Consider the following 60948-nt stretch of genomic DNA (forward strand, 5'->3'; position numbering starts at 1 on the left):
ACTCGTGACTGAATCTAGTCTTCATTCACTCACACACTCATCTCTTCCCAGAATACTGTTTCCTGTTGCACTCTTCCCATTTCCTGTCTTCCCGATCAGAGCAATCCTCAGACACTCCTGATCCTCTGATGGACCTTCAGCTCCTGAAAATCACGTAGAGAAATAAAGATCAGAACTTAATTTTTGTGTTGTATTGTAGAAGTCGCAGCTGAATGATAATTGATTATGAACTGAAAAAAACTCTACTTATATGGACTATGGACCGTCTGACTTCTCAGAACTCTATGCACTTTATTGCTAATGCATTTTAAAAATGGATTAACATGGTCATACTGCATTTTGTGTTTTTATATATTTTTTAAGCACTGCTAAGAAGAAAAGCACTTTAATGATTGCACTACTGGTTAGATGTAAAAACTGCATTTCGTTGTACTGGTTGTCCTTACTTGTGCAATGACAATAGTAAGTAAGTAAGTAAGTAAGTAAGTAAAAGTAAGTAAAAACTTTATTGTCCCACGAAGGGAAATTTGTGTTGGGCCATCACCCATGCTGCCGTCAGTATACAGTAAACATACAACAAATTTACAAACCAGACAATATTAATAATAAAAATTGCATAACTTACAACTCCATACCGCCATCATTTAACATCTTTACAGACACTGGAATAAATGAGTTTTTGAATCTGTTCAATCTACAGCGAGGAACTCTAAACCTCCTCCCAGAAGGCAGCAACTCGTACTCTGTGTACAGGATATGCGACGGATCGCACACAATCTTTTTAGCTTGCGTTAAAGTAGCCTGTTCATAGAGGGTCTGCAATGATGTCTGTTCTTTCACTCCAATAATTTTCCAGGCAGTGTGGATCATCCGTACCAGTTTAGTTCTACATGCTACAGACAGATTACCAAACCAGACTACAATACCATGTCTAATTAAACTCTCGAAGACTGCCTGATAAAAAATTATCATAAACCTCTGATCCACACCATAAAGTCTAAGACGCCGTAAAAAGTGCAACCGTTGTTGTAATCTACTGCAAAGACTATCTACATGGATATTCCATGTCAGTAAATTATCAAAAAAGACCCCAAGATATTTATGTGAAGGGACCTGTGTGATGGTTTCATTGTGGATGATCACAGGCCTGTGATCACCAACTCCTCTAGGGTCGAACACCATTTCATTCGTCTTACTGACATTCAGAGCTAGGTGGTTATCCTCGCACCAATTCACAAACTGTTCAATCTCTGACAGATATTCAGACAAGTCCTCTGTCTTTTTCAGTAAACCTAAAATTGCAGTATCATCTGAGAACTTAATGATGTGGTTATTAGAATAACGCCTTCTGCAATCATCTGTATACAAAGTAAACAAAACCGGTGAGCTAACACAGCCCTGAGGGGCTCCTGTGCTTAATGTTCTAAATTCAGATAGTGTACCATTAACACTAACCTGCTGCCTGCGATTAGTCAAAAAAGAATAATAATACCATTTTATAATAAGTGGATTGACTTTAAAATCATTCAGCCTTGCAATTAAAAGATGTGGTTGCAACATATTAAAAGCTGAACTAAAATCTACAAATAAAAGACGTGCATACGAGCTTGGATCCTCTAAATGCCTATTTATAAAATGTGTTATAGATACACTCACCGGCCACTTTATTAGGTACCCCATGCTAGTAACGGGTTGGACCCCCTTTTGCCTTCAGAACTGCCTCAATTCTTCGTGGCATAGATTCAACAAGGTGCTGGAAGCATTCCTCAGGGAGTTTGGTCCATATTGACATGATGGCATCACACAGTTGCCGCAGATTTGTCGGCTGCACATCCATGATGCGAATCTCCCGTTCCACCACATCCCAAAGATGCTCTATTGGGTTGAGATCTGGTGACTGTGGAGGCCATTTTAGTACAGTGAACTCATTGTCATGTTCAAGAAACCAATTTGAAATGATTAGAGCTTTGTGACATGGTGGAAGTAGCCATCAGAGGATGGGTACATGGTGGCCATAAAGGGATGGACATGGTCAGAAACAATGCTCAGGTAGGCCGTGGCATTTAAACGATGCCCAATTGGCACTAAGGGGCCTAAAGTGTGCCAGGAAAACATCCCCCACACCATTACACCACCACCACCAGCCTGCACAGTGGTAACAAGGCATGATGGTTCCATGTTCTCATTCTGTTTACGCCAAATTCTGACTCTAACATCTGAATGTCTCAACAGAAATCGAGACTCATCAGACCAGGCAACATTTTTCCAGTCTTCAACTGTTCAATTTTGGTGAGCTCTTGCAAATTGTAGCCTCTTTTTCCTATTTGTAGTGGAGATGAGTGGTACCCGGTGGAGTCTTCTGCTGTTGTAGCCCATCCGCCTCAAGGTTGTGCGTGTTGTGGCTTCACAAATGCTTTGCTGCATACCTCGGTTGTAACGAGTGGTTATTTCAGTCACTGTTGCCCTTCTATCAGCTCGAACCAGTCTGGCCATTCTCCTCTGACCTCTGGCATCAACAAGGCATTTCCGCCCACAGAACTGCCGCTCACTGGATGTTTTTTCTTTTTCGGACCATTCTCTGTAAACCCTAGAGATGGTTGTGCGTGAAAATCCCAGTAGATTAGCAGTTTCTGAAATACTCAGACCAGCCCTTCTGGCACCAACAATCATGCCACATTCAAAGTCACTCAAATCAACTTTCTTCCCTATACTGATGCTCGGTTTGAACTGCAGGAGATTGTCTTGACCATGTCTACATGCCTAAATGCACTGAGTTGCCGCCATGTGATTGGCTGCTTAGAAATTAAGTGTTAACGAGCAGTTGGACAGGTGTACCTAATAAAGTGGCCGGTGAGTGTATATACAAAAAATAATTAATCTACACTCACCTAAAGGATTATTAGGAACACCATACTAATACTGTGTTTGGCCCCCTTTCGCCTTCAGAACTGCCTTAATTCTACGTGGCATTGATTCAACAAGGTGCTGAAAGCATTCTTTAGAAATGTTGGCCCATATTGATAGGATAGCATCTTGCAGTTGATGGAGATTTGTGGGATGCACAGCCAGGGCACGAAGCTCCCGTTACACCACATCCCAAAGATGCTCTATTGGGTTGAGATCTGGTGACTGTGGGGGCCATTTTAGTACAGTGAACTCATTGTCATGTTCAAGAAACCAATTTGAAATGATTCGAGCTTTGTGACATGGTGCATTATCCTGCTGGAAGTAGCCATCAGAGGATGGGTACATGGTGGCCATAAAGGGATGGACATGGTCAGAAACAATGCTCAGGTAGGCCGTGGCATTTAAACGATGCCCAATTGGCACTAAGGGGCCTAAAGTGTGCCAAGAAAACATCCCCCACACCATTACACCACCACCACCAGCCTGCACAGTGGTAACAAGGCATGATGGTTCCATGTTCTCATTCTGTTTACGCCAAATTCTGACTCTAACATCTGAATGTCTCAACAGAAATCGAGACTCATCAGACCAGGCAACATTTTTCCAGTCTTCAACTGTTCAATTTTGGTGAGCTCTTGCAAATTGTAGCCTCTTTTTCCTATTTGTAGTGGAGATGAGTGGTACCCGGTGGAGTCTTCTGCTGTTGTAGCCCATCCGCCTCAAGGTTGTGCGTGTTGTGGCTTCACAAATGCTTTGCTGCATACCTCGGTTGTAACGAGTGGTTATTTCAGTCACTGTTGCCCTTCTATCAGCTCGAACCAGTCTGGCCATTCTCCTCTGACCTCTGGCATCAACAAGGCATTTCCGCCCACAGAACTGCCGCTCACTGGATGTTTTTTCTTTTTCGGACCATTCTCTGTAAACCCTAGAGATGGTTGTGCGTGAAAATCCCAGTAGATTAGCAGTTTCTGAAATACTCAGACCAGCCCTTCTGGCACCAACAATCATGCCACGTTCAAAGTCACTCAAATCAACTTTCTTCCCCATACTGATGCTCGGTTTGAACTGCAGGAGATTGTCTTGACCATGTCTACATGCCTAAATGCACTGAGTTGCCGCCATGTGATTTGCTGCTTAGAAATTAAGTGTTAACGAGCAGTTGGACAGGTGTACCTAATAAAGTGGCCGGTGAGTGTATAACAGCATCATCTGTACTTCTATTGCTCCTATAAGCAAACTGAAATTGGTCTGATAGACCACTCACGTCTGTTTTTACAAAATTAATCATGATTTTCTCCAAACACTTCATTATTATTGACGTAAGTGCTACTGGACGATAATCATTATTCTCCTTACAGCTAGCCTTTTTTGGGACAGGGATAATAGTGGAGCTCTTCCACATAGAGGGAACTGTATTCGTGTCTATAGATTTCTGATAAATAGGGCACCAGGCTTCGGCCAGCTCTCTACTACAAGATTTTAGTAACCGCCCAGAGATGCCGTCCGGCCCAGAAGCCCTATTAGGACAGATCTGTGAAAACAGTCTCTCCACCATGTTCTGGTCAATAATTATTTTAGGATTATCCAATATAGACAAGGCATCCAGTGCATTTGCCTGCTCCTGTGAGAAGTCTCTTACATCAAATCTACAATAAAAATCATTCAACTCATTTGCCTTTGCCCCCTCATCTATCACATTGATAGATCTTTTTGCTGGAGCCATGTTTGTCATATATTTCATAGAATCCCATAATTTTTTGGTATTCATAGTCGAACAGTGGGCCTCAAATTTCTCCCTCTCCTTCCTCCTAGCTTTCCTTAGTTTATAATTCAGTTCCTTCTGTACATCTTTCATAGCTGCAAGGTCTCCTCTCCTAAAAGCCATTTTTTTCTGTACTATGCACTCCTTAATTTCCTTAGAGATATAGGATTTATTGTTCGGATATATAGTTATTATTTTTTGATCTAACACATTATCTTTGCAGAAAAGTATATAATCTGTCACAGTCTCTACGGCCTCCTCTAGATCCAAACTTTGAAAGACGTTCCAGTCAGTGCAAGAGAAGCATCCTTTTAACGTTTCAATTCCATCATCATTCCACACATATACAGTTTTAGTTTGTGGTTTACTGCTTTTAAGCAGGGACTTATATGTCGGAATTAAATGGACAGCATTATGATCAGAGGAGCCTAATGGCGATTTAACCTTAGCTGTATAGGCATTCTTAACATTCCCATAACATTTGTCCAAGATGTTTTTGCCTCTCGTATTACAGTCCACATATTGATGAAATCCAGGCAACACAGCATCAAGTTTACAATGATTAAAATCCCCTAAAATGAAACAAGGTGCTTCCGGGGTACGACTTAATTGTCTATGAACACAGTCTGCTGTAAGTTTGGCTGCATTTGCAGCATTCCCACTAGGTGGAATATAAACAGTACATATTAAAATGTTTCCGAATTCACGTGGAAGATATAAAGTTGAATCTGAATCTGACATGTCAAATGGCAGGACAAAGTCCCAAATACTGAGGTACTTCAGACCTGTGGGATCATTGGTATTGAGGCCTTCCTGCTTGCTGCGCAGTTTCGCTGGCCTGGACATGTTGTACGCATGGCAGATTCACGCCTCCCGAAACAGGTTTTTTATGGTCAGCTCCAGAGCGGAATCCCCTCCCAAGGAGGGCAACTAAAACGCTACAAGGACGGCCTCAAAGCCAATTTAAAACTATGCAACATGGACCCAAATGCCCTTGAAGAGATGGCTGCAGACAGGACATCATGGCGAGCACAGTGCCATACACTCCTTTGAGTTCAGCCGCATCACTACTGCAGTAGACAAACGAAGACACATCTAGCCAGTTTGTGTGCGACGCCTGTGGCTGGCCATGTGCGTCAAGGATCGGCCTCTATTCGCATCGTAGGACACACCAACAACAACAACTGTGACGAGATCTGTCGTGTCGACAGCTCAGACCATTAAAATGGCTGTAATCTGTTACCACAATAGTACTTGATCTGTTTAAAATCATTTCATTGGAATATGTCTGCTAAGGTGTTCAATTCAAATTCAAAATTCAAATTTGTCTAAACCCGTTATTCATTTTTTGCGCACAATCAGAAAATCGGAAAACGAGTCGTTATTAGTTTTTTTTTCATTTTAGTTCAGGAAATAATGGAAAAAAGTGTTTGAACGATTGAACGAATGATACACGGGGCCTGTTTGTAAACTGTTATTGTAAAATGAAAATAGGCTGATTAAATTGTTTTATTTTTTATTTAAAAAAACGGACTTCCAAAATAATCCGGCGGGCCAGAAAATATCGCCGGTTGCCGACCCCTGCTCTACCCTGTGAAGGTCTCCTTCTCTTCACCTCTGTACAGATAAAACGTTGTCGGGATAACTCGCGTGGCTATGCCGAAGCAATACAAATTCTGTATTATAAATTTTAAGGCCAGACAAGTAGTTTGTTGAGGGTTTTTTTTTTTTAGGACTACACACCTGCGCACAAATATTCAAACACGCATAACTATAGACTGAACTTGTAATACGCACGTGTACGTGTTCTCACAGGTTCGCGTTTTTAAAGTTTGCGAAGAGAAGTTAAGGATTTTCTGTTAGAACGGTGTCGTGTTAGCGGCCCCTAAGTTAACCCTCTGGGGTCGGCAAACGCGCCGGCGCGTTTTGCGCGATTTTGTTCACATAGCAGCAAAATAGACTTAAAATACTCTATTAATGTGAATAATAAATGTGATGAAGTGCTTGAATGTTTCTAACATGAATGTTCTTCAGCATCATGAATGAATGAAGAATAAACACAATACACCCTGGAGCTGGGAGGAATTCAAGATGGCAGCTGGCAAGTGTGGTGTGCTTTTAGCATTCGGTTTCGAGGGGCATTTACATAGTTGCTATGCTCACTCATTTAAGGGTGTCACGATTTTGATTTTAAATCGAAATCGACCAAAATTAATTCACAATCTCGAACTTCGAATTAAAAAATGGAATCGTCGATGCTGCCACGCCCCCATGTCACGTCCGGTCGGCGTGCCAAGAGGGAAAAAAACAGGCGTGTTGAAGTGCTAGGACCTTACCTCTTTCATAAGTAAATGGGAATATTTAAAACACAAGATTCGGGAATTTTCTATACAATTCAGTAAAAAATTTAAGTAAGGCCAGAACACAACTGGAGTTAGAATTGACAATAGAATTAAACAATTTATGTAATAAAAGTGAAATGGATAATGAAACCAAATCACAAATTCTATCCTTGCAATCCAAAATTGATAATTTATATATTCAAAAAGCTACCGGAGCATATGTAAGATCTAGGGCAAGATGGATAGAGAAAAGGGGAAAAAAGTAATAATTATTTTTGTAGACTTGAAAAAAGGCGACAGGAGAAAAACGCCATAAATTCTCTTTATGTGAATGGAGTTGAAAATACCTGTCCTAAAATTATTTCCTCAGAGGTTCTCCAACGTTACAGTTCCTTATATAGCTCATCATTCTCTGCATCAGACTGTAATACTCTCTTTGACAACACACACACCGCAGTTAGACCAGGAATTTAGAGACTTATGCGAGGCTGACATTATAATAGAGGAATTAGATAAAGCAATAGATATATTATCTGCAGGGAAATCCCCAGGCCCGGATGGCCTCTCTTCAGAATTTGATAAATTCTTTAGGGAAGATTTGAGAGAACTATTATTTCAAGCCTTTCTCGAGTGTATCCAAAATAACTCCCTATCTTCGACTATGAAACAGGGTTTAATTACTCTCATCCCCAAACCAGGTAAAGAACCACGACACATAGATAACCTTCGTCCTATCACTCTATTGAACTGTGATTATAAAATTCTAGCTCATATATTTTCCAATAGGCTCAAGAAAAACTTGAATCAAATAATTAGTGAATCACAGTCTGGTTTTATAAAGGGCAGATCAATACATAACAACATTAGATTAATATTAGACATTTTGGATTATAGCGAGTGGATTGAGGATGACGGATATATACTTTTTTTAGATTTCAGGAAAGCATTTGATACGGTTGAACATAATTTCATATTTAAATCCCTCGAAAAGTTTGGTTTTGGCAATAAATTTATTTATTTTATAAAAATGTTATATGAAGACATCAATAATTCTATCTTATCGTTTGGAACATCCCAAAGATTTAACATTTCACGCCGAATAAGACAAGGATGTCCCATTTCCCCTTTCTTATTTATCTTAGCGGTAGAAATGCTTGCTATCTTGATAGATAAAAACAGCAACTTTGACAAATTGAATGTATTTGGAAGACAAATTGGTATTAGTCAATTAGCTGATGATACAGTGATCTTTTACCAATATCAAATTGAAAAAGCCATCCAATTTATTGGTCTGTTCTCCAAAGCATCAGGCCTACACTTAAACTCAAATAGACTTAGATGGATGCTCAAAGCTGATTGGCTGTTGCATGTTGGTCTATTTTGTAGTCGTAATAGAGCGAATTATATTTGGACTAGCGAAATAAGGAACTACAACACCACAAAAAAAAAAAAAATAATTTCCAAAGCGCTGCGGGAGCATTCCAATGAGATTTACATGGACGTAGGAAAATTAAGAGCTGTTTAAAATGATTTAAGACCTAGAACACAATACTTCAGCAAATTTAAGACTTTTAAAGGCCTTAAATTTTGATTTAGAAATTTTAGACTTTTTTCGACTTTTTAAGACCCCGCAGAAACCCTGTTTACACAATTGTAAATGCCATACCAAAGAACATGGTGTTCCTGGTGAAGGGTATTCTTTCACACTATGCCGTGACATTCTTTCTCCCATCTCCTTCTCTGGGTGAATTATCTATTAGAGATCATAAATGTAACAACAAATATATTAGAAGTGTTTTTATTGATAGACTTCATCCAAATAGAAATAAACGTGACTAAGATTTTAACCCAGAGGAGGTGAAGGAATTGAGAATGAATTATCTTACCTTTCCAAGTCTCCCTAAAGTAAAAGAAATTCATTTTAAAATTATAAATGACATATACCCATCCAAAGAATTCCTGAAATCAAAATTTGATATCGGAGAAAACTCTTGTCAATTTTGTGAAACTGATATTGAAACTACAGAGCATATGTTTTATTATTGTAATTACTCAAAGTTATTTTGGTCTCAATTGCACAGTAAACTATCATGTATTATTATTACATGTGTAAACCCCCTTGAACACAAACAAATTAAGTTCGGTGTTCTTAAGAAAGATTGTTCACGGCATTACTTGGTTAACAATCTTTTTGAACTTGCTAAATACTTTATTCACAAGTGCAGATTTTTGAAACCCCCCCAACCTTTCCTCATTTTCCTAATGAACTTAAAGCTTTTGCTGCTTCACTTTGAGAAAGCCTCTACCGTAGCCAGTGTTTTCAGTGAGCTAAGTGCACTTTAGCTTCTTTACCCCTTGCAAGGACTTACTTTTACATAAATGTTATTCCCTTTATTTTTTTTTGTGTCTTCTTGATTGTATATTTGATTGGAGTCAATGATTTGATCTGCCCTCTGAGAATTGTAATTAATATTGTTTGTTCAATACCTATTTTGTCTGTAAAATTGAATTTCAATAAAAAAAATAAAAAAAAAATAAAAACGAGGATAGCGCGGATATTGCGTCACTGGCAGGCGACATGGATAATTTTGGTGATTTGTTGAATTATAGAGATTTTTGTGATAAATTCAATGTCCAGTGCCCAATGAGAGAGTACAATACAGTGTTAAAGGCCATCAGCACCCCTGAAAATGATGATTAAACAGTTTGTAATGTACTCGAACACTCGACCTCTGTGTATTGAAGAAGTTATTTTAAATAGTAAACAGGTTACAAATAAGTTTATTAGAAATGTGTTATCTAATAAACTTACATAAACTAAGAAATCTAATAGATCTATTAGAAGAAATCGAATAAACTAAGAAACAGTATTTCTCTGGTCAACAGAAAAGAAAATATGTTCTGATTTCAGTGACGAAGAGGCTAAAAAAATAAGGAAGCGGTATTTATCTTACCCAATCTTTCCTAAGGCAAAAGAAGTGACATTTAAAATATTGAATGACATTTATCCATCTAATTACTTTTTACATCTAAGGAGATATCGCTTCTCCCTTTGAATGTGAGCTCAATTAAATTTGGAGGGTTTTTTAATGATAATAACTTAGATTTTTTGATAAACAATCTGATTGTTTTAGGTACACACTTCATCCACAGATGTAAATATTTAAAAACCAAACCCCATTTCAATGGATGGAAGAATGACTTGAAGTTATTGGTAAAATCTCTTCATTGGATGACAGACAGAAATGCCCTGAAACTTCTTTCCGGTTTGGAATTGTTTATGTTATTGGACTAAGACCCTCACCCCCTTTCGTTTCTTTTCTTTTCTTTTCTTTTCTTTTCTTTTCTTTTCTTTTCTTTTTCTTTTCTTCTTATATGTTCGTTTTTCTAAGTGATCTATCAACACGAAATACAACTGTATGATCGTTGATTTATGCCTTAATTGTTTGTACTTGAATTCTCTAAAAAAATAAAATAATAATTGGCAGGCGGGACGGGCCATTATTTAAAATTGGAATTTCTCTGAAATACAATTTCCCAAAAGTCTCCAAATATTTTTTAAGTGCACAATATCTCACACTGTGAAAGTTATTTTTGGATATTTATTACAAAATTATATATATAGATATACAGTTATACAAACCACTATTGTTATTCTTACACTACAACATTATGGAAGAAGCTGGATGATCATTTTGCTCATCCAACATATTATGCAAATTATATTTTTATTGCATTATGATTCTGTATGCATGCGCAGCCATAAACTCTTATTTTCTATAATGTTCAGGATTTTATACACGATCATGGTGTACATTCATTTACACGTCTTATTATTTGTGGGGGTGCTGCTGTACTTATTAGCTCTATATATATATCCAGAAGTATTCTAATATTCTGACCACCTCATGTGTGTAAATAGGGCTGACAAAAAAACTATGAAGTGCAACATCACATTTAACTATGACCTCAGTATTGAATGTACACATTTCTGACTGACTAGTGACGTGTTGGTCACGTAAGCTAGCTGCAATTAACTATTCTCTTCCAACAAACACTAACTAAAGCTGGCTACATAAAACACAACTTTAAAGTACGGCTAACGTGTTTAAAAGTGACAAATACAGTAATTTCATCAACTTACCAGCGAGCGTACTTCGGAAACACTGGAAATGAATGGGGTTCAGTGTTTGCAACCATAGACATAATATATACATAGACGCCCTATTGGCCGTTGGAGCGTACGTCAACGGCGCCGCCATTTTGCTGAGGGCAACATTCTCAAATCTCTCATAACGGTAATTGAAAGATGCCTGCTTCATGCGCTGCTTGGGGCTGTACACATCGCCGCACATTTGAAAACAGGTCTCGGGGAATTACTTTTCACAAGTACGACTGAACGTTTGTTTCTGGTTGTATTTGGTCATTATATAATTAGTAATAGTAACGTTAGTTGGCCACCGGAGTTAGTCAGACTAAAAGAGCTAACGTTAATGTTTGCGATGTCGCTAACGTTAGTTAACTTAGCTGTGGACGTTGAGAGTTGACATGATTTATACTTTAAATAGTATAGTTTTAGCTGATATTATATTTTATATTATAAAGTAAATTTCCTGAAAATCTAAATATTCATCTATATTTTCTTAAAACCGACTTTTATGACAAATAACTTAGTCGTTTCGTCTAGACGACTGACGTATTGTGAATCTTACTGTAACGTTAGTTAACAGTTAGTTAGTTAGATAGTTGGCTAGCTCATTTTTCTCATACATTGAAGGTTTCCAAAAAACAAAGAGTTGAAGAGACCGTGGGAAGTAGCTGTACGAAGGCAAGGTTTTTCCGCAAGCGATTTCTCTGTGCTATGCAGTGAGCACTTCAACTCGGATGACTTTGACAGGACAGGTCAGACTGTCAGGATTAGGGATGGAGCTAAACCATCAGTCTTCAGTTTCCCGACTCATCTACAAAGAGTAGATTATAAGGATTTAATAGCTTGCCATTAAATGTTTATTTGTTTATATTTTTATTTCCTTTTTAGCCCGTTGCAACCAGGACTACACAAGCCTCAAGGAAAGCTGAGGAAAGCCTGTCAGTGGCCTGTTCTCAGCATTTCCAAGAGACGGATCCTGCTCTGCCTATTGCTGTGAGTATTAGTTCTAGTTAAACCCAAAAGAGCTGTGAGCATTGTCGCCCTGTTCATAGTCAAACCTCTCTGTCTCTCACCGAAAATGACATTTTGGTGAAAACAAATAACTATTTTGTTATAATTCACTGACATCACATCAATTAAAGAGGAAAGCACTCACATTTTATATTATAAATTATAAAACAATACATGCATATAACTGTACACTTTGTACACCTGTTACATATGTATGTGTATGCATGTCTGTGTATGTGTGTGTCAGTCAGGTAGTCAAGCATATTCAACACCAGCAAGTATAACATTGTACTAGCTGTTCACCAACCTATGGAAGCTTGTTTCCGCCACTGAATAAAAAATATATATATAATAATTACGACTTTTTATCTCACAATTGCGAGATATGAAGTCAGAATTGTGAGAAATAAAGTCGCAATTGCGAGAAAAAAAGACAGAATTGCGACTTTTTATCTCACAATTCTGACTTTTTTTCTCACAATTGCGAGTTTACATCTCGAAATTCTGACATCTTTTCTCAGAATTGTGAGATATAAACTCGCAATTGCGAAATTCTAAGGGGGGAAAAAGACTAACTTTTTTCCCCTCAGAATAGTTTATATCTCGCAATTCTGACTTTACAACACGCAATTGCAACTTTATATCAATCAATTCTGACTTTATATCTCGCAATTCTGATTTTACAACACGCAATTGCAACTTTATATCACGCAATTCTGACTTTATATCACGCAATTCTGATTTTACAACACGCAATTGCAACTTTATATCAATCAATTCTGACTTTATATCTCGCAATTCTGATTTTACAACACGCAATTGCAACTTTATATCACGCAATTCTGACTTTATATCACGCAATTCTGATTTTACAACACGCAATTGCAACTTTATATCAATCAATTCTGACTTTATATCACGCAATTCTGATTTTACAACACGCAATTGCAACTTTATATCACGCAATTCTGACTTTATATCTCGCAATTCTGACTTTATTATCTCGCAATTCTGACTTTATATCTCGCAATTGCGATTTTATATCAAGCAATTCTGACTTTATATCACGCAATTCTGATTTTACAACACGCAATTGCAACTTTATATCAATCAATTCTGACCTTATATCTCGCAATTCTGATTTTACAACACGCAATTGCAACTTTATATCACGCAATTCTGACTTTATATCACGCAATTCTGATTTTACAACACGCAATTGCGATTTTATATCAAGCAATTCTGACTTTATATCTCGCAATTCTGATTTTACAACACGCAATTGCAACTTTATATCAATCAATTCTGACTTTATATCTCGCAATTCTGACTTTATATCTCGCAATTCTGACTTTATATCTCGCAATTCTGACTTTATTATCTCGCAATTCTGACTTTATAACACGCAATTGCGATTTTATATCAAGCAATTCTGACTTTATATCACGCAATTCTGATTTTACAACACGCAATTGCAACTTTATATCAATCAATTCTGACCTTATATCTCGCAATTCTGATTTTACAACACGCAATTGCAACTTTATATCAATCAATTCTGACTTTATATCTCGCAATTCTGATTTTACAACACGCAATTGCAACTTTATATCAATCAATTCTGACTTTATATCTCGCAATTCTGATTTTACAACACGCAATTGCAACTTTATATCACGCAATTCTGACTTTATATCTCGCAATTCTGATTTTACAACACGCAATTGCAACTTTATATCAATCAATTCTGACTTTATATCACGCAATTGCAACTTTATATCACGCAATTCTGACTTTTATATCACGCAATTCTGATTTTACAACACGCAATTGCGATTTTATAACACGCAATTGCAACTTTATATCACGCAATTCTGACTTTATATCACGCAATTCTGATTTTACAACACGCAATTGCAACTTTATATCAATCAATTCTGACTTTATATCTCGCAATTCTGATTTTACAACACGCAATTGCAACTTTATATCACGCAATTCTGACTTTTATATCACGCAATTCTGATTTTACAACACGCAATTGCGATTTTATATCAAGCAATTCTGACTTTATATCTCGCAATTCTGATTTTACAACACGCAATTGCAACTTTATATCAATCAATTCTGACTTTATATCTCGCAATTCTGATTTTACAACACGCAATTGCAACTTTATATCACGCAATTCTGACTTTATATCTCGCAATTCTGACTTTATTATCTCGCAATTCTGACTTTATATCTCGCAATTCTGACTTTATTATCTCGCAATTCTGACTTTATAACACGCAATTGCGATTTTATATCAAGCAATTCTGACTTTATATCACGCAATTCTGATTTTACAACACGCAATTGCGATTTTATATCAATCAATTCTGACTTTATATCTCGCAATTCTGACTTTATATCACGCAATTGCAACTTTATATCAATCAATTCTGACCTTATATCTCGCAATTCTGATTTTACAACACGCAATTGCAACTTTATATCACGCAATTCTGACTTTATATCTCGCAATTCTGACTTTATATCTCGCAATTCTGATTTTACAACACGCAATTGCGATTTTATATCAAGCAATTCTGACTTTATATCTCGCAATTCTGATTTTACAACACGCAATTGCGATTTTATATCAAGCAATTCTGACTTTATATCTCGCAATTCTGATTTTACAACACGCAATTGCAACTTTATATCAATCAATTCTGACTTTATATCACGCAATTCTGACTTTATATCTCGCAATTCTGACTTTATTATCTCGCAATTCTGACTTTATAACACGCAATTGCGATTTTATATCAAGCAATTCTGACTTTATATCACGCAATTCTGATTTTACAACACGCAATTGCAACTTTATATCAATCAATTCTGACCTTATATCTCGCAATTCTGATTTTACAACACGCAATTGCAACTTTATATCAATCAATTCTGACTTTATATCTCGCAATTCTGATTTTACAACACGCAATTGCAACTTTATATCAATCAATTCTGACTTTATATCTCGCAATTCTGATTTTACAACACGCAATTGCAACTTTATATCACGCAATTCTGACTTTATATCACGCAATTCTGATTTTACAACACGCAATTGCGATTTTATATCAAGCAATTCTGACTTTATATCTCGCAATTCTGATTTTACAACACGCAATTGCAACTTTATATCAATCAATTCTGACTTTATATCACGCAATTCTGACTTTATATCTCGCAATTCTGACTTTATTATCTCGCAATTCTGACTTTATAACACGCAATTGCGATTTTATATCAAGCAATTCTGACTTTATATCACGCAATTCTGATTTTACAACACGCAATTGCAACTTTATATCAATCAATTCTGACTTTATATCACGCAATTCTGACTTTATATCTCGCAATTCTGACTTTATTATCTCGCAATTCTGACTTTATAACACGCAATTGCGATTTTATATCAAGCAATTCTGACTTTATATCACGCAATTCTGATTTTACAACACGCAATTGCAACTTTATATCAATCAATTCTGACCTTATATCTCGCAATTCTGATTTTACAACACGCAATTGCAACTTTATATCAATCAATTCTGACTTTATATCTCGCAATTCTGATTTTACAACACGCAATTGCAACTTTATATCAATCAATTCTGACTTTATATCTCGCAATTCTGATTTTACAACACGCAATTGCAACTTTATATCACGCAATTCTGACTTTATATCACGCAATTCTGATTTTACAACACGCAATTGCGATTTTATATCAAGCAATTCTGACTTTATATCTCGCAATTCTGATTTTACAACACGCAATTGCAACTTTATATCAATCAATTCTGACTTTATATCACGCAATTCTGACTTTATATCTCGCAATTCTGACTTTATTATCTCGCAATTCTGACTTTATAACACGCAATTGCGATTTTATATCAAGCAATTCTGACTTTATATCACGCAATTCTGATTTTACAACACGCAATTGCAACTTTATATCAATCAATTCTGACCTTATATCTCGCAATTCTGATTTTACAACACGCAATTGCAACTTTATATCAATCAATTCTGACTTTATATCTCGCAATTCTGATTTTACAACACGCAATTGCAACTTTATATCAATCAATTCTGACTTTATATCTCGCAATTCTGATTTTACAACACGCAATTGCAACTTTATATCACGCAATTCTGACTTTATATCTCGCAATTCTGATTTTACAACACGCAATTGCAACTTTATATCAATCAATTCTGACTTTATATCACGCAATTGCAACTTTATATCACGCAATTCTGACTTTTATATCACGCAATTCTGATTTTACAACACGCAATTGCGATTTTATAACACGCAATTGCAACTTTATATCACGCAATTCTGACTTTATATCACGCAATTCTGATTTTACAACACGCAATTGCAACTTTATATCAATCAATTCTGACTTTATATCTCGCAATTCTGATTTTACAACACGCAATTGCAACTTTATATCACGCAATTCTGACTTTTATATCACGCAATTCTGATTTTACAACACGCAATTGCGATTTTATATCAAGCAATTCTGACTTTATATCTCGCAATTCTGATTTTACAACACGCAATTGCAACTTTATATCAATCAATTCTGACTTTATATCTCGCAATTCTGATTTTACAACACGCAATTGCAACTTTATATCACGCAATTCTGACTTTATATCTCGCAATTCTGACTTTATTATCTCGCAATTCTGACTTTATATCTCGCAATTCTGACTTTATTATCTCGCAATTCTGACTTTATAACACGCAATTGCGATTTTATATCAAGCAATTCTGACTTTATATCACGCAATTCTGATTTTACAACACGCAATTGCGATTTTATATCAATCAATTCTGACTTTATATCTCGCAATTCTGACTTTATATCACGCAATTGCAACTTTATATCAATCAATTCTGACCTTATATCTCGCAATTCTGATTTTACAACACGCAATTGCAACTTTATATCACGCAATTCTGACTTTATATCTCGCAATTCTGACTTTATATCTCGCAATTCTGATTTTACAACACGCAATTGCGATTTTATATCAAGCAATTCTGACTTTATATCTCGCAATTCTGATTTTACAACACGCAATTGCGATTTTATATCAAGCAATTCTGACTTTATATCTCGCAATTCTGATTTTACAACACGCAATTGCAACTTTATATCAATCAATTCTGACTTTATATCACGCAATTCTGACTTTATATCTCGCAATTCTGACTTTATTATCTCGCAATTCTGACTTTATAACACGCAATTGCGATTTTATATCAAGCAATTCTGACTTTATATCACGCAATTCTGATTTTACAACACGCAATTGCAACTTTATATCAATCAATTCTGACCTTATATCTCGCAATTCTGATTTTACAACACGCAATTGCAACTTTATATCAATCAATTCTGACTTTATATCTCGCAATTCTGATTTTACAACACGCAATTGCAACTTTATATCAATCAATTCTGACTTTATATCTCGCAATTCTGATTTTACAACACGCAATTGCAACTTTATATCACGCAATTCTGACTTTATATCTCGCAATTCTGATTTTACAACACGCAATTGCAACTTTATATCAATCAATTCTGACTTTATATCACGCAATTGCAACTTTATATCACGCAATTCTGACTTTTATATCACGCAATTCTGATTTTACAACACGCAATTGCGATTTTATAACACGCAATTGCAACTTTATATCACGCAATTCTGACTTTATATCACGCAATTCTGATTTTACAACACGCAATTGCAACTTTATATCAATCAATTCTGACTTTATATCTCGCAATTCTGATTTTACAACACGCAATTGCAACTTTATATCAAGCAATTCTGACTTTATATCACGCAATTCTGATTTTACAACACGCAATTGCAACTTTATATCAATCAATTCTGACTTTATATCTCGCAATTCTGATTTTACAACACGCAATTGCGATTTTATATCAAGCAATTCTGACTTTATATCTCGCAATTCTGATTTTACAACACGCAATTGCAACTTTATATCAATCAATTCTGACTTTTATATCACGCAATTCTGATTTTACAACACGCAATTGCAACTTTATATCACGCAATTCTGACTTTTATATCACGCAATTCTGATTTTACAACACGCAATTGCGATTTTATATCAAGCAATTCTGACTTTATATCTCGCAATTCTGATTTTACAACACGCAATTGCAACTTTATATCAATCAATTCTGACTTTATATCTCGCAATTCTGATTTTACAACACGCAATTGCAACTTTATATCACGCAATTCTGACTTTATATCTCGCAATTCTGACTTTATTATCTCGCAATTCTGACTTTATATCTCGCAATTCTGACTTTATTATCTCGCAATTCTGACTTTATAACACGCAATTGCGATTTTATATCAAGCAATTCTGACTTTATATCACGCAATTCTGATTTTACAACACGCAATTGCGATTTTATATCAATCAATTCTGACCTTATATCTCGCAATTCTGATTTTACAACACGCAATTGCAACTTTATATCACGCAATTCTGACTTTATATCACGCAATTCTGATTTTACAACACGCAATTGCGATTTTATATCTCGCAATTCTGACTTTATATCTCGCAATTCTGATTTTACAACACGCAATTGCAACTTTATATCAATCAATTCTGACTTTATATCTCGCAATTCTGACTTTATATCTCGCAATTCTGACTTTATATCTCGCAATTCTGACTTTATTATCTCGCAATTCTGACTTTATATCTCGCAATTCTGACTTTATTATCTCGCAATTCTGACTTTATATCACGCAATTGCGATTTTATATCAAGCAATTCTGACTTTATATCTCGCAATTCTGACTTTATTATCTCGCAATTCTGACTTTATAACACGCAATTGCGATTTTATATCAAGCAATTCTGACTTTATATCTCGCAATTCTGACTTTATTATCTCGCAATTCTGACTTTATAACACGCAATTGCGATTTTATATCAAGCAATTCTGACTTTATATCTCGCAATTCTGACTTTATTATCTCGCAATTCTGACTTTATATCTCGCAATTCTGACTTTATTATCTCGCAATTCTGACTTTATAACACGCAATTGCGATTTTATATCAATCAATTCTGACTTTATATCTCGCAATTCTGATTTTACAACACGCAATTGCAACTTTATATCACGCAATTCTGACTTTATATCTCCCAATTCTGATTTTACAACACGCAATTGCAACTTTATATCAATCAATTCTGACTTTATATCTCGCAATTCTGATTTTACAACACGCAATTGCAACTTTATATCACGCAATTCTGACTTTATATCACGCAATTCTGACTTTATATCTCGCAATTCTGATTTTACAACACGCAATTGCAACTTTATATCACGCAATTCTGACTTTATATCTCGCAATTCTGATTTTACAACACGCAATTGCAACTTTATATCACGCAATTCTGACTTTATATCTCGCAATTCTGATTTTACAACACGCAATTGCAACTTTATATCAATCAATTCTGACTTTATATCTCGCAATTCTGACTTTATATCTCGCAATTCTGACTTTATTATCTCGCAATTCTGACTTTATAACACGCAATTGCAACTTTATATCAATCAATTCTGACTTTATATCTCGCAATTCTGATTTTACAACACGCAATTGCAACTTTATATCAATCAATTCTGACTTTATATCTCGCAATTCTGATTTTACAACACGCAATTGCAACTTTATATCACACAATTCTGACTTTATATCACGCAATTCTGATTTTACAACACGCAATTGCAACTTTATATCAATCCATTCTGACTTTATATCTCGCAATTCTGATTTTACAACACGCAATTGCAACTTTATATCAATCAATTCTGACTTTATATCTCGCAATTCTGATTTTACAACACGCAATTGCAACTTTATATCACGCAATTCTGACTTTATATCTCGCAATTCTGACTTTATTATCTCGCAATTCTGACTTTATAACACGCAATTGCGATTTTATATCAAGCAATTCTGACTTTATATCTCGCAATTCTGATTTTATAACACGCAATTGCAACTTTATATCACGCAATTCTGACTTTATATCACGCAATTCTGACTTTATATCTCGCAATTCTGATTTTACAACACGCAATTGCAACTTTATATCAATCAATTCTGACTTTATATCTCGCAATTCTGATTTTACAACACGCAATTGCAACTTTATATCAATCAATTCTGACTTTATATCTCGCAATTCTGATTTTACAACACGCAATTGCAACTTTATATCAATCAATTCTGACTTTATATCTCGCAATTCTGATTTTACAACACGCAATTGCAACTTTATATCACGCAATTCTGACTTTATATCACGCAATTCTGATTTTACAACACGCAATTGCAACTTTATATCAATCCATTCTGACTTTATATCTCGCAATTCTGACTTTATTATCTCGCAATTCTGACTTTATAACACGCAATTGCGATTTTATATCAAGCAATTCTGACTTTATATCTCGCAATTCTGATTTTACAACACGCAATTGCGATTTTATATCACGCAATTCTGACTTTATATCTCGCAATTCTGATTTTACAACACGCAATTGCAACTTTATATCAATCAATTCTGACTTTATATCTCGCAATTCTGATTTTACAACACGCAATTGCGATTTTATATCAAGCAATTCTGACTTTATATCTCGCAATTCTGATTTTACAACACGCAATTGCAACTTTATATCAATCAATTCTGACTTTATATCTCGCAATTCTGATTTTACAACACGCAATTGCAACTTTATATCACGCAATTCTGACTTTATATCACGCAATTCTGACTTTATATCTCGCAATTCTGATTTTACAACACGCAATTGCAACTTTATATCAATCAATTCTGACTTTATATCTCGCAATTCTGATTTTACAACACGCAATTGCAACTTTATATCAATCAATTCTGACTTTATATCTCGCAATTCTGATTTTACAACACGCAATTGCAACTTTATATCACGCAATTCTGACTTTATATCACGCAATTCTGACTTTATATCTCGCAATTCTGACTTTATTATCTCGCAATTCTGACTTTATAACACGCAATTGCGATTTTATATCAAGCAATTCTGACTTTATATCTCGCAATTCTGATTTTACAACACGCAATTGCAACTTTATATCACGCAATTCTGACTTTATATCACGCAATTCTGACTTTATATCTCGCAATTCTGATTTTACAACACGCAATTGCAACTTTATATCAATCAATTCTGACTTTATATCTCGCAATTCTGATTTTACAACACGCAATTGCAACTTTATATCAATCAATTCTGACTTTATATCTCGCAATTCTGATTTTACAACACGCAATTGCAACTTTATATCAATCCATTCTGACTTTATATCTCGCAATTCTGACTTTATTATCTCGCAATTCTGACTTTATAACACGCAATTACGATTTTATGTCAAGCAATTCTGACTTTATATCTCGCAATTCTGATTTTACAACACGCAATTGCGATTTTATATCACGCAATTCTGACTTTATATCTCGCAATTCTGATTTTACAACACGCAATTGCAACTTTATATCAATCAATTCTGACTTTATATCTCGCAATTCTGATTTTACAACACGCAATTGCAACTTTATATCACGCAATTCTGACTTTATATCACGCAATTCTGACTTTATATCTCGCAATTCTGATTTTACAACACGCAATTCTGACTTTATATCAATCAATTCTGACTTTATATCTCGCAATTCTGATTTTACAACACGCAATTGCAACTTTATATCAATCAATTCTGACTTTATATCTCGCAATTCTGATTTTACAACACGCAATTGCAACTTTATATCAATCCATTCTGACTTTATATCTCGCAATTCTGATTTTACAACACGCAATTGCAACTTTATATCACGCAATTCTGACTTTATATCACGCAATTCTGATTTTACAACACGCAATTGCAACTTTATATCAATCAATTCTGACTTTATATCTCGCAATTCTGACTTTATTATCTCGCAATTCTGACTTTATAACACGCAATTGCGATTTTATATCAAGCAATTCTGACTTTATATCTCGCAATTCTGATTTTACAACACGCAATTGCAACTTTATATCACGCAATTCTGACTTTATATCACGCAATTCTGACTTTACAACACGCAATTGCAACTTTATATCAATCAATTCTGACTTTATATCTCGCAATTCTGATTTTACAACACGCAATTGCAACTTTATATCAATCAATTCTGACTTTATATCTCGCAATTCAGATTTTATAACACGCAATTGCGATTTTATATCACGCAATTCTGACTTTATATCTCACAATTCTGACTTTATATCACGCAATTCTGACTTTATATCTCGCAATTCTGACTTTATATCTCGCAATTCTGACTTTATATCACGCAATTCTGACTTTATAACACCCAACTGCGATTTTATATCACGCAATTCTGACTTTATATCTCGCAATTCTGACTTTATATCTCGCAATTCTGACTTTATAACACGCAATTCTGACTTTATATCTCGCAATTCTGACTTTATATCTCGCAATTCTGACTTTATATCTCGCAATTCTGACTTTATATCTCGCAATTCTGACTTTATATCACGCAATTCTGACTTTATATCTCGCAATTCTGACTTTATATCTCGCAATTCTGACTTTATAACACCCAACTGCGATTTTATATCACGCAATTCTGACTTTACATCTCACAATTGTGAGAAAAAAAGTCAGAATTGTGAGATAAAAAGTCGCAATTACCTTTTTTATTTTTCATTCAGTGGCGGAAACAAGCTTCCATACCAACCAGCTAAGAACATGTGTCAGGTGATTATAAACATCACTCAAAACATTTTCATCCTACATTCTACTAGGAACACACCTATGCATTGGCTGCATCTCCCACTGGTTTAAAGGCCAGACTCTGTGAAGCCTTGGCTAGAGTGGAGAGTCTGGAGCGAGAGAAGAGGAATGTGAAGGACCGAGAAGAGCACTGTGCATGATCTGAAGGGGAAGAACCTCAAAAATGAAGACTTGAAAGAGAGGCTCAATTTCTACTCTGGTAAAAAAAACAAAAAAACTTTATGCATATCTTATGTGTACACACTTTCCCATTGTTATTATTATTATTATTTCCATTATTATTGCAAGAACACTTATTAGTTAGTCTGTTATAACTGAATTTCAGATCTTCCGATAGACCTCTTATCAATGATGGATGCTTGCCAACATGTTGAAGCTGGCTCGAAATATGTCGCAGGCTTACAGTCCAATAACTAGCAGCACTGGTCAGATCAACTGGACATTCATGGTTCATCTAAATGATGTTCAAGTCAACCGAAAAGGTAACAGGCAAGCACGTGCGTTTCGATTCCCAGAAGATGAAGGTGTCTTTGGCTAACAGAAACACTAAGTCGCTCAGTCGCTGTAGCTCTGCGCACATTGAGAGACCTTGGCTATTCACAGTTTAAACACTGTGAAGCAACGGCTGAATTCATTGAGGTAATATACTATGCAAAAAAGGTGATGGATAAAATGCTTTCTCTTAATGCAAACATTTGCTTTTAGATGATTGACAGGCTATTTGACATAGTGAACAGCCGCAATCCACGTGCCAAAGGGTTCAAAAGTCCCCTGGGTTCTTGAAATTGGAGTGATCGAGTTGAGAGCCAGGGAATATTTCATTAGTTTGGTGATGAAAGATGGCACAACCCTTCATCAATCAAAGAGGTTATTTAAAATTGATGAGTTCACAAGTTCATGACATCATAAGTTCATATGATGCTCTTGTTCCCTTGTTCTGATCTTTCCACTGTCTCCTTAGAATTCTTCTTTAGGTGAAACCCAACAAATTAGAAAATCGTGCACAAGTTATAATTTTGATGATTATGGCTTAGAGCATATGAAAACCCCAAATTCAAAATCTCAGAAAATTTGAATATTACATGGGGGAAAAAAAGGATTTAAAATACAGAAAAGTATTTCTCTACTTGGTACTTGGTTTGGGCCCCTTTTGCATGAAAAACTGCCTCAATGCGGCGAAATAAATGAACTTTTGCACGATATAACAAATGTTCGAGTTTCACCTGTATGTTCAGTATTTTTTCAGTTCTTTCAGGTGGCAAATTGGTATGTATGCACTATATTCATATGTTTAAGCCTTTCCAGTTCTGTTCTAAAAATTGTTCCTAGTTGGCTTAATGGCTTAGAGGTAAATCATTTACTTAAAGGTTCCTAACCCTGACACTAATCTATACTCTTAAGGAGCATGCAGTAATTTTGCGATAGGAAAATATAATTACCAACCAGAGACATTGCAATGGCGTGGCTTCTTGGGAATCGTCTCTGAATGTTCTCTCAAAAGCCCCAAAGTTTTTGGATTTTACAAATAACTTTGTATCATTTGCCCCTAGTCTCTCAAAGGGTTTTAGCTTTAACCCCCGGTGATCCTACAAAGGATGAGTGATTATAGATGATTGATGGATAGCAGTGAAATGAATCATTTACTATTTTTATTGTCTATATTATTCTGCAATTAATATAACATTGTATTTGCTAAATTATACCACTTGTGATTATCAATCTATTATAGTTATGGTGTATTGTACTAGTCACTATTTAACTTATTCATTTTTGTCTATATTCTGTAATTAATATTTCATATTCTATTGCTAAAGCGCTATATAAATGAAGTAAATGAAGATGACTTGACTATTAGTATAGTATTACACAAACTATATGCTATTATCAATATATTATTCTACTTATGATATTATATAATTATACTATTCATTACTATTTTATTTGCTGTATACTGTTTGTTTATTTTATTGACTATACACTAAACTATTTATTATTACTTCTCACTTTATCTTATATTTACTATTTGCATTGCATTGTAGTTGTACCATCAATATGTATTACCATAAATGATACATCAGTTATCTTTGTTATTGTATATCTGGAGTATCTATTTGTAAATATCTATAATTTTAGTGCTATAAAAATACAGAAAGCATCTGCATGTGTGATTTGCTGATTTGTTTTATTTTCTCAATGGCTCAATTCTAAGCACAAGACGAGCTAAAATCGGATTAAAGACAGAAAATGCTTTTTCCACAATAAGACAACTTTATTTCTGTTCGGCAGATACACGCCCCTGGTGTTCCTGATGCGTCCAGTAGGGGGAGGCTGAGTTATGTTAAATAATCTTTTTTCTTTAATTATTATTATTTATTTATTTATTTTGTATTGCAAATGAAAGGATACAAGACATTAACAGTGAGAACTGAGAAGAGGAAAAAAAAAACAAGGGGGACATCAAAAGAGATTGAATTAGGCTAAACAAATCAATACAATTTTACATTTTGTCAATATAAAAAAATAAAGGTTCTTTACAACAGACTCAATGATATTATTTGTTTTAGAAACCTTTTATAAACCCTAGTCTTCTCTACTCACTTTAAAATTCATTTTCTTTTTAATGTTCTTTTGTTGCCTGCAGTCTTTAGCTTGCGTGAGATGTTATTTACTCCTTGCATTAAAACACAGCCTACTCCACATGGTTTCTGGGGCAACATTACAGTAGATATTGGAAATATATGAACTGTCTACGGTGTGAACACACAAAAGCATAATAGGCATGTATACATGGATGTAAATCTCTCTCTCCAAGTAATACTGCACACTCACTCAAATATTTTGATTATTTCCAACATCACACAATAAAACCCACATTAAAAACTTTTCCCATTTTGGTTTGAATGTAAATTCTGGTTTGAGTTGTTTCTTATAAATGAAATGATCTAATTATATAATTTATATCTTAATATACATTTTTTCTTAAAATAGCTTACTGGTCTGGACTAAAATGTAGGGTTTGTGCACTTAATGTGGGTTTTATCATACTCTGTCTTTAATTCTTTTTAACTTGCATCTCATAAAGGTGTGTGTTTGCTTTAGCTATAAGAAAATGAAAATCTCTCTCTAAACTTATAAACACCCATCTTTTTTTAACGACTACAAAATAAACAACTTACAGAGACATACATGGACATGGTTTTAATGTAATTTTCAATTTTCTCTGCACAGTCCATCATCGGTGGCCAAAAGAAAGCAAAGTGGAAATCAAAGTGGCTTGTGCCGTTGTACTTAGAAGATCAGGAGCAAATTGATGCAATCCACACTCCCCTGACATCAATTACACACACACACACACACACACACACACACACACACACACACACACGATAAAATCACCATGTATGCCCTTTTCAAAATAGTTAAAGAAATGGGCAAACCATAGGGGAGTCATCATAATTCATAAATGGTGTTAATAAAAAAAATTGTGAACAACAATATTGTGTCTTTCTTTTAAATGGCCCTTGGAATTTTAGAAAAGGGATAAATTGTGTGTGTCTTCATAAAATGCTAGGACACTGTTTTGTAGCTGTATGACGACCAATAGAGAATAGTACAGCAGATATTTAGTCGAGGATATGATTACATGGTACTGTCTAATGGGCTAAATTTGGTTAATATCTAAATGTAACTTTATATAAATTCATAACAATATATTTCCCTCAGTCTCCCATAAAAACCTACGGTGACTAGGCCTATAACTGCAGTAGGTCATATACTTGCCATAACATAGTTGATCCAACTAGGCCTATGTGTATTTTTAATTTTTCAATTCACAAAAACTCATAGTCTTTTGTATAGGCTGAGTGAAGAGAGTGAAGGCCAACTGAATATCTACAGGCATTTTAATCCGTGCAGATCTACACTGTAGCGTTTATGTTTAAATGAACAAAAAAACACAAAAAAATGTCAAGTCTATGGACGAGTTATTAATGTGCACGCGTCGATTTAATTGCGTTATTTCGCAGTATATCCCCCTACTGGACGCATCAGGAACAACAGGGGCGTATATCTGCCTGCTCCAGGTCTGCAGCCTCCCCGTATAGCAGTCTATGGGAGACTTCTTCTTCTATTGCAGTTTTATGGCGGTTGGCAAACCAACTTTCGGTGCATTACTGCCACCAACTGGACTGGAGTGTGAAGCACTATTCTGCATGTATAAATTAAATTATAATAATTTCTTCATCCAATCACTCTAAATTTTCCAGACTATTCCTATTGCTTTAACATAATTCATATCAGCACTATATATTTTATCTTGTTCTGCATGTACTTTCAAAATGCTTTCCATATTAAATGCTTCAACACCCAAGTTTCTTGCTTCCTTCTTAAGTTCTAACCTTTCTTTTTCATATTTAATACAATTTATTAAAACATGTTCAATTGTTTCTGCCTGGTCACAATAATAATTACATTTGCCCGTTTTATGTTTTCCTCTTTTGAACAAAGAATGATTTAGTCTAGTGTGCCTTATTCCAATGCCAGAAATAATTGTCTCTTCTTTTCTATTCCTGAAAACTCTTCTTCCATTTCCTACTGGTTTCTGTAGACTATACATATGTCTTCACTTGTTTTCACTGTTCCATACTTCTTGCCATTTGTTGTTTTTAAATTCTTTAATTTGACCTTTTTTGCTCAGAGTCACTTGTATATGTATCTCTGTGTGTTTCACAGCTTGTTTAGCTAGTTTATCCTCCACTTCATTAGCCTCCACTCGCACATGAGCAGGAACCCACAGGAACTCTATTAAGCTTACTTATTCTTAACAAACTTGTGAGAATCTCATATATAATATCTTGCCTTGCTGATTTATGTCCACTTTCGAGGCTTTTGATTGCTGTATAAGAATCAGAACATATTACTCTTAATCTTGGTTTTACATCCTCTACCCACTGGAGTGCTGCCATCATGGCCACTAATTCTGCAGCAAACACATATACATGGTCAGTTATTCTTTTTTTAAAGCAAGCCTTGTAATGCTGGTAATAAGATAAATTATAACACGAAAATGTCAGGGAAATTTTAAGGGTTGCTCATGGAGGATGGATATTTTAGTGCAAACAAAACAATTATTCATCGTGAATTCACAATCTGTATTTTAAATAACAAAAAATGAAAGTACTGACTTTTTATAAGGAATTATGTGTATTTTCCAACAGCTTTCCAATCACTATTTATCTTTTTAGCACCATTTTTAAATTGTAATATTTCTCTTTTAAACATACATGTAACATTAATCTATTAATATATTTCCCTTTCAAAACATTTAAATGAACTGTATTACCATTACTGTCCTTTCTAATACAGCGTAAATCATCAATTTTCTAAGAAATTAACCTGTGTACTTATCACTTCAAATAAAACATTCATTTGAAATGTATGGTCACTTAACAATTATTCAAAAAACAAAAAATGGAGCGTAGCTGGAAGAAAACTAAACTAGAGGTATTTCAGATTTCATGGAAGGAGAGCTCGACTGCTTACAGAGAGGCTTTAAAAGCTGCTAGATCTGCTTATTTTTCAACCCTATAAGAAGAAAATAAACATAATCCTAGGTATTTATTTGAAACAGTGGCTAAACTAACGAAAAAGAAAACTTCAAGCCCAGAAATGTCCAAGCAACACAGCAGTAATGACTTTATGAACTTCTTCACTTATAAGATTGATAATATCAGGGACAAAATTATAACTATGCAACCGTCTACTACAGTATCGCATCAGGAAGTGCATTGTAGTCTCCCTGAGGAAAAATTTGATTTATTTGTTGCTATAGGAGAGGAAGAATTCTGCAAACTCGTTAATTCATCTAAATCGACAACATGTATGTTAGACCCTATACCGACTAAGCTACTGAAAGAGATGCTTCCAGAGGTCATAGATGCTCTTCTTAATATCATTAATTCATCTTTGTCTCTAGGATACGTACCAAAAACCTTTAAACTGGCTATGATAAAACCGCTTGTTAAAAAACCACAACTTGATCCTACAGAATTAGTCAATTACAGGCCGATCTCGAATCTGCCTTTTCTATCAAAGATATTAGAAAAAGCAGTATCTTCACAACTATGTTCCTTTCTAGAAAGAAATGATATCTGCGAGGATTTTCAGTCCGGATTTAGACCGTACCATAGTACCGAGACAGCTCTCATTAGAGTCACAAATGATCCGTCTTATCATCCGATCGTGGTTGTATCTCTCTATAAGTGTTACTCGATCTTAGTGCTGCATTTGACACCATTGACCACAATATTCTTTTAAATAGACTAGAAAACTATGTTGGCATTAGTGGAGTTGCATTAGCATGGTTTAAATCATACTTATCTGACCGTTATCAGTTTGTAGAAGTAAATGAAGAGATGTCTTATCGATCACAAGTTCAGTATGGCGTACCACAAGGCTCAGTACTAGGACCGCTGCTGTTCACTCTGTACATGCTACCATTAGGAGATATCAAGTCAGGTCAAGTCAAGTCACCTTTATTTATATAGCGCTTTTTACAATACAGATTGTATCAAAGCGCTTCACAGTGATAACATGAAAACAATATAACAAAAACAATATAACAATATAACAAAGTTTGTTTCTAAAAGAAATTGCGTCAACGTCCACCTTAAGTAAGGCAGATCAATAATATTATTGAATATTAAATGTTAAATGTCCCCAACAAAGCAAGCCAAAAGCCAAGGCAACAGTGGAGGAACCCAAACTCCATCAGGGACAGAATGAAGAAAAAAACCTTGGGAGAAACCAGACTCAGTCGGGGGGCCAGTTCTCCTCTGGCCAACGAAGGAACAGTGCATGATTCGGGCAGCATTACAAGTCAGATTGGATCGGAACATTTAGAGTATTTTTTGGAAGTCCAAGTATGCACGCCGGTCTTATATCATTAGGAAACATGGAGTTAGCTTTCACTGTTATGCCGATGATACTCAGCTGTATATTTCTTCAAAACCCAACGAAACTTACCAATTCACAAAATTAACGGAATGCATAGCTGATATAAAAAATTGGATGACTAGTAATTTCCTACTACTAAATTCTGAAAAGACAGAGATTCTAATAATTGGACAAAAAACTTCCACACGTAATAACCCAGAATACTGTCTAACACTTAATGGCTGCTCTGTTAAGTCTTCGTCGTCGGTTAGGAACCTGGGTGTGTGTGTGTGCTCTTTGATACCAATCTTTCTTTTGAAAGTCACGTGTCTAGTATCTGTAAAACTGCATTCTTCCATCTTAAAAACATATCTAAATTAACACCATATGCTCTCATTAACAAATGCAGAACAATTAGCTGATGCGTTCATGACATCAAGGCTAGATTACTGTAATGCTCTACTGGGTGGTTGCCCTGCACCCTTAATAAACAAACTACAGCTAGTTCAAAACGCCGCAGCTCGAGTTCTTACCAGAACCAGGAAGTATGACCATATTAGCCCGGTTCTGTCAACACTGCATTGGCTCCCTATTAAACATCGTATACATTATAAAATATTGCTGATTACTTACAAAGCACTAAATGGTTTAGCTCCGCAGGACTTGAGCGAGCTGTTAATGCATTATAGTCCTTCACGTCTATTGCGATCTCAAAACACCGGCCAGTTGATAATACCTAGAATATCTAAATCGACTGCAGGCGGGAGATCCTTTTCCTATTTAGCACCAAAACTCTGGAACAGTCTTCCTACCATTGTCCGGCAAGCAGACACACTCTGTCAGTTCAAAGCTAGACTAAAAACACATCTCTTTGACCTAGCATACACATAATACATTATAGACTTCCTTAATTCAAAATTAGGCTGCATAGATTAGGTCAGCCGGAACCGGGAACACTTCCCTTAAATCCTGGTGTACTTGGTACATCATAAGAATGATGGCGTCTACGCTAATATTAGTCTCTCCGTTTATCCCGAGGGACCCTCTATGGTGGACCTGGACCCATCCCAACTCATCCTGCAGTGCCGGCCTCATCAGCCCTGTGAAGGCCTCATCCACACGACAGCCATCGGCACTGATCCTCAACAACTCGTCTCCATACCGGCGTGATTACTTCCACTTCCAACCAGATGGAAATGGATAAATACTCTAAATGTTCAGATCCAATCTGAGTTCTAACGCTGCCCGAATCATACACTGTTCCTCCATTGGCCAGAGGAGAACTGGCCCTCCGACTGAGTCTGGGTTCTCCCAAGGTTTTTTTTATCCATTCTGTCCCTGATGGAGTTTCAGTTCCTCCACTGTTGCCTTGGCTTTTGGCTTGCTTAGTTGGGGACATTTAATATTCAACAATATTATTGATCTGCCTTACTTAAGGTGGACGTTGACGAAATTTTCTTCTAGAAACAAACTTTGTTGTATTATTTTCATGTTATCACTGTGAAGCTGCTTTGATACAATCTGTATTGTAAAAAGCGCTATATAAATAAAGGTGACTTGACTTGCCTACACTGTCATTGGTCAGGCGCGCACACGCTGTTAACGATACCATTGTCTCTAGAGTGTGACAATCTGTCAATAAAGATCAGCCAACACTTTTGTGTTCTCCTCCGATCTACACTGATCTCATAAACTGAATTATGAATGACGGAAATCCGTGGTAGCGACGGAGAACTTTAATCCATGTTTTTAACTAATTATTTATCACATTAGACAGTTAATGTGATAAATAATTAGTTAATAACATGGATTAACATGAATATTAACCCTTATAAATGAAATGTGGTTCTTCAAAATAAATGTCAGAGTGTTTCTGTTGAAAACAAGCATTGAGACCCGGGGAGAGAGCAGCCGCTCACTAACAGCAGAGAGCAGGAGACACACGCTGGTCATTTTTAGTTCATTTGTGTGACATTACATTTTATTCATAACATTAAAAACACAATCTTTTGTGGTAAAATCGAGCAAAAGGTAAAAAATGGAATTCCAAAAAATTTCAACAAAAAAAAACAAAATTTAGGCCAGTGAGGAGTCCATTACAGTAATCCACCCTGCTGGTGATGAAAGCATGCACAAGTTTCTCTAAGTCTTGACTGGAAACAAAGCATCTAATTCTTGCAATATTTTTCAGGTGATAGTATGCTGATTTAGTTATTGCTTTGACATGACTACTGAAACTAAGGACTGACTCTAGAGACACACCAAGATTCCTGACTTGATTTTTAGACTCAGCTGAGAAATCTACCCAAACAAAAGAAAAATACAATTAAGATACATATCCTCTCAGGTTATTAAATAATGAAGACATCACCAACAGTTTAGTTGGAAATATATGTAATATTAATCAAAATGCTCCGTTCTCTAGAGTTTATGGACACAAACAACAAAATATTTACAACAAATAAGGTTTATTTTGAATAAAATATATCTTATGTGAAAAGGGACACTCATATAATCCTGAAAATAATAAATGTTTTTAAAAAAATACATAACTTTTTAAAATATAAGTTAAAAATATCTTACTATATACTCTAAAAATATTTTAGATGCAAATGTCATGTTGGTCAACACGGACATGTGAAATTGGCTATGTACTAATAAACAATTATTAAAAATAGTATGTTATTCTTTAAAAATAGTATTTTTATCATATATCATGTTAGCAAGAACACTTGAATGAATAACCTTAAGCTTTGTAAACACATTTTGGGACATTTTTGTGCCTTATGCATCTCATCAAACCCAAATGGCACCCGTTTAGCAGAATTACTCTATTTTTAAAAGTTGTATGATCTTTTTCAGTTCCTGAGCATGAATGTTTTTATTTTAATGATCTACTTTATAGTGATTAAAGTAGTTATCATAAGATTAAACTAGCTATATTTAGATTAATTTGGACATTATGCTGCTGTAATTATTTATCTGTAGTGAAGATGAGTGATGATTTTGTGTTATTGATGTTTTATCCATGTCATGTTGTGAGAGATTACAGTATTGTCTTTCAGTATAGCAGTAGTTTTATAGGCTTTTATCATGTATCCTGACTCAAATAATGTGTTTCTAACAGCAAACGCTCAGAATAAAGTGAGATGATCTGCTGATGATCCTGAATGGCTTGTTGAATGAGTGTTGATAGTCTGAGGATCATCAATATTAACAGATCTGCTGAAAACACTCTTTATTTCATGACAATAGTGCCTGTTTTCTCCTCATTTATTATGCTGATGTCTTCAGATCTCCTGTAAACTGACACTTAAAGCTCATTTCATTGGTGTCAGCAGACTGAGGGGATTTGTTGGCTACTATATGTACGTTTATTTGATTTTAACTGTTTTTCTTACCATTATTTATACTTGGGAGAAGTATAAATATTCTTTATATATTCTTTTCTATATTTATATATTTTCCATATTTTTATATTATTTTCTATATTTCTAGATACCTGTATTTTAATGAAGAAGCAGAATAATGTTAGGATTAGCAATATTTTAAAAAAATAAATAAATAATGAATTGGCATCAGTTACTGTATGATGAATAGATAGACAGACATAAATGCTAAGAAGTGCCATTTATTATAAAAACAAACTCGCTCAGTAATTTATATATTTTTGATTTAGGCAGATCAGCTCCTCCCACACTGGAATACATCATCAGTATACATGTATACATGTGTGTATTTGTATTTGTTTTGTTTCTTGTGATGATTGTTTGTTTGTTTTTTTGTTTTGTTTTTTGGATGTTTTGACTTTATGTAAAAGCCTAACCAGGGACGCGGGCCGCAAACTAGCTTTATGCTATATGCCCTATGTACACAGCATCGGTTGTCTATGTGTAACAATGCTTAGTGTATTGTCCCTGTTAAATAAACAAATTAAATAAAAAATAAAAAAAAAATCAGTGAAGCTCCTCCCACGCTGGAATACATCATCAGTGAAGCTCCTCCCACACTGGAATACATCATCAGTGAAGCTCCTCCCACAGTAATTCTCCAATAAAAGCTTTTTAAAATGATTCCCATCCGCTACAAGTGAAGACCAGCATGAAAGCTTCAGGAAGAGCTGAAATCTCCCAAGACTGAGTTTATTAAAGAGGACAGTGAGAACACGAGTGATCCAGAACCTGCAGAATGAAACACACTGAAGATCCTGAAGAACAAAGAGGTTGGTGTTTATTCCTCATTCATTCATGATGCTGGAGAACATTCATGTTAGAAACATTCAAGCACTTCATCACATTTAGATAAACAGTTCAACTATGAAATGGTGCAGAATGTTCTGGGTTTTTCTTCAACAAATGGTCAGTAAATGGAGGTTTGAGACATGTTTATGTTGTTTGTCAACATCAGATCAAACTAAATACAATTTTAACTGTTTTATTTTACATTTATTTTATATCTGGTTCCCAATTTGCAACAACGTTACCAGGATTAAAGTCATTTTCAACATAGTTTACAGGAATAATCAGTAAACACCAAGTTACTGATAAAGTTGTATTTGTCAAATATAATATAAGTTATTCATATTTATAGAGATTCTTCTTACAGTAACTTTGGTAACAGGGTTGATGAATACAGTCAATGCTACAGTTTGTGTAAAAACTGAGACAATGGATTGAGGTTATTCTCTTGTCTTCCCATCATGCAGTAGAAAGAGCCCAGATGATGTCACTTCCTGAGTGTCACAGTTCTAAGAAATGCTCTGTTTTTAAAAGGAGGAAAATCATGCCAGAAGTAACAGGGTTGAGTGAAACATGTAGGACACAAATAATAATAATAATAGTTGATTTAAAAATAGTTAAAGCTGACGCATAAATAGTTGAGCATGTGACATTTCTACAGACACTGCAGTCATGAAATGAAAAATTACTCTTTTAATAATAAACTTATGTTTAAACACTGTTTAAACATAAGTTCAACACATATCAAAGTCCACTCCACTTGAAATCTAAACGCTTGTTATTTCTCACAGGGTTATTCACTTGAGCTTGTGTTTCTGGTGTCCCACTTTCACAGGCGTATGAATGGAAGTCTAGTGTGAACGGCCATTAATAATTAAAACATTTTTAGCAAAATAAATACTAATCTCAAAGTTGGTGTCAAAATATGGCAGTATTGTATAGTTTAATGTTATTATCATGTTAGATAATTGTGTCATTGATCAAATATATTTCATAGTTCTTGCTAAAGAAACATGTGCCTATAATGTTTTAAAAATAATAATTGGAAGTTAAATTTACCTAATTTATGGAAAGTTTCAAGGACATATAATCAATTTATAAAAAGGCATCAAATTATCATAATATTTTATAGCAGTTGTCTACTTTCTACCATTACATCAGGGCTCACTTTCATGTCCTTTCACTTTATATTTCTCTCTTTGAATTATTTTAATGTTTTTCTCGATTGTTTACACACATTTTCTGAAAGAATGCCTCATATTCTCAGAACTCTACACACAAATCAAAAAACACACACACAATGGGGCAAAACCCCTCAATTCTCCTGCAAAATGAAACTTTTTTTTACATTCATTATTTCTTCTCAAAATGGTATTTAGTTTTCAAATGACACACACAAACCATCATTTGAATAGACATTTATAAGAACCAGTTGAACACAGATGCGCTCAATGTAAAACACTATGGTGAATGGAAAACACTTCTCCATTCATCATAATGATTTAGGCCTTTTTTTTGGTTCAGTGTTACACTTACTACAGACAGTACATACATAAGTGTGTTGTAAAATATTTGAGAATATTGTTTTTATACTCAGAACACACAAATACACAAATATATTTTATTTTCCCCACAAAAACAATGTACACAGTGTACATCCCATTCCCAACCAACACAAAAGTTGCACATACACTACATTCACAACAACAGAAGAATTTACTGTACACAGTTACAGACATTGTGATGTTCCCTCCGCGCTGGCCGATGATATTCCTTCCCCTCTTTCGTCTCTTTGTGAGGTTGAACCCAACCTCTTCAATGAAGATGAACTGGTGCTCCACTGCAGCCACCTCTAGCTCAAGGACTCTCTGAAACACACATGACAATATCAGAAATAGACATGGCGTGGTCACTATTGTGAAGCACAATCATTATGATTACAATATTGAAATATGTATACTGCCGTGCAAAGGCAAAAGACCGTAACTTCGTTTTTGGTCGAAAATGAGTTATTGATATTTTTGGCACATTCAAGACCTCCTTTATCATGTGGATAAGTATCGTGAGTCAATTCCGTTGTTTTTTCGAGAAAATAATGGGTTGTCTTAACCGTAACTTCCAAAAGCCCATGAGAAACCAAGGCAGAACACCGTAACACCAGTTACCGCTCTTTGGCTTAGTTTTGGAACGCTCATATCGAGTTACGGTACTCTGCCTTTGTTTAGCCGCGCGTCAATATGAAGTTACGGTGCCGGTGTTCTATCAAATAATGCTACCTATCAGATTATACGGTGTTCTGCCTTTGTTTTACTCTCCATTAATATTGAAATTACGATGTAGCCTGTGTACTTTGTGCAGCTACCATCCGTCCCTGTAACTTCTGATGTCCTCAGAGCTTTGTCCTGCACTGATGCGGTCAGAACATTTAGTATGCTCTTAACCCGCTCCATCGACAAAAGTGCGATATCGATCGCGAAGGATATATGCAGAGTTGACAGAAAAATGTTACTCATGCCGAAGCAGGTCAATACAACAAAGAACTAAAGCCCCGCCTCACCCAGTTCGGGTACCGGACCTAGTTGAAACAACCATGCATCTAGCTGGCAGAGTCCCAAAACTTCGCCGGCGCCTTCAGCTCCGCCCTGAACACGGCCGAGCCGACGCGCAGGACTAATATATCACAGGGAGTGATAATAATGAAGCAACAAGGGTATATTGTCGCATACAGCATAATGAAGCAAGAAGTGCTGCTGGTGCATACAACATCAGAACAGCTGTTAAAAGCATGCATACAAAACACAGCGTCCGGAATAAATCCGCGGGACGAGCGAAGTGCACGCACAATAATAGGGCAGACAGCTGAAACCAACGCTACTGAAAAGACGCAGAAAACAGAAGGTCGTGCTATAAATCCATTAGTCGTCTAGGTAGTCCAGAACGCGCTCCCTACTGAGTCCTAAGGGGTAACGTAAAGCACTGCATAGGCTACTTTTCGTGAACGGAGCGTGACACCTTCGAACACGAATCTCTGTAAACAAACGCCTGTGAAAGTATGCGTCTTTCAGATCCACCGCTATAAACCAGTCTCCGGGTCGAATGTGCGCGAGGATCTGTTTTATCGTGATCATTTTGAACGCGTGTTTAGCAAGTCTTATGCCTACCACTTGAAGATACTCTTAGACAAAATACCTCCATAGCGGTAAAGACTAATGTATAGGGCCAGCAGAATTCAACCAAAGCACAATAAGTAGAAGGCTATAATTGTAAATCATACAAAATAAATGCCATGATCACTAGATCTTATACAGGTGTTACTATAATGATTTTGTTAATGGTGATCAGCAACCAAATATTGATAATGTGGAAGTTACGGCCTTTTGCCTTGGCATGACTTCTCACTTTTTGCTGACAATACAAAGGCAGAGTACAGTAACGTTAAAATAGTGGTCAAAAGTCAAGTTTGAGCTCAAAATTTTGTTATGTAGATCATTTTCATTACTTAAACATCTAATTGCCAGATTTTCAGTGTCCTACCCATAATTAATTTGGCGGGACAACTAAAAATCTTTAAAGTCATTTTTCTCAGTTCCACACTCTAGCGAGTTAAGGTCTTTTGCCTTTGTAGGGCAGTATAATTTACTGTATACAATGTTGAGAGTATGCATCAATTGTGGGACTCACTTGCACATAGTTACATCGCAATTCTTTGACTCTTTCTGAATTGCGTTCAAATGGCCCCCTGTAGACCTGCTTCATCCTGACATGATTTCTGCGCAAGACACGGTCCAGTGTTGATAAGCTTACCCTATCAATATTTTTAAATGTGTCATTGTTTTCTATTATTTTTCTTTGTATTTGCTGTAATGTTCCTGACCACCTTGTGTTGGTAATCTTTCAGTTCTGCCACACAAATAGTAAAATACTGTAAATACAAAGTAGGTATACATTCCCTAAATACTTGAAACATACTTAACAGTATTTTTACAGTCCGACAGAACAGTCCACAGGCAATACTGTACTACTGTATTGATATGCAGTACTGCAATTTTCTAGTGGGAGTAGATTTCTTACCTATTCTCATTTCGGAAAGTCTGGATGATGGATGCTACAGTGTACCTGCTCAGATTTGGTTGTACTCTTTGCCCAGCCTCCCTCATTGTTAGAACATGGTTGACCACATGATCAACCAAAGTGGCTCGGATCTCATCAGAGATTACGGTCCTTGGCCTTCCTCGTCCTCCCCATCCTCCTCCTCTTACTCTCACTCCTCTGGCTCTGCCTCTGTTTCCAAGGTTGGCATCCATTGCTCCATTGAAGAGCTCACCTGTTGCCCTTTTATGCTAAAGCTCTGATTGCTAAGTGTAAAACTGTGTGACGGGTGTTTGCCCTTGTGATGAGTCAGTGTGCATATATGAATGGCAGTGTGTTCCTTGTGAAAACAAGATACTTTCTGCATGAAAATTGTGCGAGAGATTGTGTGTAGTGTTTTGAAAAAAGTGTGTTTTAGAACTGCAATTTGAGTGTAAAGCAGGAATTGTGCTTGTGGTTTAGCAGAATTGGTTCAGGGGGTTGGTGAATGAGTTACATGTTGTGGTCATTGTGTCTCAAGTACCAGAATTTGTGTGTAAACAATTGAGAAAAACTGTAATGTTCTGAAAATTAAATGTAATATTTTTTTTCTTGTCAGACCTGATGGAAGAGAGCGAGGAGAGTGAAGAACTGAGTGAAGTGGAGGAGGAGAGAGAAGAACTGAGTGAAGTGAAGGAGGAGAGAGAAGAACTGAGTGAAGTGAAGGAGGAGACTGAAGAACTGAGTGAAGTGAAGGAGGAGAGAGAAGAACTGAGTGAAGTGAAGGAGGAGAGAGAAGAACTGAAGGAGGAGAGAGAAGAACTGAGTGAAGTGGAGGAGGAGAGAGAAGAACTGAGTGAAGTGAAGGAGGAGAGAGAAGAACTGAGTGAAGTGAAGGAGGAGAGAGAAGAACTGAGTGAAGTGAAGGAGGAGAGAGAAGAACTGAGTGAAGTGAAGGAGGAGAGAGAAGAACTGAGTGAAGTGAAGGAGGAGACTGAAGAACTGAGTGAAGTGAAGGAGGAGAGAGAAGAACTGAGTGAAGTGAAGGAGGAGAGAGAAGAACTGAGTGAAGTGAAGGAGGAGAGAGAAGAACTGAGTGAAGTGAAGGAGGAGAGAGAAGAACTGAGTGAAGTGAAGGAGGAGAGAGAAGAACTGAGTGAAGTGAAGGAGGAGAGAGAAGAACTGAGTGAAGTGAAGGAGGAGAGAGAAGAACTGAGTGAAGTGAAGGAGGAGAGAGAAGAACTGAGTGAAGTGAAGGAGGAGAGAGAAGAACTGAGTGAAGTGGAGGAGGAGAGAGAAGAACTGAATGAAGTGAAGGAGGAGAGAGAAGAACTGAGTGAAGTGAAGGAGGAACATCATGTCCAACCTGGAGGAAAACCCTTGAGTCGCTCAAAGACTAAACAGACATTTTTAAAGAAAAGAAAAGCCAAGAAATCTTTCACCTGCACTCAGTGTGGGAAGAGTTTCACACGCAAACAATATCTTGATGGTCACATGAGGATCCACACCGGAGAGAAGCCGTTCAAACCTTACAAGTGTTCACACTGTGACAAGAGATTCAGTCACTCAAAATCTCTGAAAGTGCATGAGAGGATCCACACTGGAGAGAAGCGGCACATGTGTGATCAGTGTGGAAAGAGTTTTGCTTTTAAATGTCACCTGAAGCTTCACATGAGAGTTCACACTGGAGATAAGCCGTTTAAGTGTGATCAATGTGGGAAAGATTTCAGTCAATCTTCATACCTTAAAGATCACATGAGGATCCACACTGGAGAAAAGCCGTTCACATGTGATCAGTGTGGGAAGAGATTCACACGCATAACAAGTCGCAATCAACACATGAGGATCCACACCGGAGAGAAGCCGTTCTCATGTGATCAATGCGGCAGAACATTTTCTAGTACATCAGCCCTGAAGACACACCTGACAGTTCATATGAAGGAGAAGCCACATTCATGTTCTGTGTGTGGAAAGAGTTTTTCACTAATGTCATATTTACACGTACATGAGAAAACTCACACTGGTGTGAGAGAGTACATGTGCTTTGAGTGTGAGAAGACTTTTACTACAGCGGACAGTTTAAAACTACACCAGAGAATCCACACTGGAGAAAAACCTTACAAGTGTTCACACTGCGACAAGAGATTCAGTCATTCAACACATCTGAAAACACATGAAATGATCCACACTGGAGAAAAACCTTACAAGTGTTCACACTGTGACAAGAGATTCAGTCAGTCATCATCTCTGAAAACACATGAGATGATCCACACTGGAGAAAAACCTTACAAGTGTTCACACTGTGACAAGAGATTCAGTCAGTCATCAAATCTGAAAACACATGAGAGGATCCACACTGGAGAGAAGCCGCACACGTGTGATCAGTGCGGGTCGAGTTTCTCTACTAAAAGTCACCTGAAGCGACACATGAAGATCCACACAGTGGAGAAACCACTTAAACACAGTCTGAGATCACGGTAAGTAGTTTATTTTCATGTGCTGAGCAACAAAGTCTCTTCTGTGTAAGTCAGACACACATCACCCTATAGCCAAATCTCTCCTCTCCATCTATAGCCGGCAGTGTTTGGAATAACGCCTTAAAAGAACGGCGTTATTTTTTCAGTAACGAGGTAATCTAACTATTTATTTATCCCGTTGTTACAACGCCGTTAACGTTACTCGGCGTTAAATGCGGTGCGTTACCACCACGGGCGTCATTTTCATAAGTGCTGGGTACCAACTTGTCAAACTGCGCAGCCTCTCTGCTCAACCGGTAAATAAATCCATCGATCCGGTTACGGGTTCTAATCTAATACGGGTTCAATTGGAAACAAAGCATCTAATTCTTGCAATATTTTTCAGATGATAGTATACTGATTTAGTTATTGCTTTGACATGACTTCTGAAACTAAGGTCTGACTCTAGAGACACACCAAGATTCCTGACTTGATTTTTAGTTGTTAGACCCCTAGCGTCAAGGTATGCATTCACCTTGAGAAGTTCATCTTTGTTTCCAAACGCAATGACTTCAGTTTTGTCTTTGTTTAACTGAAGAAAGTTTTGGCACATCCAACCGTTGACTTCATCAATGCATTGGCACAGGGAGTCAATGGGGCTGTAGTCGTTAGGCAATAGGGCTAAGTAGAGCTGTGTGTCGTCTGCATAGCTGTGGTAGGAGATTCGGTTCTTTCTCATTATTTGGCTCATTGGGAGCATATAAAGGTTGAATAGGAGTGGTGCAAGAATTGAGCCTTGAGGGACTCCGCATGTCATGGATGTCCACTCAGACTTATAACAGTTTTAATTTCTTTTGCCATATTGTTTTCTGCATTATCTATGGGAATGTTAAAATCTCCAGCAATGGCAAAACAGTCAATTTCTCTGAGGAAATTGTTGATAGCAGTTCTGTAAAGTCCTCAGCAAAGGCTGGAGAGAATTTTGGAGGCCTGTAAATAATGATAAGTAAAATACGTGGGGCACCTTTTAACACAATACCCAGATATTCAAAAGACGGGTAATTCCCAAATGATATTTGCTTACATTCATAGACATCTTTAAAAAGAGCAGCTAAGCCCCCGCCTCTCTTACCCGCTCTGCAGACACTCATAAAAGTAAAGTTAGGAGGGGATGTTTCATTGAGGATTGTTCCACTGCAGAAAGTTAAGAAAAGTTTAAGTAAGAAATTTAAGAAAGTTACTGTTATCATAGCGGGGACCCGACACATATCACTGAGAGCTGGTATCAGTTGTTTTTGGTTCACCTCGAGCCGATGGAGGAGGGTGTGTGCCCTGGCGCTGTGGCAGAGGAGCTCTCACAGGAGGAGGGGGAGGGCGAGCTGGGCCCGCAGGCTTTGGTGGTTGTGGGGCCTGCCGTTTTTTGGTGGACATCTGGGGGCTTGCAGCAAAAGAGTGGGATAGTTTGGTTCCAGCATACACCAGATTTTCCATTTTTTCTGAGAAGCACAGAAGTGGAGATGTTGGAGAGAGGGATAACGTGTCTGGGGAGAGGGGCTGTTGCTCTGGTGTTATCCGAGGCTGTAGTATGCTGTCCTGGTTTCCATCGCTGTTTTCCAGAAAGTCGTCCTTGGGAGCTGAATCTTGGAGCAGTTCTAATATGTCCCGGTCTGTCTGTGGTGAGCTCTGTGAGATTGTGTCCGTGATCAGAGGTTGTTGTGGTTGCATGGTGTTATCGTTGTCCTTGTGTGATATGTCAACCGCATGTCCATTCAGGTGCTGAAGTGAAGTCCTGTGGTCATTCATACTGTGTCCAGGTGTGTGTGTGTCATTCAGGTTGAGTGGATTGGCACACACTGCAGAAGGATGATTGAGGGAGAAGTAGATATTGTCCTTTAGCACTCTTGAACCAAGTTTGTTTGGGTGGAGCCCATCCTGTTGAAACAGTTGCCTCTGACTCCAGAAAAGATTGAAGTTGTCAATGAAGTTCACAGTTGCAGTTTTTTGCAGCCATGTGTTGAGCCCAAGCAACCGTGAAAACCTGTTTGTTCTTTTGCTGGAAGTGGTCCACTGATGAATGTCTGAACTTTCAGTCTTTTAAGTGTTTCAAAAAGTTAATTGAAATCCTTATTAAGGAGTTCTGACTGCTCTTTATGAATATCATTTTTCCCCACATGAATGATTAGTCGATTTGCAGGCTTATGTTTCATCATAATGTTCTTAAGTTCCCTATTTACATCAGAAGTCGTTGCTTGTGGAAGGCAGCACGTAGTTGTATCCCTGCTAATAATATTTCTGATTATGGAGTCACCCTCTATCAGAGTCCTGTGCTCGGCTGCGCTCTGAGCTGAGTGCCGCTGTCTGCTCGACCTTGAGCGCCAGTTAGCAGTGTTAGCTACTGGCTTATTCAGTCTGTGTTCGATCACATTCATCACATTCAGGGATTCCTCATTCATTAATACTTCAAATCTGTTCTCAAGATGTATAGGCGGTGGTAGGAGACCAGTGTTTGCAATCCTTGTCAGAGCCGTATCTGGGGTAGAGGAGGCTACTGCGGCAATATGTGATACTCGTGACAATCTGATGTCTCGAGTGCCTTTGGGTCTCGCTCCCTGTTTGTGCCATCAATTTGTAAGTCGATCGGCTTGTTTCTCTACACTAGTCTGCCTCGCTGCCTGCTGTGAGTTTGTTTGCGCCATGGCTGTCTAAGCCTCGTATTAGCTTCGCATTTCCTTCTGTTTTTCCGTATTTCTTTCTTTTATTCTATTCTGAACCATCATTTAACTCATAATTACAACTTGGACTGTTGGCCAGACACGTCTCAAGCCATTATACGGCTGGAACCGCAAATACGGTTGGAACATTTGGTTGTTGGTTGTAGAGCGAGACACTGCTTCACTGCTGCTCGGCCCTACGATCGATTGCCAGACGCGTTCTTTACACTCACTTACAAACGAATATTTTCCTGTCTATCGTGCGTCTACATTACACCCGTACCACTAAAAAGACGGATTATACCCAAGACTTGAGTCATAAATTAGTATAAATATTAATAGCATCACTGGTTGCATAATTGCTAACTTCCTGTCCATCTGTTAAAATGGCGAATATATCAGATGTATGTTATACCTCTTGGTGCAGATGAGAACAAATCTGATTTGCTCGCGGTGCAGTCTGAATTAGAGGCTGTAGAAAAACAGATCCGTGACCTTCTAGAGACACAAGCTGAGCTGAGAGACCGGCGTTTAGCTCTTGAAACATCACGCGCTGATGCACACGGATCAGTGATTAACGTTAGTAACCCGCTGACGCTGACCACGTCTACTCCGTGCGTTTCTCAGCATTGGTCCCGAGCGTCCAGGTCACGATCAGCCATGGTTTCATTCACTCCGGCTCCAACACACCACCACGAAGCCTGGGTGGTTCCGCGGAAGCCGCGTGCCAGGACAAGAATCTTTTCGCCCCTCCCGGTTTTGGAGATCTCCACCCAGAACCGCTTCTCCCCTCTTCGTGAAACGGAACGCGATGCTGTGATCATCGGCGATTTCACGGTCCGACACGTCCACGCTACGTTAGGTAAAAGTAAGGTGCACAGTCATTGCTTTCCTGGTGCTCGTGTTCTCGATATCACTGCGCGGGTAACTGAGATCTTGAACGGTGATGAGCGCGTTGGAGCTGTTGTGCTGCACGCGGGAGCTAACGACATTAGGCTGCGACAGACGGAGGTTCTGAAGAAAGACTTCAGGAGCCTTATCGATACGGTACGCAGAACATCGCCTGAAACATCGATTATTGTGTCTGGACCGCTTCCTACATACCGACAAGGGCATGAAAAGTTCAGTAGATTATTCATGCTAAATGAATGGTTATTGTCATGGTGCAATGAGAAGAAACTACTCTTTGTAAATAATTGGAATCTGTTTTGGGACCGACCGAGGTTCTTCCGCGCAATTTCTAAAGCTAGGTCTTCTAAACATTAGATCGCTCACACCTAAGGCGGTTATTGTAAATGAAATGGTCACAGATAATAATTTCGATGTTCTGTGCCTTACTGAAACCTGGCTTAAACCAAATGATTATTTCGGCCTAAATGAGTCTACTCCGCCAGGATACTGTTATAAGCATGAGCCCCGTCTGATCGGTCGTGGCGGCGATGTTGCAACAATCTACAGAGATATCCTTAATGTTACTCAGAAAACTCGCCACAGGTTTAATTCGTTTGAAGTACTTGTGTTAAATGTTACGCTCTTAGATGTAAGAAAAAAATCCCTATTATCTCTAGCCTTGGCTACTGTATATAGACCTCCAGGGCCCTACACTGATTTCCTAAAAGAGTTTGCAGACTTTCTATCAGATCTATTGGTCAACGTCGATAAAGCATTAATTGTTGGAGATTTTAACATACACGTAGATAATTCAAATGATGCGTTAGGGACTGCGTTCACAGATTTATTAAACTCCTTTGGGGTCAAGCAAAACGTCACCGGACCAACTCATCGTCTTAATCATACACTCGATTTAATTATATCATATGGAACCGATCCAACCGATATAGATATCATTCCACAAAGTGATGATGTCACGGACCATTACATGGTAACTTGCATATTACGTAGGCCTACTGCTGTAATATGTCATGCTGCGCCACGTTATCGACCAGGTAGAACAATTCTTCCATCCACCATAGATCATTTCTCAAATAGCTTATCTGATCTGACTCAGCTGCTGCCCGAACCCAAACAAACAGATGAACTAGACGAATTAACTAGCACTATGAGCTCCATTCTCTTTAGAACATTGGATACTGTTGCACCCATTAGATTGAAAAAGGTCAGAGAAAAAAGTATAGCACCATGATACAATAATACTACGTATGTTTTAAAGAGAGAAACCCGTAATTTAGAGCGTAAATGGAAAAAAACTAATTTAGAGGTCTTTAGAATCGCGTGGAAAGACAGTGTGTCGCGTTATAAAAAGGCCCTTAAAACAGCCAGGGCTGAGCACCTCAGCAAACTAATAGAAAACAACCGAAATAATCCAAGGTTTTTATTTAATACCCTGGCTAGACTAACAAATAAACAGACGTCACCTGAACAAAATACCTCGTTACAGTTTAGTAGTAATGATTTCATGAACTTCTTCACCGAGAAAATTGAAAGCATCAGAACCACAATCGTAAACGCTCAATCTTTGCTCGCGCCTTATAATTCAGCCGCAATTATCACCCCGCAAGAACAACTACAATGCTTTACAACCATTGAACAAAAAGAGTTCAATAAACTTATCACTTCATCTAAAACAAAAACATGTTTATTAGATCCTATACCAACTAAACTATTGAAAGAAGTGTTACCTGTAGTGGAAGAGCCTCTTCTCAATATTATTAACAAGAACGTTCAAGCTGGCAGTTATAAAACCTCTTATTAAGAAACCACAATTAGATCCAAATAACCTAGCAAATTACAGACCCATCTCAAATCTTCCATTTATGTCAAAAATATTAGAAAAAGTTGTGTCCGCTCAACTCGGCTCTTTCTTGCAAGAAAACGACATCTATGAAAAGTTTCAGTCTGGATTCAGGCCACATCATAGCACTGAAACTGCGCTCGTTAGAATCACAAATGATTTACTTTTAGCTTCGGACCAAGGCTGTATCTCAGTACTAGTTTTACTTGATCTTAGTGCTGCGTTCGATACTATAGATCACACAATACTCTTAGATCGACTACAAAATTACACTGGTGTTCAAGGACAAGCATTAAGCTGGTTCAGGTCATACTTATCTGACCGCTACCATTTAGTCTACTTAAATGGAGAAAAATCGATCATAACTTCGACAAACTATGGAGTGCCGCAGGGATCTGTGTTAGGCCCTTTATTATTCTCAATATATATGCTGCCACTTGGTAATATTCTAAGGAAACATGGAATTAGTTTTACTGACGTCTTTCCACGGCTGAAACACTGATTGAGTGATTCCATGTGACATGATACGGATTTCGATGAGTTGTACTTTTACACACTTTTACACACTTTCAGATGCTCATTCATGTTTATTTGGCGCTGTAACTGGTGTTGGCGCACATTTAAGTCGTTTGCACGCGTGTTTCGGGCGTGCTGTTTCCTTGTGGCTTAAAATAATTAAATAAGATAAAATAATAAACTTTGAAAAGTCTGAACTTAACGTCGGATATGCCAATCCATTTATTAACATAACGAAAAATAAAACATTTATTCAATAATAACTTAACTCAAGTCAGTCTCCATAATTACACGCCGTGCCTCACGTTCAAAAACCATGCACCTCGCTGTGCGCCACACCAATTTCGTGTGAAAATGGAATTTGAATCATGAGACTTTGTTTTATATCAATAGTAACAAAGCACAAAGACTATTGCGATTTATTGGATGCGATGCGCTCTACCATGTTCCATTCATTCATCAACTGAAAACAGAATGACTAATCGATTATTGGGATTTAGGAATCAATATCGGTTTGTAAAAATGAGAATCGATTAAAATCGAGAAATCAATATTTTTTACCCAGCCCTAGTATCCATCCATTGAGTTTATTATTATTATTATTATTATTGCAAGTGACTTGTTGTTTTTCCAGTTCATAATCAATTATCATTCAGCTGCAACTTCTACAACACAACAATGTTAAAGTTGTGATCTTCATTTCTCTAAGTCTTCTTTCTACCGCTGTGATTTTCAGGAGCTGAAGGTCCATCAGAGGATCAGGAGTGTCTAAGGATTGCTCTGATCAGGAAGACAGGAAATGGGAAGAGTGCAACAGGAAACAGTATTCTGGGAAGAGATGAGTGTGTGAGTGAATGAAGACTAGATTCAGTCACGAGTGTGTGAAGAGAGAGTTGGTGAAGTTGATGGTCGATCAGGAGCTGTTGTTGAGACTCCAGGTCTCTCTGACACTGACACATGATCAACAGTAAATAAATACTGAAATGTGTTTGGATGTTGTCACCTGGAGCTCATGTGTTCATCATTGTGTTGAGTTTGGGAAGATGTGCAAGAGATGGACACAGTAGATCTGATAAAGAACATCTTTAGTTCTATTGTCTCTGGGTTTGATTTGCTTTGACTGATTTTTGTCATAATTGTCTTTAATTCTGTTTTTTTTTAAATGTTGCAAAAAAAAAGTGTTTTTTACCTGTGGATAACTAAAAGATATTGTGAAAGCAGGCATTTACTTCATTTTCTGTTGGTAATTAAAATGTATTGTATAACTTCTTATTAGCTCTGTTCAGTTGATTATACTTATCTGGGAAATGTAGGAGTGTGTTTTTTGAATTTTGTATATATATTTTTCTTTCCAGTTTCTGGTCAGAGAGGAAGCTCAGGGAAGTTTGTGCTGTTGCTTTTCTGTTATTATTTTAGGCCTTACTCTCTCCTGAAGATTTATTCCCTTTGTTAACCTTTTTGATATATGAAGGAAATAAATACTGTAACTTTTCCTTAAAGTGGTGTAATGTTTTCACTGTGAGACTGAAGTGTGTTCTGCACATATTTTCACATCTCTACATTATCATACTTCCCTTTGTCACCTCTCCTCCCGACCCCTAGACTGGGAGAGGAACGATCACGGATCGCTCTGAGACTTTAGGAAGATCCAAGCGCAGCTTCAGTGGAAAATCCAGAATCGTAGTCATACGCCAGACAAAGGGTCAAAACACTTGCACACAATCCACAATAAAAACACAAGAGAGAGCGCTCAGACGTGCAGTGTGACAACTACACAACCTCGCTGAGAAATGAGAGAGAGAACATGGTATAAATAGAGACAAACAGGTGAATGCAATAATTCATGATGAGTCTGGCAAAGGATTCTGGGTACTGAAGTTCATGGCTGAGTGGCTGAGGTCAGAGGAGGAGTGCCCTCTAGTGGCCGACCTGGACACAGCAGCTGGTGACTGAGACACAACACATGATTAAACACAATCAAACAAGCATTCCCTGCAAACCTCATAGACAAGGAGAACAATGTCTTCTCAAACTACAGGCAGCTCGATTTTATATGATGTCATCAGATAAAACAAATAAATAATGAGTCAAAACATCATCAATCCTTCTTTTTTTCTTTCCCAGGAATGTCCCATGAGCCACGTCAAAGTCCTTTTAGGCAAGTCATGCCACTCGGCCGCCATCTTGGCAACGCCTCCGGGCAGCTATTTCGGACTAACAAGACCAGGCTCCTATCTAAATGAATGGGCAGAGAGTCAGAACTGCAGTTTCACTGGTCACCGGAACATAAAAACTGCATGTATAGAAACAGCAGTAAAATATGATAAAAATCGCTGAAAAAGTTTGATGACTTTGCCCCAAAATAAGGTTTAAAACGCCTTTTCCCCCACAGGTTATACTTTTACTACGCATGCGCAAGGGTTTGAAGCACAGTATGTATGTCTCGCTCGCTCGCTCTAGATCCCGGGAGATTTGAACTAATTTGCGGGCATCAGGGAGCCGCTATTAATCTGCGGGAGACTCCCGGAACTTCCGCAAGACTTGGGATGTCTGATATTTACACAACTCTCACATACACTGCATATCCTTCGGATGAGACGTTAAACCAAGGTCCTGACTCTCTGTGGTCATAAAAAATACTCGAAAGAGTAGGGGTGTAACCCCGGCATCCTGGCCAGATTTGCCCTTTGGCCTCTGTCCATCATGGCCTCCTAATCATCCCCATATATATATATATATACACTGATTGGCTTCATCTCTGTCTCCTCTCCACCAGTAAGCTGGTGTGTGGTGGGCGTTCTGGCGCACTATGGCTGCCGTCGCATCATCCAGGTGGAGCTGCACACTGGTGGTGGTTGAGGAGATTCCCCCTTCCATGTGAAGCGCTTTGAGTGCCGAGAAAAGCGCTATATAAATGTAATGAATTATTATTATTATTATATCAAATCTGCCGCCTTTTCAAACAGTAACGTATTTTCCGCTGTCGCAAACCTCCACTGTGCGCATGCGTCAGTGGAACCAGACGATAGGCTTAAATGTTTCCCGGCTTGACTGTTAAAAGCAGACGATTGGCTTTCCAGCGGGAGGGGCGGGGCATGTGCAGACAACCGCCATCTTTGGCGTTACGGGTTTTCCCTATATAGTTGTATTGAGGATTGAGGAAGTGGCATGTCTCTATATAAATAGTCTCTGGCCACATTTCCACTGTCGGGCCAGGGCCGGGCCAGGGCTAACAGCGAGCCGAGCCGGGCCACTGGCCCCGGGCCTTAAGTATGTATTATATGCCCTGGACCGACAGTGGAAAGTTGTGTTATATGGAGACGTACACGCAAATATCACGTCACGTAGACACGTCAATAACGTGTAGCTGTCGATCTATGCCGCCCATCTTATGAAGTAGATGGAAAGACATATGTAGCAGATGGTCGATCTGAATGGCGATCCGTCTTAAGGATTCTGTTTTTCTAACGTTGTTGGACTGTTTTCGTGCCATATTTTTATTTCTTCATTGGGCACGTGTAACCCCTTTTTTCCTTTATCATATGTGGGTATATAGTATGATTTTAGCCTCTGTTTACATTCATGTCTGTGAAATACATTAGATTACCCAGCAAACTTACTACCTTCAGTGGGGCATTGGTCTGCGTGCACGGGAAGCAGTGTCGTTTTGCTCTTAGTGACAGGGGTTCAACTCCAAGGTCCGAGCCTATTTTTATCTCCACTTTGTTTCTTTTGTATTGGTCTGTTGGTGTATGTCTTTTAAATTTCGGAAGACTATCCGATAGCTGAAAACTGATTGGGTAGCAGGCGGTAGGCTACTTATTACGGAAATGACAGCAGCAGCTGTTTTAAGCCCGCTTACAGTGGCTGCTGTGGGTCCCTTTACTGCTGATTATAATCATTTAGATGGGCCTAGGTAGATGCTTCACGATATTATCATCACGCTGCCATTGCCTTAAAATAGACATTAATATTGCTAACAGTGAATAATATATTTTGTATTACCTTGTTCATTCTGATGTCATATAACGATTATAGGACGTTTTTTTTGTAACACTAAATTATTCATTTTCTGTTGAATCAGAATCAGAATTTCTGGCGTTATTTTTAGGGGACCATTGTGGGAAAAGGGCGCTAAAGATGGAAAATGTAATGGTTATTTTTTTTGCCAAGACTTTATTCAGTTATTTTACGGAATTTTCCGTTAACCCTAAACACAATACCCTCGGTAAAAATACACGGGAAAACTGTAAATATATTCTCGTATTATATATAATCATATAATACATGCCCTATTTTTATGGACTGTAAATAATAAAGTGTTGTGAGATGCCTGTATTTCCATAATGGCTAATGCTACATATTTTATTAGGTTTTCTTTTTTAAATGTGTATATATAAAAATAATTATATTGTATTTTTCTAAAATAAAATCTTGAATTGAATTGTTTCAGTCAAACTTGGACTCAGCATATATATATATATATATATATAGAAGCAGCGGGATCTGCGGACGTCTCGTAGAAGTAGCCATCAGAGGATGGGTACATGGTGGCCATAAAGGGATGGACATGGTCAGAAACAATGCTCAGACTTCCGGTTATGAGGAGTGCAGATTAGTCGCGCGCTCAGCCTGCTCCCGCCGTCTCATTTTTAATTTTCTTGCCAAACCTTCGAATTTTAATTTATACTGTCAGCAAAAGTTTAATAAACTGTAAGTGCTCGGAACACTTCATCATGTCTAAGGCTAAAGGAAAACATGCAGAAAAAGAGAAGGAGGGTTCTTCAACGGCTAGCATTTCCATGGCCGACATTAGCTCACTGCTGGATGAACACAGAGAGGCCCTTTCGGCTGATTTTAAATCCTCATTTGAGTCTCTTGCATCTACACTGGACAGCATTCATTCCACCATTACTGATCACGGCCAACGCATTGATTCTCTGGAAGTTAACGCCACTTCAGTTGACCAACGACTTCAGCATCTCGAGGGCGCCTACTCCGCTTTGCAGAAAGACAACGAGTTGCTCAAACTCAAAGTAGCTGATTTGGAGGGACGTAGCAGACGTCAAAACATTCGGATTATAGGCCTACCTGAATCGATTGAAGGTCCTCGTCCATCAACGTTCTTTTCTCAACTACTTGTTGATGTCCTTGGTACGGAGGTCCTCACTTCGCCCCCCTGAGTTAGATCGTGCGCACCGGAGCCTCGCTCCTAAGCCGGCTCCGGGAGGGAGACCGCGGCCTGTTATCTTGTGTTTCCACCGATTCCAAGTTAAAGACGTCGTAATTCGCGAGGCTCGTAAACGGGGTGTCCTGCTTTATAAAGGCCATACGATTCGCCTGTTTGACGACTACACCCCCGACGTGGTGAAGCAGCACGCCGAGTACAGAGGTCCCATGACGGAGCTATACAAGCGCGGGTTCAAGCCGGCACTTCTTTACCCGGCCAGACTGCGCATCACTCTACCCAACGGAGATAAAACATGGCTCCAGTCCGCTTCAGATGCTGTTAAATTCATCCAGGACCAGGACTTAAACAAGAACTCGTAAGCGAGCAAATTGGCACTTTCAGTCTGCGGCTGATGTTGCTAAAACGGTGCAGACCTTTTTCCTGCCTTATTACGGACGGTAAATGCATGTTACTTTTTTTTAATATAATGTAGGATGTGTATATATATATATATATATATATATTTATATATATATTTTTTATATATATATATATAAGTCTTGTGTATTTGGTTTCTTATAACATGCATCTTTGCACCGTACACCGGCTTTAAGGTGAATGCTGTTTTAGTATTTTCTGTTGTTTATATGACCTCACGGGTCTTACAAATCCAGGCCTTGTTTTTTTCAATGTGTTTTATTCGAGTTGTTTGATATGGTCTAATTGTTCTCTTAGGTTTAATTGCACTTGTTTGTGGGGGCAGTGCGATTGTTTTAGGGAAGTAGTAATATTCGCTGATCGTTGTATCAGAGGTGTGTTCGTTGCTGGTTTCGTTCTCTACAGCAACCGGGTTGGGGTTAGTATGTTTTGTGTGTGGTTTGGTTTCTTGTGCGTGTATGTGTGTGTGTGTGTTTTCCCTCTTTTTTCTTTAATTTTGTGTGCTGCCTGCTCCTCCCTCTCTTCTGCTGCTGTGAATCTGTCATGGGTGCAGATTTGTTGGATTATACCACCTCTAACATATCCTTTCTATGTTAAACTGTAATGCCAAGTTGGCTTCTAGTGGTGGGTTGAGGTTTGTCAGCTGGAATGTGAGGGGGCTTAATTCACCTGTTAAACGCAATAAAGTGATTGATCACTTAAAACATTTAAACGCTAAAATTGCTTTTTTGCAGGAAACCCACCTTAAACCATCTGATCATCTTAAACTTCGTAGAGGATGGGTAGGCCAACTCTACCATTCTTCATTTTCAAGTAAGGCTCGTGGGGCTGCAATATTAGTGCACAGGTCAGTACCTCTGTCCATCTCTAAAATCATATCGGATCCCAATGGTCGCTTTATTATTGTTACAGGTAAAATTTTTGGCATTTCTCTGACGCTAGCTAATGTTTACGGCCCAAACTGGGATAATGAGGATTTCTATAAAAAATTTCTTTTTTCAATTCCTGATATAGTGTCTAGTCACCTTATTCTCGGTGGAGACTTTAATTGCTGTCTGGACCCCTCACTCGATCGCTCATCCACTAAGCCCATCTCTCCATCTAAATCATCTAAAGTTGTTCAACTGTTTATGGAGCAGTATGCTGTCTCGGATGTATGGCGCTTCTTCAATCCCAGTGATAAGCAGTTTTCTTTTTTTTCTCCTGTACATGGTACTTTTACTCGAATTGACCTCTTTCTCATTGACAACAAGCTGCTCTCTTCTGTTAACAATTGTTTCTACAGTCCTATAGTTATTTCAGATCACGCTACTATCATAGTTGATATCTCATTTCCTGGTGTGTCCTTCACGCGATCCCCATGGCGTTTTAACTCGTTTCTTCTTACTGACCCGGATTTCATAAAAAACATTGATGGTCGCATTGATCTTTTCATTTCCACTAATGTTAATTCAGACGTGTCAGCGTCAACAATTTGGGAGGCATGCAAAGCTTATTTACGTGGAGAGATCATTTCTTTCTCTGCCTTTCGGAAAAAAAACACTGTTGAAAGGAGTATCTCTATCTCTAGGGAATTGGCTGACCTGCAGTCCAGATGCGAGGATGCACCTGAACCCGAACTTATAAAAGAATTGCTTACTAAAAAGTCTGAATTTGATATATTGGCTTCCGACGGCGCAATAGAAGCATTACTTAAGTCTCGTCACAGCTATTATGAATCTGGTGATAAGCCAGGCAAAATATTGGCTCACCAAATTCGACAATCTGCCTCGGCTCAACATATCTTAAAAATTAATACTGTCAATGGTACAACTATTAACCCTCAAACTATTAATGACCAATTCAGGAATTTTTATGCTTTGTTATACACTTCTGAGTGTTCATCTGATGAGGCTCAGTTGGATAGTTTCCTTAGGCCCTTAAACATTCCTTCCATTGACCCTGAGACATCTTCTAGGATGGATGAGCTTTTTACGGTAGATGAAATTAAAGATGCGTTACACTCCATGCAGAATGGGAAAAGTCCGGGGCCTGATGGTTTTCCTATTGAATTTTTTAAAGCATTTACAGATAAACTTTCCCCACTACTGCTAAATATGTTTAACGAATCTTTACAATGCGGCATACTCCCTCCTACTTTAAGACAGGCCACCATTTCACTTTTATTGAAGAAAGGCAAGGATCCCCTTCTCTGTAGTAACTATCGCCCTATTTCTTTATTATGTGCGGATGTTAAAATATTAGCTAAAATGCTGGCAAGGCGTCTAGAGGCTGTTTTGCCTTTAATCATTTCTACAGACCAAACAGGGTTTGTCAAGGGAAGGCACTCTTTTCACAATGTCAGGCGTCTATTTGACATATTGTACTCTCCCTCAACTTCTACCACCCCTGAGTTGGTTATTTCGATGGATGCAGAGAAGGCATTTGATCGTGTGGAGTGGCCTTATTTGTTCCATACATTAAAAAAGTTTGGATTTGGCTGTAAATTTATCTCTTGGATCAAACTTCTTTATGCTTCTCCTTTGGCCCGTGTCCGCACAAACAATGATTACTCAGATTATTTTCCCCTTGGACGTGGTACTCGGCAGGGCTGTCCCCTTTCCCCCTTATTGTTCGCCATCGCTATTGAACCATTGGCAGTGGCCCTTAGATCTAGTCAAATGATGGGCATTATAAGAGGGGGCGCTGTGCACAAACTGTCTTTATATGCTGACGACCTTTTACTTTTCGTCTCTGAGCCAGACAGATCTATACCCCACGTTTTAGATCTACTGAAGGTATTTGGGCAGGTTTCGGGGTATAAACTGAATCTTCATAAGAGTGAACTCTTGCCTATAAATTCAGCAGCTATAGCTTACCCTCTTTCAAAATTGCCATTTAAGACATCATTAAATCAATTCAACTATTTGGGCATCTGCGTAACTAAGAACTACTCTGACCTGTTTAACTGTAATTTCTCTCCTCTGTTGGATCGATTGACCAAAGATCTTCATCGTTGGTCTCTATTGCCTCTTTCTCTTGCGGGTAGGATAAATTGTATAAAAATGAATGTACTGCCTAAATTTCTGTATCTTTTTCAATGCATACCGGTTTTTATTCCAAAACGTTTCTTTCACTCTTTAGATTGCACTATTTCTCAATTTATTTGGAATGGAAAAACTCCAAGAATACAGAAAGGCATTTTACAAAAAACTAAGGAGCTGGGGGGTTTAGCACTACCTAACTTCTTGTTTTATTACTGGGCTGCAAATGTTCGTAATATGTTAATCTGGTGCTGTCCCAGCAGTCAGCCTCCACCCTGGTTAAGGGTCGAGGAGGCTGCTTGTGGCAGCACTTCGCTTACGTCTCTTTTGTGTCTTCCTCTCTCGTTATCACCTTTAACCTTCTCCAGTAATGTTATAGTTAAAAATTGTCTTAAGATCTGGCGTCAACTCAGGCGGCATTTTACTTTACAGTCAACACCTCTTCTATGCCCTGTACATTCTAACCCCCTCTTTCCTCCCTCTCTCATTGATAAGGCTTTTGCGGCCTGGGTGGACCACGGGATCATTTCCATTAAACATCTTTACATTGACGGAACATTCGCTTCTTTTGAACAATTGACTCAAGTTTTTAACTTACCAAGGTTCCACTTTTTCAGATACTTGCAAGTCCGTGACTTTGTCCGTAAGCATTTTCCGGGGTTCCCCTTGATCCCACCCTCCACCATTGTCGATACCATATCAAATATCAATCCTTATCAAAGAGGGGCCATCTCTACGATTTATAATACCTTTTTCACATGTTGCCCTTTGGATTCTGACAGTCTGCGGATTACCTGGGCTAGGGATCTTAATATAGAGATAGAGACAGATACATGCCATTCGATTTTGAAACGTGTTCACACGTCATCTGTTTGTGCTCGCCACGGGGTTTTACAGTGTAAAGTGGTCCACAAGGTACATTGGTCTAAAAGTAAATTAGCCCGTATGTTCCCTGACATTGATCCAAGCTGCGACAAGTGTCATGTAGAACCGGCTAATCTAACTCATATGTTCTGGACTTGTCCTGCTTTATCTCTTTTCTGGGAGTCGGTTTTTGACTCACTTTCCGCTATTACTTCAGTCAATATCCATCCCTCTCCGCTAATCGGCTTGTTTGGAGTTTTACCTCCTAATTACTCATTGCTGTCTCATTTCGCAGAGTTGGTAGCTTTTCTTACGCTGCTAGCGAGCCGTTGCATTTTGATGAACTGGAAGGGTCCTCGAGTCCCTTCTCATACTCGGTGGATAAAAGATGCCTTATTTTTTGTTAAATTGGAAAAAATTAAACACTGCCTTCGTGGTTCCATGATTAAATTTTCAAGAATTTGGTTACCCTTTTTTGAGCATGTTAAATCTCTGCAACTGGACGCAGTCTCAATTGACTGACTGACCACCCAACCCTGCACTTTCAGTGGTTTTTCAGTTTTCAACTGATATTATCGTTAGCAGCACACATTATTTTCTAAGTTTTGAGGTTACTCAACTTTACTTGCTGGACCTAGTTAAGGCTGACCTTGTCCTATTTCTGTATTATGACATAAAGCTCTGTTATATATTACATACTATACTAAACCTGTTAGTACTGTGAGGGATTTTGTGATGGTGTTTTTGTATTAATGTTTTTATTTTAATTTTTTTTATGTCTGTTTTTTTTTTGTGTGTTTTTTTATTATATTATTAGTTTTTATATTATTTTTTTATATTGATTGTTTGTCTTTGGTGTTGTGAAAAATTCAATAAATAAATAAATCATATATAAGAAACAATGCTCAGGTAGGCCGTGGCATTTAAACGATGCCCAATTGGCACCAAGGGGCCTAAAGTGTGCCAAGAAAACATCCCCCACACCATTACACCACCACCACCAGCCTGCACAGTGGTAACAAGGCATGCCAGTAATCAGAGAAACCCTAAACAACTGTTTCACTCAATCAACAAGCTGCTTAAAAATCACAGCATCTCTAATGTTCCTGCTTCATCTCACCATTGTAATACGTTTTGGGAGTTTTCTAGCACCAAAATTGATAATATACATAACCACATTGTTACCGGTCGTACTTTTGCTGCCTCCCCAAATATTTTTGCATTTTCTGGTATCTCTCTCTCTAACTTTGCAATTCATGACTCCCAGTCTCTATGTAATATGGTTTCAAAACGGAAAGCCTTATCTTCAAGAGCTGATCCGATACCATCTTGCCTTTTTAAATCATGTTTTTATTCCCTCTCTCCTGTTGTTTTGAGAATTATCAATAACTCTTTGTGCACTGGTGTTGTGCCAGCAGCACTTAAAATTGCTGCTGTTACCCCCGTACCAAAAACTAACATTGACTTTGATAATCTGAATAATTTTCGTCCCATCTCTAATCTTCCATTCCTCGCCAAAATTTTAGAACAAACAGTGGCTTCTCAACTACTTTCTCATCTCTCCTCTAATGATCTTTTTAAGCCATTTCAGTCTGGATTTCGTAAACTCCACAGCACTGAAACGGCGCTAGTCAAAGTTACTAATGATTTGCTAATGGCTTCTGATTCTGGCCGTCTATCTATACTGATTCTCCTCGATCTTAGTGCCGCCTTTGACACTATAGATCACTCTATTTTAATCACCCACTTAGAGACTGTCTTTGGAGTTTCTGATTCTGCATTAAAGTGGTTTAAGTCTTACCTCTCTGATCGCAAGCAGTTTGTTGTGATGGGTGATTGCAAGTCTGAGGTTGGTGTGGTCCAATCTGGTGTTCCCCAGGGATCAGTTTTGGGCCCTTTACTTTTTAGTATTTACATTTTTCCATTTGGCCAACTTTTAAGAACACTTGGTCTTAATTTTCACTTTTATGCAGATGACACTCAGATCTATATACATTCAAAACCTGATGTCAATATGCATGTGTCTTTTCTTTCTCAATGTTTTACTGAGATTAAGAAATGGTTGTCTGAAAATTGTCTAAACAATGACAAGACTGAAGTGAAGTGAAGTGACAAGTTGCGTTACCTCATCAGTTGCGTAAAGCAGAGTTCATAACCTTAAGTGTGGATGGCTCTGCTTTGCAATTCCAAACTAAACTGAAAAATCTGCGGGTGATATTTGACGCCAATTTAACCTTTGACCATCATGTCCGTAATACAGTCAAAGCATCATTTTTTCATCTCAGAAACATTGCCAAATTGCGTTCTATGTTGACTTTTTCTGTGGCTGAAAAGTTGATCAATACTTTAGTTTTTTCACGTATTGATTATTGTAATGCTTTGCTGGCTGGAGTTTCTAAAGCTTCCCTACGTAAATTACAGTTGGTACAAAATTCAGCTGCTAGAATTCTGACTAGGACCAGTGCAAGGGAGCACATCACACCTATCCTGGAAAAATTGCACTGGCTTCTTGTTAGTTTCCGTATTGATTTTAAAATTCTCATACTCACTTATAAGGCCTTGCATAATTTGGCCCCTCAATATTTGTGCAAACTTTTAATCCCATACACCCCTACACGTGCTCTACGCTCTTCTGAAGCTGGTCTTTTAACTGTCCAAACAACACGCCTAAAAACTATGGGTGATAGGGCTTTTTCTTCTTTGGCTCCTAAATTGTGGAATTTCCTGCCCTCTGAGATTAGGGATGCAGAATCCTTTGGTGCTTTTAAGTAGTCCCTTAAAACCTACTTTTTTAGGGTAGCTTTTATGTGATTATTTTGTTTGTTATTATATTGGCTTTTTATTTTTTATTGCTTGCTTAGTGTTTACTGCCTGGACTGTTGTGTGTGTCTTTTAACCTCATTATTTTTATATAAAGTGCTTTGAGATGCAACTTTTGAAGGCACTATATAAAATAAAGATTATTATTATTATTATTATGATTGATCCATGTTCTCATTCTGTTTACGCCAAATTCTGACTCTACCATCTGAATGTCTCAACAGAAATCGAGACTCATCAGACCAGGCAACATTTTTCCAGTCTTCAACTGTCCAATTTTGGTGAGCTCTTGCAAATTGTAGCCTCTTTTCCCTATTTGTAGTGGAGATGAGTGGATCTGCTGTTGTAGCCCATCCGCCTCAAGGTTGTGCGTGTTGTGGCTTCACAAATGCTTTGCTGCATACCTCGGTTGTAACGAGTGGTTATTTCAGTCACTGTTGCCCTTCTATCAGCTTGAATCAGTCGGCCCATTCTCCTCTGACCTCTAGCATCAACAAGGCATTTTCGCCCACAGGACTGCCGCATACTGGATGCTTTTCCCTTTTCACACCATTCTTTGTAAACCCTAGAAATGGTTGTGCGTGAAAATCCCAGTAACTGAGCAGATTGTGAAATAATCAGACCGGCCCGTCTGGCACCAACAACCATGCCACTCATGCTGATTTGTACTCGGCTTTCGCCAAGATAAGCACAAACTAAGACATAGCTTTACAGTAACCTATGCTTCTCTCTCTCCATCTCTCCATCCATTTACGCTTATTTCCAAATGGTGATGTGAATCCCCTTCTGTCCGGCGTTAAAGGCTGCAGTATACTTGGCGCGTCAGTACACACAACGGCTGCAACTACAGTGTGGTCTCCCCAGTGGACCAGCACGACAACCGTCTGGATTGAGCCGAGTAGGGGACATCTCTAGGGTCTTCAAGTGGGCACCTTCCGTCCTCAGTGGGTGCTTCTCAATATCCCTCCTTGTCTCCTCGATCCTCCGTCCTCCATCCTATGACCCGGAAACCGATCGAGCTCAGCCATCTTGAAGGACATCTCAATTCTCTAATTGCACCGCGAGGAGGCGAGGATCGAGGAGTGAGGCGGCTTCCAGAGGAGCTATGAGCGAGGATGCACAGTTGCATGCTTTGCGGAAGTGTTTTATCGACTAAACGTGACGTACATATAAATTCTCCTCCCCCTTCACGTCGGTCACAATCATTTTAACCCTCTGGGGTCCAAGGTGTTTTTGGGGTCCTTGAGATGTTTTGACATACTCTGACATTTGTGCTTTTTTCAGTTGCTTATAAACATATTACTGGCAAAGGTGTAATTACACTCTATTTAGCACACACAGGGCTACCATAATGTGTTATCAACATGTATGTACATTTTTGTATTTTTGAGAGAATATTGTTTATGCGTGGTTATTGAAAAAACTAAAACTTAAAGTTTCTGAAATAAGGCCACAAAACACATACTAAATATGTGTCCACAAGACTTTTGACTAATGGATGTTGTCGCCTAGAGTTTTTTCTTCAAAATGATCTGAAAATCATCCTGCCTTATCATTCACATAACACAATAGATTGGTTTAAATTTAAAAATGACACTTTTTGTTTGGAAAGGCAATATGCGCAGGGGTGTGACCTGCTGTGATTCACACCTGAGAAGACAATGGGCCCGCATAATGAGCGCATAATGGGGCTGCATACTAATGACCCTTTCATTCAGGTGTGTCACTGAGCCACAAGAATGCAATGACAATATATATATATATATATATA

General features: G+C 37.7%; 2 protein-coding genes across 2 annotated transcripts; both read left to right on the top strand.

Moving 5' to 3' along the window:
• Window positions 1-11320: 11320 nt before the first annotated feature.
• On the top strand, window positions 11321-23316 carry LOC130106007 (THAP domain-containing protein 6-like; the record flags this gene model as incomplete). Its single annotated transcript, XM_056272205.1, has 4 exons — window positions 11321-11400; window positions 11789-11981; window positions 12050-12154; window positions 23200-23316. Coding segments are annotated over exons 1-4 (495 nt in total), but the record flags the coding sequence as incomplete, so codon positions are not given.
• A 15734-nt stretch (window positions 23317-39050) lies between these two features.
• LOC130105973 (gastrula zinc finger protein XlCGF57.1-like) lies at window positions 39051-47959 on the top strand. The gene is made up of 2 exons (XM_056272167.1): window positions 39051-40904; window positions 47599-47959. The coding sequence occupies exons 1-2, from the start codon at window positions 39052-39054 to the stop codon at window positions 47603-47605; spliced, it is 1860 nt and encodes a 619-aa protein (XP_056128142.1). The 5' UTR covers window position 39051; the 3' UTR covers window positions 47606-47959.
• Window positions 47960-60948: the final 12989 nt, after the last annotated feature.

Source organism: Rhinichthys klamathensis, unplaced genomic scaffold (assembly GCF_029890125.1).
Source record: "Rhinichthys klamathensis goyatoka isolate OS25496 unplaced genomic scaffold, OSU_Roscu_1.1 h1tg000331l_1, whole genome shotgun sequence".
Taxonomy (NCBI): domain Eukaryota; kingdom Metazoa; phylum Chordata; class Actinopteri; order Cypriniformes; family Leuciscidae; genus Rhinichthys; species Rhinichthys klamathensis.

What these genes read in the sequence shown, in the direction of transcription:
- LOC130105973 (XM_056272167.1), top strand. Translation starts at nt 39,052, where the DNA reads ATGGAAGAGAGCGAGGAGAGTGAAGAACTGAGTGAAGTGGAGGAGGAG.